Genomic DNA, 72,089 nt, shown 5'->3' on the forward strand with positions numbered 1-72,089 from the left:
CAGGATTTACCCAACCTCAGACATGTAAAAAACACAAAAAAATCATGTGATCTTATATATTAAAGACATAATTTCTTTACACACGTGTAGTGGACATGGGCAGTGGCCGTGTTAGCAAGGACGCTAAAACTCAGTCTGCTGCTGGCAAGTTTCTTAAGGTGCTGGTTAGTGAGGTTCACTCACAGCACAGCTCTGTCCCTGATGGCCACCGCTACACATCAAAAGTCAAAGTCAAAGTCAAAGTTAAAGTGTGTTGATTGTTGCATGTACCAAATTGCTTCAGCACAGCAAAATTCTTACAACTTGGCCAGCATCATTCATCTACGCAGTAGACGTCATACATATAACATATACCAAAAAATAACATAAAACTCTATAACACTATGACAATAAAACATGCAACACACACAGAAGCGGCTCCAACAACATTTGACTTTAGAAGCAAGAGTATCCAGAGGGGAAGGTAATGTTTCACACAGCACCTCATTCTGGATGTGGCTCATATGTGTCCTGGAACTGCCAGCACATTGGGGACAGAGTTTCAGTGTCCTACTAGAATGATGAGGCCAGTTTCACGTAGAACCGAATAAATACATGAAACACGCTTTTGGTGATAAGTGGTGTACCGTATTCCAACGCTATGTTGCTGGGCTCCGACTGCACTGATAGTGTCCATTCTTCATGAAGATAAATTTGATTTACTTCAACAGGTTATAGGCTAATTCTGTAAGTGTGCAAACCCTTGTTTGTCTAATTACATCTTCCGTTTATTCTGCTTCTTCACAGGTCATCTGGGTAATGTAGTTGATGTTGTGTGTTTGAATCGGTCATTGTTTAAAGTGAGTTACATGGAGCAAGGCAACAGGAGAGCCTTTTTTGCTGGATGCAGCTGATAACTATCACACTGACGATGGCGTAAGGCCGAAACGCGTCTGTACTAAAATGAACTGGTCTTATTGTTAAAGAGAAAAGCTTGAGAGTGCGGTTTTTATTCTACTAATAATTATCACATCGTGCCATGCGGCTCTTGGATTTACATCACAGACCCTTTTAGCTAGAACGTTTACCCGCCACCATGTGCATAATATTGAAGTTATCAAAAGGATGTGGTTTTAATCTGTGTTCTTGTCTGTTAACCTACTCTGCCTAAATCCCTGCTCAAAAATAAACCCCATATTATCATTAAAAGCATCTCACAATACTTTGTGTGGACAGATTGTTTTTATCTGCTGTGCAATATTCCCTGCCAGTAAACACAGATTGCAGCGGCTAGCATGGGACAGCACTGAGTAATCTGAAAACCACACTACTAGTTTGGAGTTATGTAAAAGGGGGTTAGCTTTTGGAAAACTTTTGGAACACTTGTCATTAGAAATCAAGTCCAAATCAAGACCGCTTTGCTGTTTGTGCCTCTTTTTTTTTTTTGCAATTTGCAATTCTGGTGCAATTCTGGTGAAAGGCTGTTGATAATTAAGATCAACAGTAAATCAAATGACTCAAGTTCCTTCCATGGTCCTCAAGCAATGAGTTGATTGGCTGGAATTGGGTATGGCTAAATCCTACCAAATGTGTTTGTTTCCCATTTACAGAGCAGGGACTTTGTACAGGGGCTTTTTTAGAGCATATGCACAAAACAGACAGCTTCTGGAGCAATTCAGTGAATTTGACAAGAAGTGTATTCGATAAGAATAGCGGACGGCACCTTTAACTTGAGTGAAATAACACCTATAGTATGTATATTCACCGAATGTTTTAGGTCACCTTTACACACATCAGTTTGGGGATGCTGCTCGCACGTCACCCGCTCTGAATGGGCTAGATTTTGAGCTGAATTAGAGACCTTTTTTTGGCTCCTTAATGCTTGAACTGATACCAAAAACACTCCTACTAACCAACCCCCACCTGTCCCAAATGGGTGACGCTCACTAACACGCATGGTGAGGATGGGAAAGTTAATTTGCAAAGCGCATTACACAACGCTAATCCGGTGTAAAAGCATAGAAGATATTTAAAAATACATTGGAAATGTAATAAAAACATCGGAAATTTAAAGAAATGAAACCCCAAAAAAATCAAATTAAAAATACCAACACGCACAGTGTTAAACCAAATGTGAATCAAACCGAGTGTAAAGTAGTAACCTGGAATAGCATCCGCATTTAACACACTGAAACACCAGGTCTATGTTGGACGTGAGGTCATACTGATACGTATTGAAATTAAAAAAGGCATATGCTAATGCCTCCATTACACAACCCTTAGTGAGCAGACCATAGCACCACTCGTTATAATTAAATAATGTCCCAGAGCCTTTGAGGTAGCAACCAAACCAGCCGGCTGTAAAAATCCTTGCAGTCGCCTAAACCACCACTGCACCCCACTGCACCCCACTGCACCCCAGCAACACCACACCGCCCCACCTCTGGATCCTGCCACCTGGCCTAACTGATAGGATTATGGTATTTTTAATTGTGTGTGGGCAAGTGCATTTACAGAAAGGTTGAGACATGGCTGAAAAGCTCTGAAGGAGCAGTTTGCTGTTTTCTAGTGTCAAACTCTGGAAGTGTTTCTAGACCTCTAATGGCGGTGACATTAAAGGGGCCTGATGGACAGAGCTGTCCTGCATTCCTTGAACTCTGTGCATAGAATAAGTGCTTCTCTGTTTCTGGCCTTTCTGTTTCTATCAGCTGACGTCTCCAAAATGTAACTAAATGAATGAACAACATCTGAATTCATGGATCAAGTTTTATTGAATCTATAGGATCCCCTCAAGACGGTATGTGCTACTCTCATATAAAATTAAATTAATCTCAGAATCTAACAGACCTCAGTCATTTACAGCGTGAAAACATCAACCCTATAACACACCAGCACTGATTTACTCTCAACTAAACACACACACACACACACACACACACACACACACACACACACACACACACGAACGCACACACACACACACACACACACACACACACACACACACACACACACACACACACACACACACGAACACACACACACACACACACACACACACGAACACACACACACACACACACACACACACACACACACACACACACACACACACACACACACACACACACACACACACACACACACACACACACACACACACACACACACACACACACACACACACACACACACACACACACACACACACACACACACACACACACACACACACACACACACAATGCATCAAACTAAAATTATTGAATGGGTAAAGCAACTGATTCATTTGGCAGTGTCATTAGGCAGTGAACATAACATAACAGCATGCTTTGAACTGTGTTGTTGTTCATCAGCCCCATATTTAAGTGCTATTTCCTTTACAGGTGGTCACAGTTGATTGGCAAACCTGGAAAAATCATGCAAAAGCTTCATGGAGAAAACAAGTGCATTGCAACTTTTTTTTTACACAACTTTAGAGTGACAAATGTACAAAGGGTGACAAACACATACATTGCATTGTTGCCCTCTAGTGACCATATTGAGATATTGCAGTGGCTTCACTGAGTGGGTACCACATAAAGTCAAACTGTTCAGTGGTACAGCAGCTCATGTGGTGTATTTCAGGGTTTGAACTGCTTACACACACATTTTTGTTATATGTCACACAATTTTTGAAACTGGTTACTCAAAGTGCAAAACATTACACACAACAATCAGACTTTGAACACTTGTGTGCCATTTTAATTGTCTGGGAATTCCCCGCCACCTTCACTGCATTTCATTTGAGTTTGGTGGCAAAATCAAATTGGCCGGAAAAAGAGGGGCGGGACTTCCCAGACAACCATTTTAAGGCACTGCCCTTCAAAATGCCAGACATGTGCACCGGTTCTTAAGGAAGGCATTGGTTGTGATGTTGATGAGTTGCTGGGACATAACCCACATCAGAGGCTGGGTATGATCAAACAGTCTCTTTTTATGTATGTAATCATTTTTTAAATATTTTTTTACATACTACAAATCAAATGTGTATGAAATACATATTGAACATTTTTAAATACTGTTCATTCACTATAAAAACCCTCAGCACCCTAAATCACTTGCATTTGTGTGTTTGCTACATATTTCAGTTTGCTGTCTTTTATTCTCTCCATAGTCTTACACTGAAAATGCAAAAGGTACGCTGTCTCTGAGCAGCACTTCAGTCCAAAGTGTTTCAGAAAACTGAAGAAAATGTCTGAAATTTGTACTGTGCTGTATTTATGTGTTTGTATTTGCAGTCTATTGTAACCGTTTTGCCATATTGCTCTATGACATTTCTTTAACATCGTACAGTTTTTGGAATTTGTCTTACATACGACAACATGTGTTTGATATATTTCCTTACTGAACATTCTGAAATACTGTTTCGGTAATGTAGGCTACTCTAAAAAGTATTTGTTAGTGTTACAACAACAGTACGTTTTGTCACATTGCTGTATGAGGTGGACTGTAACATTGTACCTTACACCATATGACCACAGCAGTACAGCCAACAAAGATAATAGAGTTTTAGATTTATCACTCTTGTGTGTATTTAGAGATCCAACAAGTCTATCTATAGCCGTAGCTGTGTTTTTGAAAAGGGATTATTGAGCTTTTAATGCAGTGTTTACATTTGCGGGAGATATGCGGTGTTCTGCAATTTGTGTGTGCAGTAACGTACATCGTGTGTAAGCAGAGCAATAGTGTGTTTCAGAAAAGAAAAGCTGGTTAAACAAGTGTACAGTGATTCTGGGAAATCCTATGTGTGACTATCACGCTTGTTGAGTCGGCATTTGTCTTTGATAACATGGATTTTTTTCATCATTAGGATAGTGCAGTCACTTCAGATGCCTTATTTACCTCAGGTGATTGACAGGATGTTAATCAGGATGCTAATCACTGTGTTCAGGTCTACTCCAAGGAAATCAAACCTTTGTGACTGTGGTGTGGACAACTTTGTTAATAGTTGCCAACCTTGGTCGTCCAGCTAAGCTAGACACACATTTAACACATAGCCCACAACATTAATAACTCAAAACCTGTATTTATATGTATATTTAACATTATTTAGTATTTATAGTGTACAGTGTATAGTATTTAGTGTCAATACAATGGCCTTGAAAATTGACTTAAAATTTTGCAGACTTCAAACTGAATAGGTGCTTTTGATAATACCTGCTGTTCATGTGATGATTGTGCTTTATATGTCAGTTATCTACGGAAGAATTAACGCAAAATGCAGTACACTTATGGAACAGCATGCGGTTTGACCTGTAGGTGTCTCCCTGTCCTAATCCTTGAGCATATGGCCATCACATGACACAACATGAGTATATTTCATTTCTAGAGTACCAAAAGTTTGTGTAAAGACAAGTAAAGTGAGTATCCAAAACATATACTGTATCATATAATTCAACAAACAGTTTAGAGGATAACCAAACGATCCTATCGAGCACATAGACTAGAGACTCCCCAGTCGACACTGTGGAGTCCTTCTGCTTCCTGGGCACCATCGTCTCCCAGGACCTCAAGTGCGAGCTGAACATCAGCTCCCTCACCAAAGAGCTCAACAGAGGATGTACTTCCTGCGGCAGCTGAAGAAATTCAACCTGCCAAAGACAATGATGGTGCACTTCAACACCTGCATCATCGAGTCCATCCTCTCCTACTCCATTACCATCTAGTACACTTCTGCCACTGCCATTGACAAAGGCAGACTGCAGCGTATCATCCGTTCTGCTGAGAAGGTGATTGGCTGCAATATTCCATCCCTGCAGGACCTGTTCGCCGACCTCTCCTACCCGGGTCATAAACTCTTTGAGGTACTTCCCTCCGGCAGGAGGATTGCGGTCCTCACGAAACCTCACGCCACAAAACCAGCTTTTTCCCAGCTGCAGTTGGCCTCGTTAACAAGGCCCGGGACCCCCACCTGACTTGGACTCTTCTCTCCCCCCCCCCCCCCCCCCCCCCACCTCAAGTCTGTGTTACATTAACACACACTACTATTGCACATGGCAAATTGCACATCCACACTGCATTGTTTAACACACACTCTACTTTTCACTTTCCACTTCACTTCCTTACATTGTTTATATATTGTATCGTATGTATTGTGTTTTTTTTTGTTCTTATGTGTAGTACTTATTGTGTTTGTATATTTTATGTTATGTGTAGTACTTATTGTGTTTGTATATTCTTATGTTTACTGTATGCACTTTCTCACCAGAACAAATTCCAGGTAGGTGTAAACGCTGATTCTGATTCTGATACATGCCATAAACACTATGTGTAGCCTACATACCATTCTGACAATGCAATTGCATCAAAGGAAAAGTTTGTTATTCAAATCCAATACACTTATTGTCAAATTCAATGAATTGTTCACAGTCCTGGCTAAATGGGAGATAAACAAGGTGGGTCGAACAGAGCCATACATGTATTCCAGCCAATCAATACGTATGACAGCGGGGAGAAGGGCATATGCTTGGCTGTTGAGCTCAATTATCAGCAACCTCTCTTCCAAACCGCTGACTGTTACCCTTTATGATGTTGCTTACCTTAATGAAGACCATGGAACAGACAAGACAATCTTGAGGAGTAAAAACAAATTCCCTGAGAGATATGAGGGAGAGGGAAATCATACGTCCAAGATTGATCGTACAGTAAATCATGAATAAAATGGATCTCACTGGGAGTACAATACAGGTGCATGTTGAATAAGATTCCGCTACCCAAACAGACTTACAACCATCCTGCTCTTCACCCCTCTCCTCCTTAAAGGGCTACGCTAACGCTGGCTCCGTGTGTTGAAGGCAATTACTTCATAGCCCCACTATCCAGTCCACTATCTACAAAATCCTTATGATCTGCATTGAACAGAAATTGAACATAAAAAGTGCATATTTAACTTCTATTAGTGTGCCTTTACTTGTTCTCTGACCATAATGATCAGTCCCAACAGGGTCCAACATGTTTAAACGGTCTAAGGCAACCACATGAGGTTTTTGCTGCATTCCTCCTGTCTTTGAAGAAGCGAAGAGTTCCGCATGAAGTTAAAACCTTAACATGGAGGAGTTGGTTTCAGTTGGAGTGAAATACAGTAGGTTGACCTTGATACATGAAGGTCAGTGTCATGATTTGGCACATTCTGGCCTCTAGAGGCCGCCAGATGTGTGTGTATGTGCATTTGTTTACTTCCTGCCCTTGCGTTTCCACCATTCTCTGTCTCACCTGCTCGTCAGTGAGTCATGTGTTTTTGTCTTGTCTTTTGGAAATGTCTAGTCTCTTGTTTTGTTTTAACCTGTTTCTGCTTATGTTAACTTTGCTGTTTTTGTCCTGGATTTTCCTGCTTAGTTTTTTACCCCCTGAGTTGCTCTGTTTTTTTTTGCCAGTGTTTGGATTATTCCTTATTTGTTTCGTTTCATTAGCACAACTTGGGTCCTACTTCTAAGCTCAGTGAGTTCCTCATCGAACCAGAAATCCTGTGAGACACCCCCATTCTTTTAAACCATAGCCATGACATTTCAGCATTGAGAGAGAATGGATGAAAATGTTGTGTATCTGTCAAAAGGGAAACCATCCTTTGGTCACACCACTTCAGGTTCATATAGTTCATGTTTTCCCATTCTGACAGGGCTCTTCTATGTGTGTGTGTGTGTGTGTGTGTGTGTGTGTGTGTGTGTGTGTGTGTGTGTGTGTGTGTGTGTGTGTGTGTGTGTGTGTGTGTTGTGTGCTTCCACTGGCTGGTCCGGTGATGGCAGTATTCAGTTTTTTTACTTCCCAGTAATATAATTGAAACATTAGAGCAGCAATGTGAAAAACTCAGTGAAACAGTGGCCGTGTGTTTATTTCCCTTTTAAATGGTGCCACATTTGTAAGGAACATGCATTTGGGGGCTGAGCAGCACAGATGAGTATGTGGGTTGCGCCCATGAAAAATGTGCCACTTAGTTTATGTGCTATGTTTATGTGTATATATATATATAATTATTGTTATGCACACTTGGCTTGCGGCATGGCAACATGAAGGGGAGGCCACAGAGGTTGCAAATAGTACGTAGGTGTATTAAATAAAGAATGTAATGTCAGTCAAATGGAAGAAAGCAATAATATAGCACAATATTATTCTAGGGGGTTCTAGGGGTGTTGGGGTAACGGAAAACAAATGCCGTCTGGGAGGAAGGAGCCCCCCCCAGCCAGAGGGGAGAGCAGAGCTCTTATCCTCCTGCCAATCAGGGCGCAATCCACCACACCTGTGCACCAATTCACCTACTGCAGAGACAGGGCACACCAGGTAGGCAGGCCATGGAAGGCCAGATCAGCCCATGACAGTATGTATTGTAATGACTGCTATGAGACCAGACATGGCGTTGTGTTATGAGTGAGAGGGCATTTTTTTTACTTTATTGAGTTCCTGATTCCCTTTGAGGATGCATTTTCAAGGAATTGGAATTCAAGTACTTGAAAGTAAGAAATTAAACTATGAGGAACTGGAAGTGAAAGCGAGGTTAGCAAGCGCATACAAAACCAATGGAGATATGTGTTTCCCTTCACTCAAGACTATTAGAAGCAGCTTTTGCACATGTGCTGGGTACTCATACTGTCCTGGGTTGACATGATGTGACAGGGCCAGGGAAAAAGCACACACACAGGAAGCATAGGCATTTGAATTTAATTGTGCCTAGAAATTGAGAGGCCCAATGAAAATTCGTTTGGGCTTCACTAATGAAAGTGTTCCACCAGTTTGTGTGTTCAGGGATTTTCACAAAACTTTCCAGCGCCCCAGTTTCATACACACACACACACACACACACACATACACACAGATCAGGAGGTTAAGTGGTGGTAGGGAGACTGCACTTCAGAGGACTGGGATGTAAACCATGTGATTTCCGCGAAGGGACAGCACCAGCGCTGCATAGATTCTCCAGGCTGCCAGCCACTAGATGGGAGAGTTCCAACTTTCCATAGCCCCAGTTTGAGTGTCACGTGACCCCGCTCTGCAGCGTATGTTGACATCTGTTTAGTGAGAGAATCTGAGTGCATGGAAGAAAGCTAAGGTCTGGTATGGCATGCACACACGCAGGCACGCACGCACGCACACAAACATGCACAACACAAACACACACACACACACACACACACATACACACAGATCAGGAGGTCAAGTGGTGGTAGGGAGACTGCACTGCAGAGGACTGGGATGTAAACCATATGATTTCCGTGAAGGGACAGCACCAGTGCTGCATAGATTCTCCAGGATGCTAGCCACTAGAGGGGAGAGTTCCCCCAATCCAATGTGTGTGTTGGGGGGGATTTCTCAAGACTGCTTCTCTGCTTTCTGGGGCTTTGTGCCAGCGCAGGGGGAAATGACCTTTCCACTGCCTCTGTTTGATTGGGTGTTGACCTGACTCAGCTGTTCAGTGAGAGTATCTGAGTGCGTCGTAGAAAGCGAAGGTCTGGCACGAACACACACACACATACACACACACACACACACACACACACACACACACACACACACACACTCACACACACTCACACACACACACACACACACACACACAGAGACAAGGAGGATAAGTGGTGGTGGGGACACTGCATTACAGAGCACCCCGATGGAAACCATGTGATTTCTGTGAAGGGGCAGCACCAGCACTGCCTCACTAAGCCAGACTGCCAGCGTGACAGGAGAGGAGTGAAGAGCGTGAGGGGGCTATTTTGATTTTTGATTTTTGATTTTTGCTCAAGTGATTGGCTACCAGTTATGCAATACTTCTTCCTTCTTTCAAGGGAATGAGGAAGTGTTACCATGGGAAGTTGCTTATTTTCACTTTGTTGACTTCCTTATACCATCAACATGAATTTTAGGATGATATGAAAACGAAATGCCTTCAAATACAGACCTTAAAATTGTAATAAAGATAGAAGTAATGTTCATAATGTTGGTGATGCATACACTACTCTCCACCAACTCAGCTGTGTCGTGTTCGTAATCAGTGAGGCCCTGCATGGTCTTATCCTGTGTATGACCTCATTCTGCCCATTTTGACCACCACCAATTGTACCAGAGGCCCAGGATGCATTAATCAATCTGCACTATTCTGTGCTTCTATTCTTTCTGCGACTGTGTGACTTCCTCTGTGGGGTTCGCTTTTCCTCAATCCGGCTCACTCTTGGAAAAAAAAATCCACAGAGAAAAATCCACAGAGCTCATATAAGTTATTCTTCATTTGGAATTGTGTTTAACATTGTCTCAAGAGAAAATAATATGTCGGGACTCCATGAAACTGGAGTTTTTTCTAAATACAATTCTTATTCTTTCTTCTACATTGTACTGTTTTTGTCATGTGGCAGTTTAGCCTGCCGATAAAGAGTTCTTGCTCAACTGTGTATCGCATCAAGTTATCAAACACATCTGGGCTTTGGTGACCTGCTAATATCTTTTTCAGTATTGGAAATTCCAAACTAAACACATAATTTCTAACAGTCTTACAAAGCCATGAAATGAGCCATTTGTTGCTGTACTTTTGTGATTACACGATCTCTTATCATCAACTGCAGTCTACAGTGAGTTCAAAATAATGTTTGCTGGAAATTCCTTGGAGCAGAAGGTAGGAATATTGAATCAATATGTACTTTTTGAGAGCTTTCAAATCAGTGTCTTAAAACTCTCCTCCCATGGTGAAATCCCTTGCTACGGCACAGGCAATCTTTTTGCATCTCAGTATTGGAAAATCCAAACTAAACACATAATTTTTACACAATCTCTTATCATCAACTGCAGTCTACAGTGAGTCACATGAAAAAGCATGTTGTAAGAAGTGAAAGTGTGACTTTACAAGCCATTAAAGGGAAACTTCGGGCCTATTTTTAGATCTTTGCAAAGCGGCTATGCAATGATATCTTATGGCATGTTAATGCGAACCTTGTTTTCCCACTGACAAGCTCGTAAATATTATTAAAAGGGCCTGGAAAGATTCCCTACAGGCATACACCTGTGTGTGTTTACCTCAATAACTGTAAAGACACTGCAGAAAATGAATCCGTGTTTTAGCGCTCTCTTCTTCTGGTCTCTGTGTTTAAATGCTTGCTTCTTCTGGTCTCTGACCTAGACCTCCAATCAGTGCTTAAGCGCTCTTCTTCTGGTCTCTGTGTTTAAACGTTCTCTTCTTCTGGTCTCTGACGTAGCACTCCAATCAGTATTTAAGCGCTCTTCTTCTGGTCTCTGACGTAGCACTCCAATCAGTGTTTTAGCGCTCTTCTTCTGGTCTCTGCCGTCAGGGCTGGACTGGCAATCTGGCATACCGGGCGTTTTCCCGGTGGGCCGAGGTGCAATATGGGCCGAGAGTCCCGAATTTATTATTTTAAAAAAAATTTTTTTTTTTTTTTTTTTTTAGAATTTTTTAGAATTTTTTTTTCCCCATATAATGGTCTGACCGGCTGGCCCACGAAAGTAGTTCATGAGCGGCCCTATTGACACTGGGCTGGCCCAATCACATCCCCTGGGCTGACCCAACACCAACCCCTTTCGGTTTGGACCTGCCTACATAATGCATTAGGACGGGAAACAAACTCAGCGTGGCCCATGGCCTTGACATGCTTGACAAGCGCATGCTAGTCTGCGGCCCATTGGCTGTCTTCTTTAGTGACAAGGGGCTCGTCCAATCATATCACCAAACACCTTCTACCTTTGGCTTGGGCGGTGCACAGAAACGCACGTTTCGTTAGAATCCTCCAGTCCAAAATGGAGAGAAAGCGAAAAGAGGGTGCGGAGAAACTGCGAGATAAGAAGAGGCTTGCTTTTCAAGCCTACACTGCCAAATGTGCCAAAATATCGGAAATGTTTGCCACGGCAGGGCCATCATCAGGTACCGTGGATGAAAGTGATAGGCCTACTGGTGGCGACAGCCAGGGAGATACGATACAACGACCTACGGTAAGCTTACTGATCATGGAATCAAACGTCTCTAAAATATGTTTGACTTAGGACCTATGTTCTATGGCCAAGTTCGTTTGCATTGTAAATACAAGACAAGTCTGTAGCTGTTGCTAGCCCTCAGCCTACTCTACTCTGAAACAGCCAGCCGTTAGCCTACACTCTATGTTGTGTGTTTGAGTGGTGGGCAAGCCCCTTAGCCTATTGGTGCGCGGTGCCATGTCAATGTTCCGAAAGCCCAGTATTCCCAAACCCTATGAAAATATGCCAATTTGTCCAGATAGCGAATTATGATAGCCCGTTATACGCTCCAGTTTGCCCCCCGAAGTTCAGGGGCGTGGTACAAACGTTAGTGCCACCTCATCAAGCGCGTTTATTACAGGAGGAAATAGACTCCCTTCTAGGAAAGGGAGCAATACAGTCTGTACCTCTCGTAGACGAGAACAGGGGGTTCTTCAGTCGCTATTTTCTGGTTCCAAAAAAGGATATATATTGTACAATATATATTGTATTGTATTGTATTGAATTTAGATTAATTAAGACCACCACCTTAACACACAAACTCTTGTTGAACTCATAAAGTAGTAGGTTCAGTGACGTGCGGTGAGACAGCTGTCTTCTGTAGCTTCTGCGAGCCCATGAATCAATGTTTCGTTGGAATCATGATGTAACGTTGTTGTAGCGGGAATACAGCAATGCTATTTTCTAATTGGCAGGGCATATGATTCTAGACTTCGCTGAAGCGACTGAAACGGTGAATTTTGATCACATTCAGCGAAAGTTAACAGGTAAAACGGGAGAAAAATAGGGCGTCTTTAGGCCGTCCTGCCTAAAAGTAGGGCGTCCCATTTCTTCTTATTTTTTTGTAGACGATAGGGCAGACGCCCTGCTAGCTAAAAGCCTGGTTGGTGTGTAGACATTCGAGAGACCAAAGGGTGTGTTATCGAATTAAGTGGGCCGGTCTGGTTCAAAATGCCCGGGCCGATTTTTTGTCCCAGTCCAGCCCTGTCTGCCGTAGCACTCCAATCAGTGTTTAAGTGCTCTTCTTCTGGTCTCTGACGTAGCACTCCAATCAGTGCTTAAAGGCCGAATTATGCTCTGTTTTAGACGTAACGCGTAAGCACGTAATTTACACAAGGAACTTGTTTTAGACAAGTTTTGATTTAAGGTTCGTTTTAGACGCAGAGCCGTGTTGCAAGGCTTGTGAGCCGTGTTGCGTGTTGCAAAGCAAATTGACGCCAGAACTGTAGATTTTTTTTTGAGTTAAGTAAGCCTATTTATTGCAGCAGGACAAAGGAAAAAAACTTACCGGAGCATGAAAGTGTAGTGGGCGAAAGGCTTGATGTTATGAATACATGTGTTACACAAAATACAAATGTTGGCAATTCAGTACCAGTGGCGAAAAAGACAGCACATGACGCAAAAGTTCGTTTATTGACATCTTTTAATGACTGCGGCAGGCTTTAAAACGATGTGTTTATGAGTTACATTATTCAAAGATGAGGTGGTAAACGGCGAAAGAATCTCATCATGTTGTCAATGCTTGTAACTACAATGGTGCTGGCCACAAGGTAACGGCAGGTTACTGTTAACTTTTGTATGAGCAGACCGGGCTCATTCTATCAAACTCGCTGGTGCAATTGATGGATTCACGTCAATATAAACTCAATGAAAGATATCACCATGACTCACAAGTGGCGGAAAATGAATATGAAAGTACCTATTTGTTCGTGAATGACCACATTCTCTCCAAACAATCGCGGGTGAGAATGGGATATTCGCGGTAATTTGAGCGTCCTTATAAGTGTTTAAAGAGGATTTGTAAATGAGTTCATGTCTTCGGACCTCTTCTGTTATGTTTGTTCCTAATCCATAAGAAAAGGCTTGTGAGACGGTCTGCAGGGTATTCATGATTTAAAAAAATGTCTGGGTCTAAAAAAGACTGTATGCTATTAACCCGGAAACGTGAGACTCTGTGTGAAAGGCTGTGGTAGCCGGCCAATCACAGCCTTTGCGAGCTGTGTAGGGCCGTAGTGTTTTAGTCGCATAGTCAGGAATTTTGGGCGACGCACTTAAGCACGTAAGGGGGGGTATTTTACCGCGCAAGGGGGGGTTGTGTATCTTACGTGCTTACGCGTTACGTCTAAAGGCCCTTGCATGCTTCTAAAGGGAGCCTGAATTGCTAGGTGCTTACGCGTAGCGTTGGAGGTGTTGCCAAGCAATTCACACCCAGAACAATAGGCTTGCGTAAAATGGCGCAAGTCTAGAAAAAGGGGCCGACGCACGCAAGATGTGAAAAGTCGTGCAAGGGGCACGCAAGGGGCTTGCGCGGCCTCTTGCGCTTGCGCTTACGCTTACGTAACCGAGCATAAATCAGCCTTAAAACAGAGCATAATTCGGCCTTAAGCGCTCTTCTTCTGGTCTCTGACGTGAAGTAGCACTCCAATCAGTGTTTTAGCGCTCTTCTTCTGGTCTCTGACGTAGCACACTCCAATCAGTGTTTAAGCGCTCTTCTTCTGGTCTCTGACGTAGCATTCCAATCAGTGTTTTAGCGCTCTCTTCTTCTGGTCTCCATTCAGTGGCTGTAGACGTTTAGCCTGCTATGGTTCTGGTGTGGGCAAATTGGCTGAAAATGGGGCCCAAGTTGAGACGTCCCAAAGGTTCCCTTCAAGTGGTACCTCTGATCTAGTTCAACACATGGGACCAGACTGAGGAACACTTTTATGTTGGAGGACAGGATTTTATGGTGAGTTGAGTAGTGGGCTGTGGGTGTAGTGGTCAGACTATCTGCGTTGCATAGCCCAGGACTCTGCTGCATCTCTGAGATCACATTTTCACTGAAAGTTTGTGTCAATTTTTATGACATCATGACTTCGCTCTAGACTATGAATACATTGCAGCACATTTTGGGGTGTAAACAATGCGGAAATGATCTAAAAGGGACACACTTTGTAGTTGCCCTGGCAATGGTTGTCGTGGTGATGAACTTCGGGGTAGCTAAGAGGAGTCCAATGTTGCACCGAAGGTGAATGAATCATCTAAATGCGTGGTGATTTAATATTTTTTTTTAATTATGCATGTGGCAGTAGCTTCAGTGGCTTGAAAATACTGTACCCTTCCTTCTGTGGCCACCTTCACCTGAGGTGCTATCCACATGTCAAACATCAGCATCAAATTAGTCCCATATGTTACCCAACCGTGACAAATTAGATCATGACTCTCATCACTCATCTTGCAGAGAGCTAACAGTTCTGTTACAAAACAACGGCTTATGTTTGTGGGATTGTGTTTTTCAGAGACTACCGCCTCTGTGAAGGCTTCATCCAAAAATTTGATTTATGTGTTGGCGGTGTTAAAGACTGCTCACCCTAACTGACTTCAGTCAAAAGAATGTTGGCTGGACATTCCTTGGAGCAGAAGGTGGGAATATTGAATCCATATGTATTTTTTGGGAGAGCCTTCAAATCAGTGTCTTATAGCTCCCCTCCCATGGTGAAGTCCCTTGCTACAGCACAGAGGAAGGCTAAGATTGGGAATGTCTTCTCTTTTTAACTGTAAATGTTTATGCATTTAGCAGACACTTTTATCGAAAGTGATTTACAAAACATATTTTTTTAAATGATAAAAATGATTTTAACAGTAACAAAATGCTTAATGTTAATGCTTAATGCTTAATGTTATGAAAAATATATATGTCCTTTGGCTATTGTGTATATAATATTAATAACGTAACCCACATTTAATAGATGTTTCAGCTTCATCAAATACTTCTTATTTTCAGTGCAATTTGAAGATGTACATTCTAGATGCTTTTATTGTATGCAAATATGGTTTGTTTATATTAAGCCTACTTTTTAGTGCGGTAGAGTAGGCTACAATATTCATTCTATTTGTATGAATTTTGTAGACACTATTCTCCCAAGTGATGTATAGTAGAGGTTGGGTTTACATTGTATCAGTGTTGTCCGCAGCAATCAAGTCCATAATCTCAAGTCCATAATAATGTTGTTATCACCATGTACTAGATGAGCTACAGGGATGTGGATTTCAAAATAACTAGTTCATAGCATTGGAGAATGGGAAGACTGTCACTGACCGGAAATCGATCAACTAAGTGGAATCGAATGGATTTGTGCTAAAATAGAATGGAATTACATCAGCAGCGAGCGAAAGCGAAAGCGTTGAACTCGCAGCGGTGGTCCACGGTGACACAGCATCGCTCCCTCCCCCCTTACATATAAAAAGGATTCACACAGCGATTCTGCAAGGACACTTTCGGGTCTCATGTGAGAAAAGCACGTTATAGCAGGATAATGGTCAAACTTCCGAATTTGACGCGCCGGAGGGCGACCATAGGTAAAGTATTCTTAATTCATACTTCTGTACTTGCATAGAAGCAGTGATAGCCTATAATAGAAACGTCAAGGTTTATATTTGAAAGTAACATTTAAGTGGTGTATGACGTTGAATAACCTAACGTTTTTTTGTTAGATGCTAACTAAGCTTTCTAAGGCTGGTCATCATTTCGGAGGTGACAGTAGCCTATTAGAAGTGCGAAACGCATCTTTTCAAACATTACTCCAATTCATAAAGTCTTTCCTTTTCATCAATGCGTTTAAAAAGCCTATAGAACGCATATTAATCACTGATATATAGGTTGGTCGTTGATGTATTATTGCCTGCCTGAAAGCCGGGCGTCACCCTAGCATATTTTCAGTGGAAAATAACAAAATGACATAACAGACAACATTACATTTGACACTAAATGTATTTTCCGATTTTGATAATGATTAGCAGGAGCGTTGGCTTGGTTGTTGGCCTTCTTCTCCATCAAAAATCTTTGGAAGGAAGGGTTTGGATTTGAACTAGAACTAAATATCGATGAGTTTATGATTCGCAGGGAATATGAAAGAATGTAAAAATTGGTCTGTTAATTCAAATATATACATTTTCATTTTATTTTCTGTTACCGGTACCGGTACCATGACAGTCAAAACAAGGAGTCGCAGAGGCAACCTAAGTTCTTGACCGAAAGCGCACGTAATTATTTATTGTTACACACAGCCCTTGCCTTTAAAAGTCGCTGGGGCGTCACTCAGCTCCGACAAGTGATACCGTAGGCTGCTGCCACTGTGACACCAATTACGTCTTTGGCAACTTCACCAGTCCGACGGTTCTTGCCTTTTGTCCTGTATTAACCCAAAACATAAGTTTAAACAGGTATATTTGTATTGCACTTCAATCATTAACAATAGCGTATATGTCGTTTTCAGAGGAAACAGAAAAAGTAGAAGCTGTTTGCAGTCAAGTAGTGAAAGAAACTGCAAAGGATTCAAGTGGTCCGAGGAAGGACAAACACAAGATCAGATTTCCGTTTAAAAGGATCCTAGGTACCAAAGATGGAGCAAACACTGTTGCTCAACCAGGTGCGTCATTTATCCATTATACTATACTACCTTATTATATGAGTTAAGGCGTTTGGGAAAATAAACGTGATTGGTATATCGAATATTTGACATTTCCTGGCTTGTTTTGTGCACAGTTCCAGAGGTGATCCTGAGCTTTGAGGAGAACTTGAGTCAGAACCACCTGGCTAAAGCCAGTCAGCAGCTTATAAAGAGGGAGGATGCCATATTCGGGCAGACCACTGATCAAAATTCAGCCGGTGAAGATGAGAGAGTCAAAGAGATAGACCAGCTTCAGAGGGACTACGAAATGTTCCAGGTGCGTCTGTGGATGGTCGTACATGCCACGTTCCAGGACAAGTCCGGCGATGGGGACCCGGAGGCTTTACACAGTGCGGTGACCTCAATAATGCAGGAGGAGGAACAAGACAAGCGTTGGTTGGAACCGGCCGAAGGCCTACAAGTGCCGGAATGGCGTCCGAGGAAGTGTCTGATGGAACACAACCTCCTCCTTAAGAAGATCGTCAACGTGCGGATGAAGAATGCGGAGGATGATGTGAACGGCGGAGACAACTTGTCCACCAACCTCATGAAACAGGTTTTTAAGATCGGCAAACGAGTACGGACGGACTTACTGAAAGTCGTGAAGGACGTGAAACAGTGCTACTCACAGGACCTGGATGTCTGCAACGTCTACGCACGACTATATCATGAAGCTTTCTCCAGGCGTCTGCGGGAGTTTGCCCAGACCAGCTTGGATGTGAAGGACTGCAGCTATCTCCTGCTCTGGGTCAATAGTTACTATCCAACGTAGGTGTACCTAGCATATCTGCATGTCCATCACTGTCAACAACGAGTAAGCAGATAGTTTGGTTGTATCCTCTGTCGTATATTGGAAAAATAAGGAATGGGTCAAATATTGTATATTGTATTGTATATGCATTTTATTTGTAATATATTATGTTACAAATATAATGCAAAATAGAGAATCAAGATGTATCTAATGCCTTGGGGTAGTGGAAGACTGACAACGTACACTGCAAACAAAAGAGCAGATCTCGCACCTGTAGATTGGAGAGCAGTTTCTTTCCAAGGGCCATCAGGCTTTTAAATGGACAGTGATACAGTCTTGCACCTTTCACTTTACATGTTACAGTTTTCCATTGTTTGCACTACAGAAATATTGCACTACCTGATACCAGGCACCTTTTATTTGTCTTTAGGTTAGTTTAGGTTACTATATGTGTATTATATGTTTAGCAGATGGTATTGTATATTTATTTTGTAGATTTATTATATGTTTGTTATACTGTATGTGGAATTTATGTTCAGAGTACTTATATGTTATGTTATTTATGTTATGCTATGGTAGGTTGTTGTGCGGTGTCTTGTCCTAAAAATTTCAATGCCCAGTCTGACTCTTCTGTGTATATGACAAATAAATACTTGAACTTGAAACTGTACATCTAATTTGTCTGGCAGGGATGTGTTAAAGCACGAAGAACTGAAGGAACACATTGACAGTGAAGACTTGGGGACACTGCTATCAGATGAAGACCTCAAGCCTTTAGAAGACCAGTATCTATCACACGGGGAGGTAAATACTTGTTTGAAAACAACCCTGGAAATGCAACAGAGACTGTCCTGCATAGCAGTTGAATCTGGCATCAGTCCAGCCCTCTGATCTGCTTGTAATTCTAGAACCGTCTGTTTTTTGTTAGTGTGTTCTTTGAGCTATGCAGGGTAGTTGTTAAGGGGGTGTAAAGTGATGGAACATTCAATTTTCATTCCATTTTTCCATTTATGCTTTACTAGTGATCAAAAAAGAAGTTGCGAAATTCCTAAAATGACCTGGCTTGCACTACGACTACTTCCTGGTGGAAACTGAACTACCCATGACTCTTTTTCCCACCATCAGTGTTCAGTTAATATATTACAGTCACAAACCAGATTACACACCATGAATCGTGACAAACAAGTGTGTGCACATTTGCACTGGCACTAGATGTTAATGGGAATTTCTTTAAGGAAGATGGCCTGCACACCCTAGTACCAACTGACTGCTTCTGCTCTGAAGCAATTGCTGAAGCTTTACCTCCGTAGCCAGCCTACATAAAAATACATGTTTACATTTCCTGAAGCTTTACGCCCTAAGCCAGCCTACATAATAATATTGTTTACATTTCCTGAAGCTTTACTTTTGTAGCCAGCCTACATAAAAAAAACATGTTTACATTTCCTGAAGCTTTACGCCCTTAGCCAGCCTTCATAATAATACATGTTTACATTTGTGTCGGGGCTTTGCACAGGCCAAAGTGAGAGACTGGCTCGCCAATGCTCTGAAGACGGAACAGAAGAGGTGGATCAATGGTGTGTGGCCTGAGCTCATAGACGACTACTACATCAGCCTTATAGCTGTGGACGTCATTGAGGTCAGTTTGGGATCAGTGCCTTTCCCCTCGTGCTCACTGTACACAGATCAGTGGGCAGGATCTCAAGCACGTGCAAAAGTTGTTGTTGTCCAGTTGAAATGTAGATTCGAGAGACACATGCGCGCGTAGTCAGATTCCCAGCGTAATCCAATCGTTTTTCCGGGGGTCTACATCGGAGTCCAGTCGGACTCAAGTCGGACACAGGAAATCTAGATTTGGGGAGACACATGAATCGGATCTTCGATTTAAATCGGACTGCAATCTGAAACTGGACACATGTGTCCGCACTGATAGATGTATTAATGAGCTCAGCGGTCAGCACATACATAGATCAATGCTTTATTAAAAAAGGGCTCCATCTACTCAGATCAGTAGGCCTACTTTAGTTAAAAGATGAGCAAATAATCAGATCAGTGCTGTATTAAGTAAAGACTATGTACTTGCACACGTGACAACTTCTTGAAATGATGCTCCATTTCTCAAAACCCAAAACTGCGATCAGTTCAAAACACTACAATTAAAACCTGTTACAGCTATTCGTAATGGGACTTCTGGTTTCTCCCAGAACAACTTCTACATTATGAACACAATATTAATTGAATTGAAATGGAAATAAACCTTATAGTCCTCTTAAAACAGAATCAGGCGTGTTGTTGTGTTATCAGGAAACACAAAAAAATGCTGTGTATGTGCGTGTGCATGTGCATGTGCATGTGCGTGTAAATGTGCTTGTGCCCGCACGCCCGTGTGTGTGTGTGTGTGTGTGTGTGTCTGTGTGTGTGTGTGACGGCATTGCATTACACTTTCAGATTAGATGTTGCTCTATAACTGTGGCATGCTTCTCACTTAACTATCTCAACCATCCCCCCACCTACCCTTCTACTTTGGCAGTTGGTTGCCCCCCTTGCTGCAGAGACCTTGACTATTCTGGGTGACCGGGTGAAAGCCCAGAGACTTCAGGGCCAGCTTGAAACCTTCTTAATGAGGTACAGTAGAGCTGGTAGCAGGACATCTGTCTCTAAAGCAGCCTTATATATCCTGGAACAGTCCTGACTGTATCCGACTGTAACATTCACATCCGCCCAGTCTAGCTTGCCATCTCAATTCAAATGTATTTTTTTCAATCAGCATCCTGTAATGGCCCATATAAAAATATTAACAGTGGTTTCTTTTTCTGTGGCAGCTACAAAAAGGCGTTAGAGGAATTTTCAAAAGGTCATCACGAGACTACAAAGGCGGTTTTGAAGGCTAACCTGGTCAGCATCGAGCAGTTCAGGTGAGAATGAGAACGAGAGAGTCAGTAAATATAACGGGTAAAGGCCCAACTGACTTGTAATATTTACTTTTTATGGGATTTTAATACGCAAACTCTAGAGATAGTAAGTAAGTACTGCTCCAAAGTATCGTTAAATCATAAGCAGTAATTATGTGTCTGGTTCTTCACAGGGAGTTTGTTAATAAAAGTGAGACCCTTTTCAAAGACCAGACCAGAACCAACTGCTTGTCCATATTGGCAGACCTCCGGGACTATTGCTACTCGTACTTTCTGTCTCCGATTCACAAAGAGCTAAAGGTTGGTTAAAGCATGCTCTCCCCCTCCCCACACCAAAGAGATGCCGTCAGCTACCTTTATATGTTCTTTTGCCAACACGTTTGCCATGTATGATTATTTATGTTTAATGGTGCTATCGTGTATAAAGAGTATTGGCCAATTTTTCTACAGGTGCATTATCGTAAGCTGTGGACCACCCCTTGGTTTGCGGCGAAGCAAGGGGTTCCAGTAGAACTGTTGGGTATCCTAGGAGGAGACGTCTATGAGTTCAGGGACCTGAAGCCAGTTTGCCGAGAGGTACATATCATGCTTATGTGATTTGCTAGCTGACATTTAAGCATAGCAGGACTTCCAGGCAGCCAGAGTGTAGAAGGAGAGAGAGAGGGCAACTGCACTGCAATGAAGGTTACCCACAAGCCATTGTGTATGTTTGCCTTCTGTAAACTCCAGTTTTGTGCAATGCTGTACTCTGATAAGCTTTGCCCTCCTATTGTGCTAAGAAAAAATAACACCTGTTATGTTTGGGTTGTTATGACATGGGTAATGTAGGCCTTACATTTTTGGGGTCATTTTAGGAAGCTAGATGGACAGCCATGGAGTTCACTGACATCACTGATTTCTAACCTTTTGCAATGTGGGATCACTATGACTAAACACAGATGTGTGTGTGTGTGTGTGTGTTTATGTATATGTCTTGTTGTGTGTGTGTGTTTAGGACCTGCTGGGTCAGCTTCATATTGAGGTGATGGCGAAGTATCTAAAGAGGCTCCTTAAAAGAAAGATGAAGTTGAGGGACCGGGAACAGCAAGAGGCTGCTGCCAATCTCCTGTGTGAGGACAGCAAGAAGCTCAGCGCACTATTCACCAGCATGGTACACACACACACACACACACACACACACACACACACACACACACACACACACACACGCACAAACACACACACACACACACACACACACACACACACACACACACACACACACACACACACACAATAAAAAGATAATAAGACACATACATAAACAAACCATGCACACACACACAGACAAGAATGCACTCACAGACAAGTATGTGTGACATGTTATGACATGCACAAAGTTTGTTTTCACACTTTTATGTACAGACTACAAACAGACACATACTTGCAAAAGTTCACACACTCAGCGCACTATTCACCAGCATGGTACACACACACACACACACACACACACACACACACACACACACACACACACACACACACACACACACACACTCATACACACACACACACACACACACACACACACACTCATACACACTCAGACACACACACACTTATAGACACACAGACGAATACTTGCAAAAGTGCATTCACAGCATCACAATACATTCATTTGAAATGTATTTATTTTGCTCTAATAACAACTGGAGCTGGGTGGGCCAATTCCTCGCTCAGTGGATTTACTTGATTACTGAAACATCGAGAACAAGAGGACACCAAATCTAGTGGAAACTCGCTATCGATGGCTTATGCTCCACTATGGTAGTGAAAAGGCCAACACCAACAATAGCTACTGGAATGGTCTCACATTTAAGCACCCATTAAAGGCTTTCCTGTTAACCTCCTGCTGATGAAGGATCTTATCTCTATGGTGAAAAGGCAGCCCCTCCTTTCCACATCTCCCCTGAGAGTGGTTCACATGTGTACTTCTGTTATTTGTTGTGTATTATACTGTTATTTGACTGGTTGATAGCTTAGCGCTTATCTTAACACTGCAATCTGCAGACAGGCACTGCCCCTTTTAGAGTTGGGGGAAATTTCTTTTGGGTGGCATTTCCTGACAGGAAAAAACATGGATGATGACATGGCATCGTTAACTGATTAAGTGAAACAGAAAAAAAATCATCTAGGATTTCATTAACATTAAAAATTGGAACACTCAAATGCTCATTGGTCATTGGGAACTGACCGAACTGAGTTCCACTGAAAGATGGAAATGACCGTGGACTATCAGTGTAAACGTGGAGTATCCCTATAAGACAAAACTCACAATCACTGTGATAGGTGTATTTGTTTCAAATATGTTTATTGGGAAACACATCATACAGCAGTGAAATTGGCAATTGACAGCAACATGTTTCCTTTTTCATTTACAAACAAAAAACAACAGAGAAGACAAATGTAAACAAACATCACACACCACACAAAAAAATAAATAAAAGACAGACAGACACCCTCCCACCACAACCCCCCCCTCCCTTCCCTTCCCATAACCCGCCCACCCCTCCCTAGGAGTGCATTTTAATTGGTAATAATATTTAAAGGGATTTCATGTGCTACTTCCACAGGGCTCACGGAACAGCTGGCTCGACAACGTTGTGTGTCAGCTGGCGGAGGTCATCAGACTACAGGACCCAGGAGCCATCCAGCTGGAGGTCGTCACTCTGGCTCGAGCGCACCCAGACCTCAGGTAGAAGGCTCTCTCTCCAGCACACCTCACTATGGAGCACAGATCGACACTTGAAAGTGACAAACGATGAAGAAAGCAAACATGCAGTCCGCAATTCTACTCCTATACACTTTTTGTCAAATTCAGCTAATATCTTTTCAATGTCGTCTAGCTGCCTGCCTAGTGTGTGTGTACGAAAAAAGAACTCTGTGTTTGTACACAGTCATTTGGCTCTGTAAATGGGAAACAGACATAGTGGCTCGGACTGAGACTAACAACATGTTGCTTCTTGAGCACAGAGTGAGGAGGTACCGTACCATTTAATTGGCTGTTGAGCTCAAATATCAACAACTTTTTGCCAGCCTTTGTGTTTCTGAATTGACAGGTGCTGCAGGTCTTTAAATATACTGAATCTTTACTTTACGTTTGTTAGACCAGACAGTGTAGGATCACACTCTTCTAACAGCTCACCTCAAAACATTAAGTGCAGTGAGTTACAATATAGTGGTAATGGATCAAACCCTCATACCCTCTTGAAGACAAGCACTAGGTGCCTGATTTGTGTAATGTATTTGTGTAAACAAATCAGGTGTGGGTTGGCTGTTTACTTAGCTGGAGGAACCTTGCTGCCCTCATCATGGACAGGTAACCTAGGACACTTGCCAATGTGCAAAGGCGTGTGATTAATAATATTATTATTGTAATACAATTCATAATATATTTCACCTTTACAATTAAAGAGACTATTTTCACAATGTAAAATGTATCATCCTTTGCTGGAAAGGGTACATTTCTATGTTTTATTTGGAAGCCCAAGGCAGCTGAATAAGCACCTTGTCCTATTTTAAATGTGGAAATACTGTGTCTGTGTGCCTATGATAATTGGATGAGCCAGAAGGTAGGACACAACAGAGATTATTGTGTTTGGCATTAGCAAATACGATTCTCTGGCTCTAAAAACCAAAGACCAGGTCCAAAATCATTGTGTTCTAATAGACTGATAGACTAATAGACTCATCTTCACCAGCCAGATCAAAACAATCACCAAAACAGCTGTCTGTCATCTTAAAAATATAGCCAGGACCGAGTGTTTGGTGACCAAGAGAAGCTCATCCATGCCTTTGTCTACAGTAGGGTGGACAACTACAATGGCCTCTTAAGTGGACTTCCTAGAAAGCAGCTCTGACAGAGTGCTGCTGCTGGAGTTCAATTCAATTCAATTCAATTCAATTTTATTTGTATAGCGCCATAACAATACAATTGCCTCTAGGCGCTTAGTTGTATCCGTGACCAGGAAAACAGAGCACACCAGTCAAGTTCTAAAATGTCTACACTGGCTTCCGCCTAGTTAGAGAATACGAAGCACTGCTACTAATTTATAAATTACTGAATGGTTTAGGCCCAGAATACATATCTGATATCTTTAAAGAGCATAATCCGAGTAGGGCCCATGGACCTCAGGTCAGCTAGTAGAGCAGATTCCAAACTTAGCATGGTAAAGCAGCATTATGCTGCTATGCTTCATGCAACTGGAACAAACTGCCAGATGTGCCCCAAATTAAGCCATTTTTAAATCCGGGTTAAAGAGGTTTTCCTTTCATTGGTCTATGATTGAGCTCTAAAACTGTTTGAAATATTCTCACTTTCTGAATAAAGCATTGAGTGACGCTTAGTAACAGAAGCTCACAGACAAGCAGGCTCAGCTCTCATCTCATGCCAGAGATTAACTTTCCCCATAAAAGTTTTAGTAAAACTCTAGCTCTAGTTGGTAATACCATTCAGAGCATGCTGTAACTGAATCGCTAAATGCCCCTCCCTCTTATCATGAAAAGGGCAGGCTGTCATTGTTTATTTAGAGACACTGGGTTTGCCCTTTCTATTTTCTGAGGTGAAATAGAACCCACACCTACGTACATGGGTGTGGACAGTGTGGACAGGTAACCAAGGATACCAGCAGCTGTGAATGGTAGTGGCTCCTGTTGAGTGACTGTGAAGCATCTCAGTAGCATACAATAACCATTTTTGCTTTAGAAATGTGATATTCCCTACTGATTTTGAAGAAGAGGTTTGGTACTTGTTGGTCCTCTGGCTAAGCGGTGTGTGTCCTTAAAAAAAAAAACACAGTTTGTGTGTGTGTAAATTGGAAACAATACACTTCATCAGGGGAACTCCATTAGAAACCCAAAAGGTCCACTTACCAAATATCCATTCAGTCCAGCGTCCGGAACAGTGACAGTTAAAATCGAAAAACAATCGAAGAACTGCAACAAAAACGTTCGAATTACGCACAAAAGGTGATGTGGTCTGGCCTTATTGGTGTGAAAGGTGACACCTTTTTTGTGCCACCAGTTCTTTAAACTTGGACATAAAGAGTGTGAGGGTCAGGCGGAGGCACTGATGTATAAGTGTTCATTAGTGAGTGTGCTCCTGTATTTGTTTTTCACCATATTCATGGTTGAAAAGGCAGGCCCACAACAGAATGTTGAGGTATGCACACTCTTGTTGTGTGGCTGATCTAACTATTACACTGCATGTTGCTTGGTAGGATGATTGCAGTTGATTTATTTTTGTGGCCCTTACCTCAGAGTTCTGGGAGTGATGTTGTTAGAAGTGTGCATGCTTTATTTCATAGTGACGTTTCACGTTACCACTTTTGACAAGGGCAACCGTCTCTTTGCAGATAAATCGGTTTTGTGCTCCCCACAGGCAGCACAAATGCATACTTGTCCACTCACTTGTCTTAAATTAGCGATTTTCGGAATCAACTTTTCGCTTTTTGTCGGGTTTAGAGCACTCCATGATTTTTGTGTGCTAAGAAACCGATACCGTTCACAAATCGATCTGCCCGCGTTGTTCCCAGTCATTGCGGTTACATGTATCCGAATTTTTGGCTTTATCCGATTTAAATCGGAGATCCATTTCATGTAACCACCAATATTCGTTTTTTATCGGAGAGCGCGTGCATGTTACGTCGAAATCGGAGAATCAACTGGAGTTTACGTCTTTGCGCATGCTTGCGATCCCGTCCACAGACATACATGCATCATATGTCTATGATATGATAATCGCTGCTAGACGCTCACTTTTCTTGTGCTCCCACATCTCATTCACTTTGAAATACTGAAACGAAATCTAAATGATCAGGACCATGCGCCATTTTCTTTGCCCTCATGTGCTGCATATCAGAAATGGCCAACAGAAAAGCGAGTTATTCTGACGGCTCCTATTACCATGGAAACAATAAACAAATCTAACTTTAGTATCTAAATAGTAACTGCATATCAGAAATTGCTAACAGAAAATATTTGTCTCAACCAGAGACATGTAGGCCTATATTGTTAGAGAAAATCTTGTATTCTCTGTGTGTTGGTTCAGGACTTGGAAAATATGCCAGTATGAAATTTTTTTTGTAACAAGGTAGAGCTTTACTTGATAAGTTGCGACACAAATACAGTTGAGTTTAACATGATCAATTTCACCAAGTCAACACAACCGGAGATCTCGAGAGTCTGGTCTGCTTCAGAGAAAACCCAGTTATTATAGTCTATCTTTTACTGATGTCATTTCGTGGGCCCCTCGTGGTAAACAGGTGGGGGTCATGGGACCTTTACCCTGGTGTATCTGTTGTATATCTGTTGTTCGCAGAAATAGACATTCATTTTGTGTGAAACCCCTGCACCTCTGTCTTATCTCCAGAGGCCAAGCTATAACTTACAATGTACACATGCCATTTGACCAGTTTGTGGGCAAAGGCCGTAACTGCCTGTGCCTGTTCTTTCTACGCCCTGGTCACATAGAGACAATTGTAAGTTGGATGGCACACAATAAACCAAGTAAACTATACTGAACTGAAATTATTTCAACTATATACTAATGGCACGTTTTTTTAATGAATATCCAACACAAGAGGCCTGAATAGATATGAGCACCTTTGCGACCCCTCCTTAAACACGTATAAGGACGTTCAGATGGCCGCGAATTCATGGAGAGAATACTTTCCCATTTTCACAGGAAACTTCACCTGCACACAGCAATCAGGGCATTTGTGTCAAACGCGATAAAAAGATACTGCTCTGATCTATTCCCATTCTATACTGAATATTCTGTTTAGATCAAAGGTTTGTTTCGACATACCGTGATATTTCAGATGATAATTATGTGGTAGCCTATACCAATGTGTTGACATTAGAAAAACGTTGACTGCGACTGTTTTGGACAGAACGCGCTAATTCACCAAACAAATATTTTCATATTACTTTCCACCACTTGTTAGTCATGTCATCCATTCATATCGATGTGAATCAATCAATACTAATACAACTTTAACTGTGATGTGTTTTTGTTTCATTTCACAACTTATTTACTGTTTAATCAACGGTAGCAGGTGCCTACTTGATTTGAACAGACGCGGCCAATGATTCAAATTTTTCACTGCCATGTACTTTGCGATAAAAGCAGTTGCCCCCCATGGACAGCAAACTCTGACTAAAGCCATTATCTGATAAATGCCATCATGTTAACGTACTGAATGACACACACAACCTACATGACCCACAGAGCTTGCGGCCACATTGAGTGAGGGAGGTTTCATAATGATGTTATCACAGCTCCTGATTGGACCTTTTGATTGGACACGGAAGAAAGAAAAAAAATATCACGAAATCACGCACCAAACATAACTCTCTTGGATCAGGATTCAATTAGAATGTTGATTTTAGCTTGGGTCCAAATTTGTTTGCGTCTGGGTCCGCATCCGGACTGGAGCTTTGCTGTTTTGTAATGGCATAAAGAGGTAACCTACACTGTAAACCCAGACAGTTCTACTAACTCATTAACATTATGTATTCAGTACTTGAAACCTGGTATTTAGTTGACCCAACTTAAAATGTATTAGTTTTCTGAGCAAGTGCAGACGTTTTAATTGTATTGGAATGTATTTGTTTGAGTTAACATTGCCTGATAACTCAAAAAATGTTAGTATCTGACGTCATCAACGTCGTTGAGAACACCATTGCTCTTGTGATGAGAGACGGACACAGCAGACTTAAGGTAGAGGAGTCGTTTAGTAATCCAGAGGTTGGAAGGTTGCTAGTTCGATTCCCCACTCCTCCTTACCAAGTGTATAAGTGTGATCCCCTAAACTGCTCATGATCTATAAATGCAAAATTCCTTGTCAATCGCTTTGGATAAAAGCGTCTGCTAAATCACAGATGTAAATGCAGTGGCAACACTGGGAAGGCGGTCGACCAATGACAGTTTTCTCTACAGTAAGAGCTTGCGCAAGAAGTTGGAACGTAAGGAAGATACCCTATCAAAAACTTGTAAGGGCGTAATAAATAGTTTGAGAAAGACCCAGAGAAACACAAATATCTGACGAGGCTAAATCCTTTACGATTTTGGAATAATATGTGTTCAGAGAACTCAAAAATTATGAAAATGATAACACAAAAAAGCAGATAATTATAATTTTTGAGTTAAGTTTACTTAAAAAAAATAATATATATACTCAAATTTTCTTATGTAATCGGTTACATCAAAAGTTTTGAGTTCTCTGAACTTGTTCAGGTTTAGAGTGTAGGATTCCAAAATGTGGGACAGGAAATGCCAGAAGCCTGTCCAAATCTGACTGGAAAAACTCTGGGTTTCATGTTCCAAGAGGACAGGGTTTTTTTGGGGGGGTTGTAGGCTATAGCTATTTTCACTTGTTGTATACAAGTGAAAATCCATTCTTGTGGAAGTGAAACTAGAAGTAAGATCAGTGTGTGAACTGGTCCTTTCCCCATTAGATAATAGTAGATTTGCTTTCTTTTCAGAAGGTCATGTTGCAAACAGTATTCTTTTTTTCATAATATTACAGCAGCAGGAAGCAGACAATCCACTTTTCTTGATTAAAGATGCTTAATTTATAAAGTGACTTGGTAAATGCATTCCCGCACAGGTTCATACATATTTTATTTAGAATGATTTTTCTGAAGCTTATAAGCTTAATCAATGCATTAGTGACGCTCTCTCTCTCTCTCTCTCTCTCTCTCTCTCTCTCTCTCTCTCTCTCTCTCTCTCTCTCTCCCTCTCTCTCTCCCTCTCTCTCTCTCTCTCTCTCTGTCTGTCTCTCCATCTCTTAGTGAGAACCATGTCCTCGCCTTGCTGTACCTCAAAGCCAACCTCTCCACCAGTGAAGTTCGTCGGATCAGGGAGAGCCTGACTGAGAACCGAGGCACCTTGGACTCCTGTCCCAGTCACGCCTTCTTCGCCAAGGTTCCTTTCAAGTAGTTGGGCAAACCAGGCCATGTCCGAAGCTAACATTGTGACCCACTCTTGTTTAAGTGGCACTTCAGTCCCCACTCGACCTTCTCTTCCTCTGCATTCAGACCTGCTACAAAGCAACTGCTTTAGCTTTTATCTTTTCGCCCTCAAGACGAAAGATAAATTTGATGAATAAATGGGGTATTCCCATTATGGAGATAAGCTCTTGGTACTATGCTGTAGACTTATATTAACAGAGGGGTTGTGACCTTGACATATTCCATTTCCTCAAAGCTTGCGTATTTGGGTGGCGGAAGCAAAAACCAGCACCCTGATTGTAGTCCCCACCTACTGTATTTCAACATCAGAAATGGTGGCGTACAGACAGAACTGTAAAATGTCCAGGATTTAGTACTATGTCCCTGGGTTTGACATCAGGTAATCTGTAGCACCTGTTTGTGTGGAGTGTCATGAGATCATGTGTAGCGTACCTTTGAGGTTCTTCCTAGGTGCCATGTAGGTTCTAACCCTTACCTAAAGACTTACCTTTAGAAAGGGCTAGCCATTTCAGCTCACAGCACTGGGTGGATTATTTACTGAAATTCTCCTCACAGTCGAACAGCGATTTAGTACAGTCTAGACAACTTCTAATCGGGAATGAGGGAAAGCTAGTTTCACAATAGCTTATCTACACCTACGCGGTCAGGCACAAATCAAACAAATCTGTCATTTCTTTCTTTTCCTCAGACAGTGTTGGGTGCCCGTCAGGTCTCTGAATCAGTTCCCTGACTGTAATGGTGATTCAAGCCCCTTGGCACCTCTCAGGACCAAAGCCTGTCTCCTGAACAGAGATTTGTGTGCTTTTCCTTCAAACCCCCACTCAAGTTGGAGCATAGGCGAGAGGACACAACCAGAGATTGATAGTAGAGGCACCATTCAGTTCTAAGGAGTAAAAGGCTATTTTATGTACACGTAAGGTCCCACCTAACCCTCCTCTCATTTTTTTAAAATGGTTCTGGTAGTTTGGTGGGTGCAGAATAGAGTTCAATGATGAGGTGAAAAGATACGGAGGGATGACATGTTCTATAAGGCACAGACTAATCCTCAACAAACTCAGAGTTAGAGAGGACTGATACTTCATACTTATTTGGAGGTTTAAGTATGAGACTATTAAATAGACAAAAGGGAAGGCAACTTTAAAAGGGAGTTTAAAAAGGGGCATAAGGTTGGTTTGCCCACACACCTTCTCCTTTTTCTGTGTAGCTGAAACAACGTGCCTGCAGCATCCAAGGCACATCGTGGATAATTCACCACGGGTGCGACTGAAAGGCTCTGTCTTCGTTGTTCGTTGTTCCAGGCACTCGTGCTGGACAGCTCATTCGGTCGGTGTGGTGGGCAGGTTTGCGAACTTGAATGGATGGCGGAGGGAGACGTCCAGAATCACTGCTGCTCTCCATCTCCCTGCTGTCTGAGCTTCTACATTTCAATGCAAATGTGCTCTTGTACTATTGTTGTGAAATAAGCTGAACTTGAATATTTTGTACAAAATGCATGAAAGGGATGTATTACTCATATTAAAAGTATTAGACTGTATACAGAAAGTATGATATTTATGCGGTATTTAAAATAAAATGCTTTTGAAAGAAATGTGAAGCAGGCCAACTGATTTCAGATACATATTCGGTTCTAAAGGCAATTTACAGCCTACTCAGTAAGATTAATCTATTGCCATTTTGTTAGTTGAGTTCATCAGACAAAACTGAGTTCGATAAAGTAAAATAAATGATCTACAATAAGGCTCTGTGTGTGATTCACAGTTGACTCTGCCCTATCATGTGCTGTGTGCTCGTACAGTGGTCTTCGTTGACGTCTTCATGAGTAGAACACATGAGAAGACACATTGTCATTTTGCCACCACTGGCATAAAAAAAAGGGAGAAAGGACCTCTTTATCCTCCATTACAAATGAACTCTATGCACGTGACTGAATGACTCAAGCCCCGTCACGAACATGCGTTATGACAAATCACATACAGTTGGTGTGTTGATTATGATGTCATAATGGATAGCAAGAGGACCACAAGTGGTCACGTTCTGCCAAGGTCCGCAGCAGACTAGCCACTTCACATAGCTCTGTGTGATGAGTGTGAGTCATTAGACCACATTCTTTGTTGCCATTTCTGAGCCTTGGAACTTTAGACCTGGTGTGTGATATGCTGTGTCATTTTTGTCAGGAGTCATCATGGTTAACTTACTGTACTATGTAACATTAGTTCTACTATGAAGGTGCTTCTACTAGTGCTTTGTATGCAGTAGCCTATTTTAAGCTTTAACGGCTAATTATCCTGAAATACGTAAACCTGTACTGTAAAGTTTTGGTGAACATTAGACAAGAAGATGAAGAAATATTACAGCCTGTGCCAGACAAAATCAGTCAATTCCTACTCAATCCATGAAACCGCCAGTTCTGTCCTTTGAATCTAATCTTGTCAGTCAGAGTATCTTTGAATTTGCGACTGGGGGGAGGGGGATTCCTTGGAACAGTTTACTCTTGTTTATGGGAAGAGGAGCGAGGCTTGTTGGCACAGGCCTACAGGCTGCTGGTATGTGAATACAGGCTCACACAGACACAAAACAGATGTTATTGAGCTCAGCTGTGTCTGTTATATTGCCCTGTGTGCGTTTGCATTGCAACTTTTCTAGGTAGAGACTTGTTTGAGATGATGTGTTGTAGTGCAGTTAAGTGTGATTGCACATAGTGTAGCTGTATCCTGGGTGCGCTAGCACATCCTATATTAGTTAAGAGTGCCGGTTCAATTATATATACGTATATATAGTAATATAGCACACCATAGGTATTAATAGTATATCTGAAATTCTGGGGAAATACATTGTATACTACATAGCTTAATTGTATTTCGACAGGGGAGGCCCCACACTATTAAGCTTATTATATGTATTTATTTGTTATTGCTTGTTAAGTTACATACATTACTTAAGTTTATTTATTATTAATAATGATAATAATAATAATAATAATAATAATAATAATAATAGCATAATTACACTTAGTGGTAGACAGGAATTTCAGCCAGCTCACCATCAACTGCTGAGAACGGATCCTGTTTGTTATACATTGTTGTGTAACTCAGGCCCTGGTCTTTGTAAAGCGCCTTGGTGCTATATGAATAAATCTGCATTAAATCAACTCTAAGTACCTTTTGGCCTTAAAGGAAGCCTCCGACATAGGCATTGCTTACTTGACTATGACAATGTGGCAGATCCCTACAGTGAAGAAGAAGAGGGAGAAGAGGGAGAAGAGAAGAAGAAGAAGAAAAGGTTATACCAGGAATGACCAATTTAGGAACTCAAGTCATACAAGGTAGGGGAATCAAATGACCCACTCCTCAAACAGTCCAAAAGGTGACTCTTCCTCTACTCCAGAACCTGATTTTCTCAATTCCACATACAATACTCCACTCTCCACCCCTTTAGAAAACTGTTTATATCCCACACAGTCAAGACAACTGTGAGTCTTAGCGGCAACTGAGAATAACTGAAGTGGTGTGTGTGTGTGTGTGTGTGTGTGTGTGTGTGTGTGTGTGTGTTTGTGTGTGTGTGTGTGTGTGTGTGTGTGTGTGTGAGAGAGTGTGTGTGTGTAAAGCAAATGACAAACGATAAGACACGGATGCATGCTCACAACTCTGCTCTTCTGCCTTTGGCATTGGAAAGAAAACCTCTCACTGCAACCAAAAAGAAACAGCTGAGAAACATTAATAACATCTGCGCAGTGTCGCAAGCTCCCATCATGTCAACAGCCTCAACCAGCTTCAACAGCCACGAGTTACCTAAAAAAAAAAGTCAGCAGGACCAATGATAAATGCATATGAACTTTGTACAAGTTGGCAGTTTTTGGTACCAGACTTTAAGCATCTATCTGCTTCAGGGGACATGGTTATAGAAAAACAGACCATGTCCTCTTACACTTATGACAACTCAGAACATGATGTATATCTACTTATGCAACCAAAGCTCTACGTGTGTGTGTGTGTGTGTGTGTGTGTGTGTGTGTGTGTGTGTGTGTGTGTGTGTGTGTGTGTGTGTGTGTCTGTGTGTGTGTGTGTGTGTGTGCATATACCTCTGCTGACTAGTCATTGTTGACAAGGCTACATGTTGCCAGGCTGAAGATTCACCTCATATGGGGATTTCTTTCTTGCTTATCATGCAGTAGATAATGGAGCCCTCACGACCAGGGATTCTTTGTGTCACATCAGAGTTTTGAATGTCTACTGTGGTCACAACCTCATGAAAGCTAGAAAATGACTTTCTGCCATCATCTAGTTGAACTGTAGCACAAATATTTGCAAATACAAACCAGGTACAGGGTTACTTATGAATGGAACAAATAATTGCCAGGCAGTGCAAATAAATAAATAATCAAAAAAATAGTTATATAATATAAAAATTATCCGTAAAAAATAAAAAAAAAAAGGTCATGGTATTTTGGTCATGTGTCAGACTATCACAGCATTATTATTTCTGGTGGTTGCATATATGCAAATGTGTTGGGTAAATCTTTCTTTAATCGTCATCAACGTCAACAAATTTCACTGCAGGCTGGTAATATATTGCAAAGGTTGCAGGAATACTTCAGCTGCTGACAGTGAACTGTACTATGCTACCCTCTGGTGGAGACTTTTGTATCTGCAGCAGATGACACTTGGAACTCGGTCAAACTAAAATGTCATTTTTGTTATATTTTGAGTCTCCTCATGATCATCCGTTGCTGATCAGTAATCATACTGTAGTAAGAGATGTTAAATTAAAAGGCAGTCTGTTGTTATTGTTTTTTTTAAGGATGGTTGATAGTCTTTCAGTGGACTTGAAACCTCATTGTAGATGTCCACATAACTCCAATAACTCACCCTGTGGTCACAGAGGTGGAGTGGTGCTCTCCTCCTTCGCTGCCATTCTTGACCTCAAAGTGAGCGAGAGACTTTTTATATGTTTGCTTCCAGTCTTTTTTGTTGAGTTTCTTCCATTGAAAGAAGGCTCTTTGCTCTTAATGCTTCTTCTTGCGCAGAAGCAATGTGGTAAACATTTCAGACTTGAGGTGTCAAGTTTAGTGGCTTGGTTTGAGGCGTGAAAAAGATAGAAGTGATTTCAGATTTGTATCATCCCTGTTACTTTCTGTGGCTTATTCATTCTTTTAGAGAATAAAGACAGCATATGCTCACTTGTGATTTCACTGTGCTTCTCATTTTATCTTGTAATTAATCTTTGAGTTGTGAATTTCAACTACAGTTATTCCTGTGTTCAGTTTTCTCACAGCAATTCATGTCAGTTGCTGAACATCACAACTCAGCCAACAGGACATTGTTTAGCACACTGAGATATGTATTTTGGGCACTAACCTATTCTTGCTGTGAGTTCAAAGGTTGAACGTCATGGTCCGTGACAAGGCTGAGTGATCAGGAGCAGATGTGGAAAGGCTTGATGCATATCTGAAGCAGTGTCAACATGGAGGTCAACATTGGAGGCCTTGTTCACTCTGTTGCTCTGATTATCAAATAATATTCGTTTGCTTCTTGGAAAACATGTTGATGCACAAGTGATGTGAAAAAACACTTCCCTGAAGAGACAAGCAGTACTTTGGGTCAAACATGAAAAAAGAGTTGGTTATGCGCCCGGCTGACCCTAAAAAGGACGGCATAGTCAGCAGTAGAATCCAGTGAAAATCTGGAATGTTCCTTCTCAGCGGCGCCTGATAAAAACACATACTGGCATTTTATAAATGAAACAGAAAACAGTAATAACAGTAACACTTATATAAAATGCTAGCCTATGGAGTGGCTTCACACAAGAACAGGCCCTCAGGTCCAGTCAATATTCAACATTAAGCTACCCACCACTCTGCATAATCCCCAAGGTAATCCAGAGAGACCACAGCCTCTGTTTGCCCCGGCATTCCTACCAAACGGGCCACCCTATGTGCTGTCAACTCTGCCAGAAACCCCATTGTTCAACAGTGGGGTGAAAACATGTCTAGATCTTTCGGCCTGTGTGTCATCGTTTGGCGCTGCAGGGTATTTATGGTACCACAAAACGTGGAATGTACTCTGAAAGGGGCGAGTGAGTCAATCAAAACCAAACTCTATTCAGTCATTGGGAGCTGAGCCACTATTGACCAGCGGTCACCTGTTCGTTTAGCATCTACTACAGTAGGTACTTTGTGAGGCAAATCCTTTGGAAATGTTTAGAAGAACAGTGTGGCCTTGTTGTGGTGGGATCTTTTGCCCTCGAAGATAATCACATGAATCACATAAAACAGTGTGAACGTTCAGACACACAGAGAAGATTTTGTGAAAATTCTTGAAACATCATGAAACATCATATCTTAAACTTTAAAAAACGATTGCAATAGCCTATTTACAATACTTAGGTTAGTCTGGAGACTATATTGACAGTTAACTGTAAATTATGATGAAAATATTTTAATATTATATCTGTAACTCCCCACTCATTGTGTACATGTTCTCCCTATGTGTATGTGATAATTTATGTATGTATGTGTGTCTGTGAGTTACACAATGCATACTGAATTACCTAAATTTCCCTCGGGATTAATAAAGTATCCATCTATCTATCTAATGGGAGAATATTTTTTTTGCACAAATACATAGATTTAAACATAAAGTTCACAATGAATTATGCTAATCTGCCATTTCTGATTAACTGAAACAATACTACAGACCTGTAGCCTACTTGTACTGTACTAGCCCTTACTGTAAGATGGACAGGACAAAGAACAAATGAAATGGGAGCATTCGCGACAAGCGCTGTACCGTCATTTATACTCAATGGGCGGAGTGAACTGAGGAGCAAGTTAAGATTCACTGTCACGTTAATACAGCTCATTGTGGCATAGCATACACGTTGCCTGAAGAGGTAGCTAGCTTGCTACTAGAGAGGTGAGTGCGTTGTAGAAATCAAAGTTGACATGGCATGTTTTATTTGGAAGCAAGTTTTAAGACATTAAGGATAGAAACTACAGCCTTGATTTATTATCCGGACTATTTGTTAGGATTAAGCGCTAGAAGAATGTAGTTCCAGCAACATATGTTAAGGTTAGCTAGCACATTTTGCTAATAGCATTTTATAGCACTCGCTAGTTAGCCAGCGACAGCGTGTCACGCACCAAAGGCTGACTTGTTACCAGGTATCATAATTGGTGATTTACATGTTATGTAATTTTTTGTTTCAGATTCCTCATTTCGAAGGTGCCCAGGCAATCACTTCGGATTTTATTGCTAACCACTGCAAGGTCTAGCCCAACAATATTGGCTTAACATTAGCTGCGCGGTGCTGTATCTCGTCACAACTGCATCCAAAAACGGTTTAAAATCCAAAAAACTACTTCATTGCGTCTCTGGGCAACCAGCAGTGTGTTTATGTCTTTGTTTTACGAAAACGGTGAGTACCCGGACGACAGGAGCCACGGATGGGAAAGGTACATATCCCTAACGTTGTATGTAGCCACACATTTCTCTTCAGTATTCAGACATGTGTGATGTAATGGTAGCCAGCTATCGTAACGGTGTTAATTGTCGGACGGCGTGTGTCATCGGCGAACGTTCGTATTGTCATGTTAATCCACCATTAAACTGTTATAGGTTGTTAATTCATTATTAAACTTCAAAGTTTTGACTGTTTAACAGAATGACCGATGTTTGACACTGTCCGATAACTGACATAGCTACGCTAGCGGAGTTGTCCCTGAATGCTAGTTAGCCAGCTAACCTACCGCTGCCTAGCTAGCAGAGAGAATTCGAGATCTGTGGCATCAAAATGGCGGCGCACTCTCAATTCGCAACGAGGGTGTAGCTTGCTAGCTAGCGATATCTGATTAGTGTGACGCACTCTGCAGCACTTTGCCCCATCTGGTTATGGCAACGTGTTCCTCATAATCAACTCGTACGTGTTATAGCGCCTCTTCAATGGTAACTGTTTTCAGGTTATATTTCGGTTACAACAAACTTGAAAGGGCACAGACGTGTTTTAAAAACCGTGTACATAACCTGTCGTGATGTAAAACCATAGTGTGGTGTTAAGGTAACGTTAGCTGAAGTTCGTCACTAGCTAATGTAGCGATATTTAACCTAGCCAATATTACCACCCGTATTGGAAATGTAGCAAGTCACCGCAATATTTGACCCCCCCCCCCCCCCCCCCCCCCCCCATCTATTTTTACGTGGCGAAAATAGGCTGTTCCAGTATAGGTATTAAATGTCAAGTGAGACGTTAATATTTAATTTAAATGGCAGTAAATGTAGACCTTAGACCTACTGGTTAATGATGACTGGAATTTGTAGTCACTGGAATGCGGTAACGTTAACGTTTGAAAGCCAGCGTTACATCAGCTAAATGGCAGCTTAACAATTCAGTTGCGATGCCAATTTTACAATATCAGCTTGCTTGTAGGGCTACACAACGTTGAACTATAGTGGAGATGTCATAGATCGCGGTCAGTAACTAACAGTACTAATTTCCACACTGTCACACTAATTCAGTAAGAAAATGTTAATGTTTTGGCACATGGTGTATCGTGGGGAACTGTAACGTTTCACTTCCAACCTACAGAGCAGGTGGTTGTTGAGATGCTTTTTGGCTTCACACATGAATACTTGTACTCAGCTCTCTGATCAGCTTTCCAAGCTATGGAGAAGACTAGTTTAAATACTGATGTGGAGCAACACATGCAATTCTCTCTCATGTTAATATAAATATTCTCTTGACTTCTCTGAAATGGCTGCACTGTGACTAGAAGTGTCGTTGGTGTCTTAATTTTTTAGCATTATTTTGATTCTTTTTGGGGTGTGATACCTACCTGTCACCTGTTAATACATGGCAGCCTTTTTGTAGGGCTTCATAATGTTGAACTATAGGGGAGATGGTGTAAATCGCTGTCAGGGTCTAACAGTACTAATTTCCACACTAAGTCATACTACTTCAGTAAGTAAATGTTAATGTTTTGCCACATGGTGTAAGTTGGTGAACTGTAGCGTTTTACTCGCACCCACAGAGCAGGTGTTGCAATGAGATAACCAACCATGGTCACTGGCAATGGGAGGGTTGACTACCCTTGAGCATGTTGTCTGTGTAAAAGTTATGAAATGTTATCTGTCCTAACCAAGCATTATCCTATCTTTCCCCCTCTTCTAGAGCTGTTGTGCAGCTGTCGGAACCTGTGTGGAGGAAACTTAGCCCACCAGCAACGAGCCTGGAGCCTCAGTGGCAAGACCTTTTTCATGTCAGAGACCGAGTCCTCTTGCAGTCGTTTATGTCATCCCCCCCTCTCCAGGCAGACAATACCAAGAATTGCCAATTCAAGATCTTTTCGTCCTGCTGATAGAACCAACGTGAGGACAAAATGTCGGTCAACGTCAACCGCAGCGTGTCGGACCAGTTCTACCGCTACAAGATGCCCCGTCTGATAGCAAAGGTGGGTTCACACACACACACACACACACACACACACACACACACACACACACACACACACACACACACACACACACACACACACACCCCAGGGGTGGGCGATATGACCTAAAATTCATATCACAAAATTTTCCACCGTCCACACAATATCGATATGATGTCACGATATATGGGGGGAAAAATTCTGAATCACATTTTAATAGCCTTTCTTAGTTTAATGGCATTTATTTAGGCAAAATATGTCATCATGAAATAAAAATAAAATAATGATAAAATAAATATTAATTTGCACATGGTGTATGCACTTTTCTTTACCCAGGTGGAAGGCAAAGGTAATGGGATAAAGACTGTCATAGTCAACATGGTTGATGTCGCCAAGGCTTTGAACAGGCCCCCAACGTGTAAGTTTGCCACTCAGGTTGCAACTATTTCCCCTCAGAGGTTTTGGTGGTACAGTGTTCATAATCTGGATGTCAAATGTACTTTTCTACAACCATTTACGTTCAGTCACATATGCCAAACAGTCAGCTAAACACAATCATATTATTATTATTATTATTATTATTATTATTATTATTTAAAAAAAGATGTTGATGTGATACAGACCTGTCATAAATAATGTAGTTTATTACTTGCCCCACTAGCCTGGTCATTGGTTTTGAGATGTGGGAATGAGACTTTCTATATAGTTTTTGAGAATAAAAACTGCACATGCTCTTGTCTGTGTTTTTTTTTTATTTTTACATTTTTATTGAAGTTCTTTTATACTGTAATTCTGATTTTCACTTTTAATTCATCTTTAAGATGTGAGCTTCAAACAAAAATGATTCCTGTGTTCTACAGTTCAGGTTTTGGACAGTCTGTCATCCTTGCTCACAGACATGTTTGCTTTTCTTTTTCTCTTCCCAAATAGATCCTACCAAGTTTTTTGGCTGTGAGTTGGGGGCTCAGACCCAGTTTGATGCTAAGAATGACCGTTACATTGTCAATGGATCCCACGAGGCAAACAAGCTGCAAGACATGCTGGATGGATTTATCCGGAAATTTGTGTTGTGTCCAGAGTGTGATAATCCGGAAACAGATCTGGTAAGCAGGCATACATTTTTTTCTTTGTTTGCACTCTCTTTCAGTAAGACAGATTTACTTTGGAATGGCCCAGACAGGACTCTGATTAATTGGTCATTGTGTTCTTGATATTTTTCGTTATTACAGTATGAATGTGTTCTACAGAAATGACAATAGCCTACTGCTGCCCTCATTGACCAGTAGTGTCAAACAAGGGGCTGAACCCAATGGCACCTGTGTGTGTGTGTGTGTGTGTGTGTGTGAGGGATTTTGTGCTGAGTAGGTTGGTTCCCACAAGGTCAGCTTTGCTGCCATAGATGCTGGGTTTGAGACTCTGCAAATAAAGGATGCCATTATGAGAAGATGCTTGTTTGGCATTTCCAACCTGTAATAATGTTAAGATAGCTGCTGCATATCTTGAGTTATTCATTATACTTTCAAATGTGTTGGTCGACTCTGCATGCTGTTTCTCCCCAAAACTATTTGTCCCAATTGATTTGGGGGGGGGGGGTTAAAGGCAGGAAATTCTGTTGAGTGGATAGATTTCTCACCAATCCCCCCCCCCCCCCCCCCCCCCCCCCCCCTTGTGGAGCACACTTGCTTTTCTGCTCCACTCTTCATTGCAGCAGTAACATGACTGGTGCAGTGCAGATGGCTTGTTTTGTAACACTCCCCCCCCCCTCCACCATCTCTTTATTTTTTCATAATGGTCCTCCTTAGTGGTAATGTTTCTCCTGCTGCTGAGGAAAATCCCTGTGTGATTGCTCATGACTGCCATACACACACACATATTACACGCATGCGCACACACACCTCTGCAGAGAGAGAACATTTGCGTAGCATCACACCGTTACTGCACAGCATACACAAGTGTGAAGAAAAGCCTCGGTCCAGCTGGATCAAGACATGACTACTTGTTTACATGCTTTTTGGCTCCACACATGAGGACTTAAACTCAGCTCTCTGATAGTCTTCTCCAAGCTATGGAGAAGACTAGTTTAAAAACGGATGTGGAGCAACACAAGCAATTCTCTCAAGTTGATATAAATGTATTCTCTGACTTCCCAGTCATGACGTCTTCACAGAGCTGAGTGGTGGTTATGTAGCCTCATCATATAGCAGTTCCACCATCATCATCTTTCTCCAGGACTGTTGTAATTCAGAGGGTAGTGTCTAGTTGCGCATGTATTGATCAATCCAAAGGATGGTATGAATCAAACCGGATCGCAAGCAGTAGATGTGGGCTGACGGGTGTAATCCAGAGGCTATTGTCATATTGGGTTTGAATTGATCGGTTGGTTGCATGGTATGGCCGTGGTATCCACACACTGGATGTTTGCTGAATGTGGTTGTCTTCCGTTTCAGCACATCAATGCTAAGAAGCAAACCATTGGGAACTCCTGCAAGGCCTGTGGCTACCGGGGAATGCTGGATACACGACACAAGCTCTGCACTTTCATTCTGAAGAATCCACCAGGTAATGAAATTATAATGCCCTTGATTTTAAATGAGACCCATCAAGAATGCCATTTACGTTCAGTCACATATGCCGAATAGTCAGCTGTTAGACTTGCAGTGAAGGGTTGAGCCCTAGGAATAGCATTTTAAAAAAGCTATTTAAGCTGTATTAAGACATGACGACACCTAATGTTTGATAATGCCCATGTGTGGTGGTTGTTGTTAAAATGCTTTTTGGTTTCACACATGAGGATTTATACTCAGCTCTCTGATAAGCTTTTCAAGCTATGGAGAAGACTAGTTTAAAAACTGAAGTGGGGCAATTCTCTCATGTTAATATAAATTTATTTTCTGACTTCTCTGAAATGGTGGCACTGTGACGTTGGTGTCTTAACATCTTTTTTTTTTTAACTAGAAAAAATAAATTAAAAAAAATCCATAAATACTTGCCCCTCTAGCCTGGTGATCCACTGATTGTGTGAATAAAGGTGTGAGTGTTGGCCTACTCCTAACGTCTCCTGTCTGTCCTCCCTGCAGAGATTGATAGTGTGTATGTGAAAAAGGAAAAGAAGAAGAACAAGAAGGATAAGGAGAACGGCTCTGGTAGTGAAGCAGGGAACCGCGACGACATCGACGCACCAGATGCAGTGGTGGGTAGAACTTCTGTTCAAGCCGTATCAAGACATCACGACACCTGATGTGGGCCTATGTTTGACTGTTAGTGTGTTGTGGTGGTGGTGGTGGTGGTGGTGGTGGTTGTTAAGATGCTTTTTGGCTTCACACATGAGGAGTTATTCAAAGCTCTCTGATCAGCTTTCCAAGCTATGGAGACGACTAGTTTAAAAACTGATGTGGAGTAACACAAGCAATTCTCTCAAGTTAATATAACTGTATTCTCCGACTTCTCTGAAATGGTTTCTGCTAGACAGTGATTGTGGTATAGAATGTATAGTTTCTCTAGTTAACACATCCTGTCTCTCTCTTCTCTTCTCTCTCCTCTCTTCTCTCTCTGTCTGCAGGATGGGGATGATGATGACGACGACTGGGCAGAGGAGACCACTGAGGAGGCCCAGCGCAGGCGCATGGAGGAGATCAGCGAGCACGCCAAGAACCTCACCCTCAGCGAGGACCTGGAGAAGACCTTGGAGGAGAGGGTGAACATATTCTACAACTTCGTCAAGGTCAGATGAAGTTCCTGCATCAACCTGAACAGTGCCTGTGAACCTGTTGGTGTGTGGTGGTGGTTGTTAAGATGCTTTTTGGCTTCACACATGAGGAGTTATTCAAAGCTCTCTGATCAGCTTTCCAAGCTGTGGAGAAGACTAGTTTAAAAACTGATGTGGAGTAACACAAGCAATTCTCTCAAGTTAATATCAATGTATTCTCTGACTTCTCTGAACAGTTTTCTGTGTATGTGTATAGCTATGTTTCTCAAAGATTGTTCCTTATAGTTTCACGCTTGTAGTGTTGGGGCACTTTTCATAATATCTTTGGTAACTGGTCATTAAAGCCAGGAGTAGGAAATGCCTGTTCTGCTCAAATATAGCTGTAGCTTGCAGTACAGACTGTCCATTCATCCAACAGTGGGCGTTGTCCTCCCTCAGCAGTTTAATACAGCCGTCCTCCTGTCCTTAACACTGTCCCCTATCTGTGTGTGGTGACAGCAAAAGAAAGAGGAGGGGGCGATCGACTCCGCTGACAAGGACATCCTGGCGGAGGCGGAGCGGCTGGACGTGGTGGCCATGGGCCCCCTGATCCTCAGCGAGCTGCTCTTCGATGAAAACATCCGCGACCAGATCAAGAAGTACAAGCGCCACTTCCTCCGGGTGAGTGTCCGCACACACACACACACACACGCACAGACATTATTTGAGACCTACAGAGAACACGCATACATTCATTGTATTTTCCTGTTCAAAAATAGGTCCTCTTGTACTATCTTGAGATGTAACGTAAGCACCTCACATACATGGAGCTATACATGAACTAGATTCAAGAATGCAAATATGTTCAGTCACATATGCTGAACAGTCAGCTGGTAGACTTGCAGTGAAGGGTTGAGCCCTAGGAATAGCATTTTAAAAAGCCTTGGTCAAGCTGTATCAAGACATGATGACACCTCAAGTGGGCCTATGGTTGACTGTCAGTTTGTTGGTTGTTAAGATGCTTTTTGGCTTCACACATGAGGAGTTATTCAAAGCTCTCTGATCAGCTTTCCAAGCTATGGAGAAGACTAGTTTAAAAACTGATGTGGAGCAACAAAAGCAATTCTCTCAAGTGTGGGTTATCAATTATTTTTTGCAAATGTCGTTAAAAGGGATTTTGATTCGAGGAGAGGGCAGGATGGTGACCATATAAAGAGCTTTAGTAGTCTACTACTTTTTTTTTTTTTTTCCCCCATACCCAACCTACCCTCTGCTTGAACCATGGGAAAGAAAGAGGGGGTGGGGGTGGTCACACACAGTTCTGCCTCGTCTGACTTCTCCTCTGTCCTGCAGTTCTGCCACAACAACAAGAAGGCCCAGAAGTACCTCCTGGGAGGCTTTGAGTGTCTGGTGAAGCTGTTTCAGACGCAGTTGCTCCCTCGAGTTCCCATCATCCTCAAGGACCTCTACGATGCAGACATGCTTGAGGAGGACGTCATACTTGCCTGGGCCGAGAAGGTATGGGGGGGATCATTTAGATCATTTTTGGCTTCACACGTGAGGAGTTATTCAAAGCTCTCTGATCAGCTTTCGAAGCTATGGAGAAGACTACGTTTAAGAGCTGATGTGGAGCAACTCAAGTCACATAGAACTGTAGACCGTTTTGAACACAGACTATTTTCATCTTGGTGCATAGTTACTTCAGGTTGTCTTTTTACATGAGCACACTCTTGCCACAGGTCTCCAAGAAGTACGTCTCCAAGGAGCTGGCCAAGGAGATCCACGGCAAGGCAGAGCCTTTCATCAAGTGGCTGAAGGAGGCTGAGGAGGAGAGTGAGGGCAGCGAGGAAGAGGAGGAGGAAGATGAGGACAACGTGGAGGTAAGGAACTGGGTTTTGTTTAGATTTGTTGTCTTTTGGAATATTATCCTGTCAATCTTAAAAATACCAGCATTGGTGCAGTCCCCCAACCCAACTCTGTAACACTAAGACTGGGATGGGTTTTTTCTTTCCCATAAAGCACAGTTGTGCTGTAACTGAGGAAATGCAAAATGTTATGGGTTTCATGAAACCATGGCCTCTGCATCACAAGGCTGTTGGTTAACATTCAACTCTGTCTTATTAGATGAACTGGAGAGTAATTTCCTCTTTCCCTTCTGTAGGTTGTGTATTCCTCTTCTGCTCGCGAATTAAAAATGGAGACCGTGACACCAGTGAAGGCTAACAAAGAAGAGGAGGACATTGACATCGATGCCATTTAAGCAACCAACCAACCAACCAACACACACACACACGTACAAGAAAGAAACCGGAAAAAAAGGTTCAAACAAAAGATGCCTCTAAATGCTCTCTGAAGCTTCTGTCATGGAGAAGTGTCAGACGCATGCCTTTGATTCGTCTCTCTGCTCGATCGCCGCTCCTCGTTGCAATCATGATGTAGCGCTTTGCGAAAGGCTTGTTCATTTTTAGCATCACCTGCTCCTCCCCACCCCACCCCACCCTGGCCCTACTGATTGACTTGAGCTGTTCTGCTGTTCAATTTGTAGGTGTGAAAATGCTAGAAACTAGAGCACTAAATGCACATGTATTTTCTTTTTTTTTTTCTTCTATTGTGTTACATTTTTGAAATATTAATTAAAGAATGTTTGACATTAAGTGTAAAACGTCTCTCTTTAGTTGTTCTTTTCTGATCAACTTAATTGATCCTTCGACAAACCATCCCACAGCCTTCAACCCCAGCAATGTTTCACAGTGACTGTTTATAGTCACTTAGGTCTTGAATGTGGAATGTAGGCCACGAAAGACCAATTATAGTAGATGACTACAAGCTTACACATAATGGGTACAGTGTGCCTACACTTGCTGAATAAACAGGACACTGGCCAAGGAGGTAATTGATGGCGGTTTTCAAATCACTGAAGTGCCTGTCCACCGCTCAGTGTTGCACAGTCATTCAAATATCCAAATAACAGTTTACTGCATTACTATTCAAAGACTTGTGTCCCTATTTGATCGTTATGTACAGAATCATGGGAAATAATAGCCCATTTAAAAGAATACTATATACTACTAGCATATCAACACTTCCATTGTAAGTCTCACATTTCTGTAGATGATTAGTCTACACTACGAGCAACACTGCTAATTTTCATATTGGAACGTAACCTGAACGGATAATGTATAAGCAAAATTGAAATGTGATATGTGTGCAGGTATCTACTACTGGTAACGAGATGATGGGCCTCATTCTCGAACATAGTTAAGAACAAGTTAAGACGAAAATTCGTCAACTCCACTTACGAAGTTTACGGGACAAATCGGGCATTCATTAACATGATTTTGATTTTGTCTGAAGTTGCTTTCGCGTTGCCTGTGGAGTCTGAATTGCACACATGTCTCTTCGGTTGCATGCCCTTTTGAGGAGCTGGCGGGGCATTTCTATATGAAAATTCAAGTGCACAGGAACGTGCATTCAATTTAAGAATCAGTGCACAGCTACGGACACTTTGACGGTTAAAGATCACATTCCCAGGCGTTTATGAATCCGTTGATCTTTTCTTAGGTTCGAAGTCTGTAAGAGGATATTTAAGAAGTCACTTTAGAAAATTTTCGAGAATGAGGCCCAAAGTGTCCAAATCGAACTTCTAAAATAAGTACATCTGCCCTTAGCTCAAACACACAAGTCATTTTGGACTATTTATTCAATTAAAGAAACCCACTTGCTTTTTCATAAAAATTAAAAAAAACGAAGATTCACCAGGAATAATTTTGCATCACTACTCAAGGCTCTGATCCTTCCCACTGACCGTGTTTAATCAGAGCCACACACTACCACTGAATTAAGCTCTTTCCTGTATGGTGATATTGTTAGCCAGCTACATGAGCCAATTCGTATTTCTATGCGTAACTCAGGACAGCTAGCCATCAGCACCAAAAGACTGCTGTTGGTGAAAATATTAACATGTTAAGTACCAGTTTGTGGTCAGTAGATGGTATGCTCACTAGCAGTGATTCTGAAATTGAAGAAAGATAGGCAACAATACATAAAAGGGTATAATAATACAAATTATATATATACAGTACTGTGCAAAAGTTTTAGGCAGGTGTGAAACAGTGCTGTAAACTAAGAATGCTTTCAAAAATGGAAGTGTTAACAGTTTATTTTCATCAATTCTTCATAAATTAACAAAATGCAGTGAAGGAACAGAAGAAAATTCTAAATTAAATCAATATTTGGTGTGACCACCCTTTGCCTTCAAAATAGCATCAATTCTTCCAGATACACTTGCGCACAGTTTTTGAAGGAACTAGGCTGGTAAATTGTTCCAAACATCTTGGAGAACTAACCACAGATCTTCTGTGGATGTAGGCTTCCTAAAATTCTTCTGTCTCTTCATGTAAACCCAGACAGACTCGATGATGTAGAGATCAGGGCTCTGTGGGGGTCATACCATCACTTGCAGGACTTTCTGTTCTTCTTTAAGCTGAAGATAGTTGTTAATGACATTGGCTGTATGTTTGGGGTTATGGTCCTGCTGCAGAATACATTTGGTGCCAATCATACGCGTCCCTGATGGTATTGCATGATGGATTAGTATCTGCCTGTATTTCTCAGCATTGAAGACACCATTCATCCTGACCAAATCTCCAACTCCACTTGCAGAAATGCAGCCCCAAACTGGAAAGGAACCTCTACCATGCTTCACTGTTGCCTGCAGACTCTCATTATTGTACCTCTCTCCAGCCCTTCGGCGAACAAACTGCCTTCTTCTACAGCCAAATATTTCTAATTTTGACTCATCAGTCCAGAGCACCTTCTGCCATGTTTCTGCACCCCAGTTTCTATGTTTTCGTGCTTAGTTCAGTCACTTGGCCTTGTTTCCTTGTCGGGGTAAAGCTTTTTGGCTGCAACTCTTCCATGAAGACCACTTCTGGCCAGACTTCCCCGGACAGTAAATGTCTGTACCTGGGTGCCACTGGTTTCTGCCAGTTCTGAGCTCAGGCATGAAAACGGGTAAGGGGTGAAAAAGGTGAGGAGGATATTACCCCTCTGGGGGGGTCCGGGGGCGTGCCCCCCCTGTAAGTAAAATTTAAATATTCCATATTTTAAAGCGTCAATCTGATGAAGTTTGAGATGCTTTTTTTCCAACCTGGGGAGAGCTGGAGAAACTTAGCTTCAGCCATGAGTCAAAAATATTTTGGCCTCCTTACTTAGTATTATGCAAGCCATTTCATGCCAGCCTGTCACTGGGTCTATCATTTACAGTATATGAGGCACAGGTAAGGGCACCACAAATGGCTTAATGCATAGCCCCCACGAGAGATGCCGTAACTTAACTTGTCTACTCTTCCATCATGATTGACAGCCAATACAATGTTATGTAATTCAGATTTCAATACATTTTATTGGCGAGGCCCTTCGCGTTAATATTTCCATGCACTCGCATCATCCAGTTATTCAACATAATAAATCAGCGGCGAAAAAAACAATACAATCATATATTCTTTAGAAGTACTAAATGATGCAAAATGTAAGGATCTCTTTTCATTTATGGAATTCTTGTCAAGAAAATATGATTCTATTGTTTTTTTAGCCGCTGATTTATTATGTTGAATAACTGGATATATATATATTTAAAAATATGTTAAGCTCCTATTAAAGTATCCATCTATCTACTTCCAGTGGCACTTGCTCTTGACTGCTTTGCCTCATAGCTTGGCGACTTGGCCTTTTTGAGCAGAGCATCACTGAAGCCTTCCATGTGACAAGAGTCCCCTTTGCAGCCATGCTCACCTTTCTTGTCACCAAAGTGCTTATCATGTCAGTGCTCAGGGTTGTACTGTATTGGGTCTTGTTTATGGTAACGAGACTGAAAATGGTCATCTGACGTCATGATTTGTTTTATACCTGCAAGGCTTGTAAGTTGACTGGCTGAAATAGTAGGAATTATTTGCTACGTTAACAGTCTGTAGTCAAACACCTTTGCAATGGTCACTTTGCCCCAACAGAGCGATTCAAAGTTAGAACAGGGAGTCTCCGTGGCGTTTGAGTTAACCCTTCCAAAACGCTCTGCGCCCGTGGGGCGTTTGGTGGTATTTCTATTAATAGAATGTAAAATCTCCGCGAGTGTTTGTCCTCCAAACATAAAACTAACACCCTGAGAAAGCTTGAATCTTCTAGTTTTCAAATATATCCAGTTCGAAACAAACAAATGAATGAGCACTTTGTAAGGAGAATACAGGTAAAGCCTTGCATATTTCTCTCTCAGAGTGTATAAGCAACCAGTGATTGCCCACCCATTAGCAGATTAGGGCTATTCATATGATAAGATCATGGCAAATCTCCGATCGCTATTGGGTAATGACGTTGCAGTAAAACGTAAGAAAACGCCCCATTTTTTTCGTATAAACAAGGCAGCATGTTAGGATGTTTACATTTGGACTGAAGAGATACACGATGGCGAACTCCTTCTCTGCTGCCGAAGCCTTGCGCCAAATTCAAGAAGACCTAGTCAGCGAGGAGGAAACCACATCCTCGGATGAGAGCGATGACGATATGGAAGATGAACACATGCACTTTGAGCTTCGTCTTGACCCCGTTGAGGATATCCCTGTTGAGTACGTTTTATTTGTTTATTTGTTCACCTAGCTCTTGTAATGAATGCTGTTGATTAACTTATAGGGAGTAAAATGCTCCTCTGAGTTGAACGAAATATTTTAGTATGCTACTGTTTGCATAGTGAATAAATTACTTTATGCTTCTAAGACTATTGTGGTAGAATATAATTCTCAGAGTTGCGTTAATGATGTTAGGCTATATCAACGATTGTTGTTGACGTTTCGAGTTGGTTGTCTGTGCTGATATACCGTAAGTAAAACATAGCCTACTTGGTGACTATATTGCAGCCATTGATGTAAAAATGCAAACGTGTCTTACTGTTATAGCGAGTAAAATGCACGTCGGTATGCTATGAGTTGAATGGAATGTTTAGTATGCTACTATTTGCAGAGTGATTAAATCACTTTATGTCGCTAAGACTATTGTATAGTAGAAAACATATTTAATTAACAGAGTTGGGTAAATGATAACAGGCTACACATATAAACGATTGTTGTCTGTTCTGAGATTATTAAAACATAGAACTACATGGTGACTATATTGCAGCGGATGATGTAAATTGCAATCGCTAAAAACGTGTCTTACTACTGTGGGTAGTCGTTAGTGTAATTATGACGCGTATGGTAGGTGTGAATCAAAACTAGGAGGTGTTTGTGATCGAAACTGTAGTCGTTAGAGCGCTAAAGTGATATGTGTTACAATGCCCGAACATAAAATGAAAGAGCAACAGTTAATTTTATTTTACTTTATTACAGAAACTTGTAGAACATTGCACCTACACCGCCAAGGAAGAGAGCACGCTGTCAGCCTAACCCAGATCTGTCGTCATGGAAGTCAGAGGGTGACAATGATGCAACTCCATCAGCACTGAGGTTTTTTCCTGCAAGGGAGCCTGGTGTGCAGCTGAATGCAGCAGACAACCACACTCCTCTACACCTCTTCAAGTTGTTCTTTTCAGAGGATGCTGTGGAAACCCTCTGCCAGAACACCAACAAGCAAGCTGCTAGGAGCATTGCCAGAGGTGTAAAGTACAAATGGGTTGATGTTGGAGTTGCTGAATTCTACAGATACATTGGACTGGTTTCTACATGTGCATGATCAAGCTGGATCACATTTCTGACTACTGGAGGAGAAACACCAACTTCTCCATCCCTTTTGTGGCAGATGTGATGGTAAGAGACAGGTACCAAACCATATCATGGAATGTGCACATGAGTGACCCAAGCGAGGACATGGTGAATGATGCCTACCTTTATGTACCTACTTTTATGCACCTTATTTTATGTACCTACTATGCCTTTACTTTTATGCACCTTATTAAATTCATCTTCTTATGCACCAAGCTTGTTTGCAATTTCTTGTATCTACTTTCAAAGCTGATGGTTGTGGGGGAGAGATAGCCACAATGACAGTCCAGGGCCATTGACAAGTGGGCCACTGACAGGTGAGCCATACTGGGGAGGGGCACTCACAGGGCAGTTTACACCTCTTTCATCAATATGCATAGTGGTCTAGGTGGAAAAAAGTGTCACCTTGTAAAATTCTTATAATAAGTGTAGAAATCACACACACTTTCTGAATGCTAAACTCACCTATGTGGAGCAAACACATATGTTTACAAGGTTCAGAGTAAAAAAGAAAACTTCCAAAATATTTACAATGTGTTTTTTGTAAAAAGTCTGAGCACCTCTAAAGCTAGAGTTAATTTTAGTGTCTTTAGATTTCATTTTAATAAAAAACTTTTTTTACTACTTTTCTTTTACACTCATTTTATTATTGCTGAGTTGTTCTAGAATATAATCATAAATTCTACTTTTGCCTAATGGTTTTTAGTTAGGTGAAATATACACAAATATCAGGCATGGCAGACTACCTAACAGAGTCAAAAAAAGCCCTCTGTGTTGGAAGTGTTTAATGTAGCTAAATTATCTTACTCCATCAGTTATTCACACCGTAGCCGTCTCGTAACCAGGCTAATCACATCATTGCTAACTTTTTCATACTTGTATCTGAAGGTTATGCCCCTTGAAATGAATCATCCCGTTAAGTTACCGAACACATGTTTTAACGTTTTATATGGTAACATTACGGTCACACCAAAAAAATGCGTCCAGCAGGGATTCCAAAATTGTCCGGGATTTTGCCTCGTCGGATATTATTGTTTCTCTGGGTCTTTCACAAATGAGTTATTACGTCTTTACACGTTTTGGAAAGGGTATCACTTACGTTCCACCTTCTTGCGCGAGCTCTGTCATTGGTCAAACTTTCCCAGTGTTGACAGATATAATTCATTATCCTCCAAATACGATCATTTTGAGCCTTTGATATGATACACAATTTACAATCTGGCAACACTGAGCACCTTGCCGCCGCCAGCACTAGTTCAGTACAAATGTACATGTCATCTGAATATGAAAAATATCCCCCCCCCCCCCCCCCCCACAAAAACAAAACTCATCGAATCTACACGATTCACGTAGGTCACCTATTTTGTTTTCAAAACGGCGAATTTCGCTGAAAGGTGAGTGATTCTCATGCCTGTGAGCTGATGCCACTGCTTGAAGTCTTCCGATTTCGAAGGTAAATAAGCTTGATGTGTTTTTCATCAGCTGCATTAAGTTTCCTTGGCTGACCACTGCGTCTACGATCCTCTACGTCTTCTTCAAAAGAGCTTGAACTGCACATTTTGAAACCCTTGTCTTCTTTGAAATCTTTGTCTGGGAGAGACCCTGCTGATGCTGTATAACTACGTTGTGTCTTGTTGCTGTGCTCAGTCTTACCATTTAAATGGATTCAAAATAAACATTTATTGTTTACATTTTTCAAAGCATTCTTAGTTCATAGCATTTTTTCACACCTGCCTAAAACTTTTGCACAGTACTGTATATGTAATATAAACATTATGATTTCTACTCTGTGAGTCATTATATTACAGGCAAGCAATAACGTTCCTGCATGTTAAAGGTGAGGTGATGCAGTAAAATGACGTGTACCATGCCCACATCCATGGCTGAAGTGCCCTTGAGCAAGGCACCTAACCCCGATCACTGCTCCCCGGGCGCCGCCAATGGCAGCTCACTGCTCCGGGTTAGTGTGTAAACTCACTTCACTGTGAGTGTGTGTGTCACTTCCCTGGATGGGTTAAATGCAGAGGTGAATTTCAGAGTGTGTTTGTCTACACCACCTCTGCCATAGAGAGGACTTTCACTTTCACTTCACATGTTAATGCTCAAATGCAGTGGCGCCTATCCCACTTCATATCTAGGAACCCAATGAGATACAGAAAAAATGTTTTTGCTGACAACAGATGGATTTTGCCACTATTCCTTTTAATCAAAACCAACAATTTGAACATGTAACACTTAGGATTTGTTAAAACCATAAGTAAAAACAAAGCACGTTCTAGTAGCCACTGAAACGATTGAGGAAATGTCACCATCACTCTGGTAGTCAAGTTAATTTTCTTCACTAAACGATAATTAAGCCACAGAACATGAAGTTTCTTTTCTCTTAAGGTCGAAGAGACCTGGAGGACCATGACTACATCAAAGAACACATGAAATACAATACTTCTGAAAAGTTCTTTACCTGGAGAAGGTAGATCACAGTGTTAACGTCGCATGTATGACAATATATTTGCACTAGATGTCATGCTCAAAAGTAATCTTAATGATCTGACATTACATTGGAGGAAAACTCTACTTGTGGTGCAATATTCTTAGCTGTTAGCAGATATCCGTCCCCCCCTTAACAACGTTTGGCATTAGGAAACTCCCTTTTAAAAACGCTCAATAAATTGTGCAAACAAGCCACCTACCCTCTAGTATAGTATTCTTTTAAATAGGCTATTTTTTTTTTTGAGCTTGCTCTTAATAAAGAGCACAACTTGCAAGAAGCTTTTCAACTACCAACCTTAGTAGTCGAGTCGAAACTAAAACACTGACACATCTCTACCTCTATTTCAAACACAACATGTAAAACTGTCAAAAAGTAATTGCACTTAACCTTAATACAATGATGAATTAAGATGGGAGAAAAAGAAGTACACAAGACATAAACCTCCAACAAACCTGGCAGATCAATGAAAAATGCAAAAAAAAAGCAATATATATATAAAAAAAAACAACACTGGCAGTTAGACTTAATCTAGGACTGGAAAAAGAAATGTTCTCTTAAAATTCATTGTCAGCTGCATTAGACACTTGTGTGTTATAGGTCTCGTCCTGCTGCGTGACCTGTGTTCATAGAGATGTTCTGACTATCAGCACAGGATCTGAGAGCACACACTCACATTCAACAGTGGGAGAACACAATCAAGTCACTTAGCTGCTAAATCCAGTTGGAGCCCAACAGCATTTAGCGGCTAAATTCCCTAAATCTAGATGGAACTTAAAGAGTAGTTTGATGGGAATAAATCATTAAGTGGTTGGTCTGCAGCCAAATGGCTAGCCTTCATTCATCGCACAGCTCTAGGGATTAAGTGACTGCTACTTTGATATTTACCGCCTCTTTGGTCGCTTGTGTGTTCTAGTGGCCAAAGCCCCCTAGACTTGACGAGGACTAAACATCAGTAAAAAACTTGTAGCATAGTCACAGCAGGATCTCTGAACACCTGAGGACATTGTTCAATGCTTAAAGGTGCACTAAGTAGTTTTTGGTGTAAAAAACTAAACATATCTCTGGACTTACAATGATGTGCAACACTGAAAGCAGGATAAAGTGTGTGTCACATATTACACCTCTAAAACCTGCTTAGTCTTATTTAGTGTATTTGTTTACATTTCAGAGCCCCCTAAATTGTCAACAAAAACATAAACTCAAACAAAGAATCAAGATGCAGGAACAACTATAATTTAACACTTAAGAATTATTCTAGGTCTCTGGAAGCATTTAAATTTTTTCACAACAAAAACATTCTTACTGCTTCTTTAATGTCTAGAGTGATTCACACACAAAACAAGAGAAAACAGCTTGCTTTGGGGATGACTACGTGTTACTCCCTTGCTTGAAACGTTAATATAAAAAACTTACTTACTGCACCTTTAATGTCTAAAGTGTTTTACGCACAAAAGAAGAGAAAACGGCTTGCTGTGGGGATGTCTAGGTGCTGTTCCCTCACTCGAAACGATGTTAATATAAATAAGTGTAAGTACAAAGTTGCTACAGACATGTGTTAGAGTCGCAGCTCCTCGTAGAGCAAGGGTTGTGAAATCTCCCGGTTGCTGAGAGGGAGAGTGGGCAACTGCTTCAGCGTCACCTGCTTGACGAAGATGAAGAGGAAGAACACCACCAACGTAGTACCTAGGAGGAGGCCCACAACCCAGGCATGTGACGGATCCTTGGGCCGAACCGGTACGAAGGGCCTGGGCGTGGGGGGGGGACTGGGAGTCTCTGTGAGTGCCTCTTCCAGGAGATCCTGAACACTGGCCAGGGACCCGTTGTTGGGCAAGGGGGGCACCCCCAGGATGTGGCACATGAGGGGGTAAAGGTCAACAGAGTGCATAGTGTTCTTGACGTAGGCGCTTCGGAAGGCAGGTCCGCGGGCGACGAAAACGGGATGCATACTTGCCAGCGTATTGTTGTAACCATGGTTTCCCACTGAACATAAAAAATCACAGACAGGAACATCACATTAAAGATACACTCTGTGATCTTGGTAAAAGGTTGCTGATATTTGAGCTCAACCGTTTACACCCCCCCCCCCCCCCCCCCATATGGGCACCTAAAGCCACATGTTGATTGGCTGAAACTGTGTATGGCTCCAATCGAGGCACTATGTTTGTTTCCCATTTACAGAGCTAGGACAGTGTAGCACTCACACAGAACTGATAGCTAGCAATTTGCTGAATTTGACAAAAAGGGAGCTTCTTGTTACTCAACATGATTGTCTGATTAATGGAAATACGTTCTCTTATAGACTGATGTCTGGAATGAAGGTATCTGATACTTACGCATGAATTGTGTAGTCTTGTTCTGCACAATGGTCCATCCTTCTCGGGCTTCCAGAAGAATAGGCATTATCCGGTCATTGTGTCTGTAATGGTAGTGATCAGGAATGTCTTCCTTCTTGTAAACATATAAGTTTGGATTGGCATTCAGGAGGGAAGTGTAGACCTCATCAGAACTACCTGAGAGGGGAGAGGAACATATTAATGCACTTCTATAGACATTATTATACATTTTGTCATCGAATTCTAGCACATTATAATACATGGCCACGGATTCTTATATTGAAAAGAACTGTCCCGCAGACCGGAAGCACACAGAATAGTCAGAAAATACAACAGTTTCAAAAGCCTTGTTAGATTGAGGAAAGACACCATATCCCATTGCCATTGCAATATGTGTCTGAAGGCACCCTTGAAGGAATTGGATCTAAATGCTTTGCATGTTGAGTAAAACTCGAAATAACTCAAACCACTCCCATGCTTCTTGAAAATGGAGTTCAAAGTGGTGGTGTGGATTTACATGGAAAAAATAAAAAAGATGAGAGATTCTGGGAAGTTTTGAAAATCACTGGTGCTGATGAGAGCCGGCTCAAAGGCTGATTTGATTGTGAACATTAATCTTGGACTGTTGAGCCAATTTCACCAGCATTTGAAAGAGAATGCAGTGGAGTGTTTTCAGATGGCGATGAATGCAGTGAGAGTCAAGGGACTATAGAATGCCAGGCTGTGGCTCCTCAGCTTAGAACTTAAAGGGCATTTGGGGCCCTTTTCTGTCACCTCTGACCTGTGACAACATACCGTGCTCGCTGTGACTGTTGCAGCCCGCTTTAAGAGTTTGTGCCTTACCTTCTTTGGGTATAATGCCAACCACCGGGCTCTTGTCAATCCACGTATACAGGTCACGGCTGACATAGCTGTCCAACTCGATGATCTTCTCTGACGACAACTGGGTCATGCCGTGGTCGCTGGTCACTATCAGGTTGATATCGTCGTACAGCCCGGCCCGTTTCAGCTCCTCGCGCAGGAAGCCCAGCTTCTCATCGATGCCAGCGATCACGTAATCCATGAGGGGGTTCTCGGGCCCCAGGTTGTGGCCGCTCTCGTCCGGCTCCTCCCAGTAGAGCACTCCGAAGTCGATGGGTTCGGGACCCGAGAACCAGCTGATGAGCTTCTCCACGCGGCTCACGAACGGCACAGACGCGTTGTAAGGCACATAGTGCGTGGGGTAGACCCCGTGGATCTCCACGTCCGAGCCGGGCCACATGGCGGCCCCACTCCGCCCGCCAGCCCTCTGGTTGGTCACCCAGAGCGGCACCGCCTCCTCCCACCAACGCGGCTCGTAGGCACTCTGGCCCTCCATGAAGAAAGAGCGGTTGAGGCGCATGTCGAACATCTCGTTGGCCACCACGCCGTGGCTCTCGGCGTGAAGGCCCGTCACCAACGTGTAGTGGTTGGGCAGAGTCTTGGTGATGAAGGTGTTCACCACCTTCTCCACCTGGACGCCCTCCCTCATCACGGCGTCAAAGTTGGGTGTCGGCACGCGGTTGATGTAGTCCCAGCGGAAGCCGTCGAAAGAGACTAGCAGGAGCTTGCCGCGTTCCTCTTGCCTGGAGTTAGGTGGCAGAGTCAGGGCTAAAAGACAGCCAAGTGTGCTCCAACTTCTTAACAGACGGTTCAGCATGGTGCTTGAATGTGTGGCACCTTCGACACAGATAGACAAGGAAACAAAGCAAGATAGTCAGTATCCACTCAAAGAATCTCAAGAATGCAAATTTTCATATCTAGGCCCTTTAGATATAGGGTAGAGGGATCACACAATGCAATAGAGAATGTATCTGTCTTTTTTTGTGTGCCACAAGGAATTTAACATAGGCTTATTGTCCACTGTGTCATTTAATTAAATATTAAATATATGGTGAAAAAAAAAACAGGCAGTGGGATAGATATTTTTAGGACTTCCCTTCTGATTTAAACAATTGCAGAAATTCATTAAGAGAGAAAACATTAAAATGATTAGATACTAGCGGCAGCTACACTTATAGCTAAATATAATAATATAGGAGTCATTCAAAACGATTCGGGAAAATATCGTGAAGTAGGTCAGGGGCCTCGCAGTTTTTCGTTTTCCATCGAACATACATGAGTAACTGCTTTCATTGATATTGCGCTGTCAGAATCGCATAGTCTGTCCTAACCGTGTAATTAACATTAGGGCTACATAAGGCTTATACAATTTGAAATGATTTAATGCCTCGTTTGAATGGGATATCAGAGAACAAGGTGCCAAACGGCTCGGGAAACTAAATTTATGGCAGTGAATTTCATTATTTAAAATATCTGCGACGGCGTAGCCTTGTATCCCATTCATTAGCCTACTACGACAGAACGCTTGCAAAGGACTGTTGTTCACGCTCCGCAACAAAATGTTGCCAATTACGCGAGTATCCTTTCTTGCTATTGAATTTTGTTGCAACAAAGCAGCCATGATTATGTAATTAAAATGTGTTCCATGAAAAGATGACATCATTGGCTATTTGCGAGGCTCCCATTTGTGATCAAAAAAGCCTATAGGTTTGATCTCTGGACAATGCGCATACGACAAAATATAGTGGTAAAAAAACAAGCACATACAAATTATCGTTTGCAAAAAAATACCAAACTAGCCTACCTTAATTGACCCCTCAAGCAATAAGCAGCGAGCAGAAACCCCTAATATAGCCTACCACCGCAGTAGCAGCCTACAAAAGAGTATTTAATGTATCTTTAAGACCGACAACTATAGACTGCGTTGGTAGGTATGACCCGCTCTCGACAATCAGAATTATGCAACAAACATTTCAACAAAAGTAGCCTGATCAACAAAATGATCACAGACTAACACCCTTACCTTACAGTAGCTCGTCTGGGGGGAAAATAAACACCGTCAGTGGCAGGAAGTCCCTCCCTCTACACGGTATCTCTGTAGCAGATCTTGCAACTTTTTATTTCAAAATACGCTGTTATTTACAAATCTGCGATGACTGCGCAAAATCCAAGAAACCACTCGCAAAAGCGAATTTTGTTCATGTGGCTTACTGGTGTCCTGAGCGACTATGAAGTTCGCGTAGAGAAAATGCGCCAGTGGTGCACTTGACTAGATGACGTAATACACAAGGCTATTAAATTGATAGCCTATCTTGCAGTAATGCAAACTATATGAGGCGATAGAAGCCTGTTGCCTATCTCATCAGAAACACTATGGCAATAATGAACACGACCTCAAATGTCCTTGCAATTTCCTCAATGTCTTGCTTGATGATTAGGCTAGATGTATTTACTGATACTTAAATTTCCCATACAGCACAATAGCAAAAGCCCTGGCTGTGCAACCACCTTGCATCACAAAACCGTGTGTAACCTACGTTGACTTATGAAGTTAAAGTAGGCTACTGCTTAATAAAACATTATGAAAACATCAATGAAGAAAATGTAACAAGAACAATTGTTCCAAATTGCCCCAAACGCTCTTTATGTACGCCCGGGATGGTGATACTGTGTTTTTACAACAGAAGGGGGCAGGCGAGTACCGTTTTTGTGAGGTGAGACGGGCTACTGCAAAATGTTCAGATAATCCACCACACTATGACAGAGCCAATCGTGTCGTGAAAAGTGAAAGGAAATAGATGTGTGGACTCGAGCACTTATAGCCATTCTTGAGTTATGTAGAGAAGGCTTAAAGAACACTCATTATAAGCATAGAAAAAAAAAGAAAAAAACATGACATCCAGATCCATATCTTCACAATTTCGAATAAATATAGTCCTGAGATATATGTCCCAGTCAAACCTTTCAGTTTATCTCAACTAAAGGATAATAGGCTACCATTCGATAGATCTGTTTTCGAAGGGGTCATGGGAGTAAGGGGTCATGGGAGTAAGGTTAGGAATAAAGTTACACATTTTACTGCCTTGCATTATGCGACTTCCTCTACGTGAGTTGTAGGCTACGTGATGCACGTTTTGAAACCACTACGCAGACGTGTCAATTGATACATTAATATTTGGTACTAGTGAGTGGCTGAAGTGCATGACAAATTCGTTGTATTGGCAAAGCTCTGGATGTTAAAACAGCAAGGACCTTTTTTAATCGTTTTGTTAATGTCAGGGCACTGGCTACCTGACTGACTCCAATGTGCCGTTAACGCTGCGGCACCGCTCCGGTCACACCGCTCTGGCGCGTGTTTTTCCGAGAGCAATCCACGAGCCCGGTCAGCGACGCGCGCTGTTTTCACGAGGATTCTTAAACAGTCTCCAGGCAACCAAGACCTGACGAAAATCAGCTCGCCCCTCCTCTAACGATGACAGGGTCATTCAGTGCGCTAGCGAGATGTAGACCTACGATGTTTTAAGTCAGAGATCTCATTGAAATGCGTGCTCTGGTCACATCAACTTTTAAAAGAACGAAGTAGACAGCTTTTTTGTGTCTGTGCATTAAGGTCGTAACGTTACCAGGTAAGTGATTCGTTTTACAGTTCTTAGGAGAGTTTAGAAATGTATGCCAGTGTACTGCAGATAAACTTCTAGATGAGCACAACATCGATTACAAATGATCCACTGCAATAGATGAAATTACCTTAAGTAACGTTGCCTTCTCTCACGTGTCTTGTTTTTATTGGGGACTGTAGACTAGGGTGTTTAAATAGCCTTAGCATTAAAGCGTTTTAGTGTATCTTTGGTAAGGCTTTACAACCGTATCTATGAAAAACTACAAGGTTATTTCTTTAGAGGGCAGTGCCGCTGTGGGACGCAGCCAATCCTATTGTACAATTATTTATCGATTTCATCTAACTGTGACGGCTGGGCTTGTGTAGGCTACAGTCTCTCTGATGGTCCCTCCTGGTAAATACGTTTTTATTATTTACAAACCAACGTGTAAAATGCTTTGAAAAAAGATGTTTAAAACCATAAAGGTTATTTGAGAATTAGTTCTAAGAAAGTAGCAGGCTATTATTAGTTTTATGCAGTTCGAAAATAGGGTCTTCTACTTTCTATTCTATTTAATAGAAGAAATAGAAGAATCATTTATAATGTGGTGCCCATCTATGTAGTTGACTTAATTGAAGGAAAAACATTCCAGTGAGCAGTGGGCCCTACTCTTAAAGAACTCTGCAACATCCTCAGATTCTGTTAATGATATAGTCTTTGATCCAGAGGCCTTGTTAACTACCAAGCTCTCAAGAAAACAACACATACAAACACATTTGGCTGCTTCCCTGATTTGTACTTTGAACATAATTCATATTGGTCTTGCCAGCATACGTTGGCTCTGGATGAGAGGGAGAGGGAGAGTGAGACAGAGCAGTTGCCAGATCACATTTTGATGTGTCCGCTGTACCACAGCCTGCACTTAATAAGTGTACCCTGGGCATGGGGCAGACGTTGGCAAGCAGTGTAGTCGCTAAGGTTGTAACCGCTGAATGTCTGGACATGGAATTAGAAGTGCGGGCCAGTGGTATTGCCTTTCATGCCCAATTGGAAATCCATGTGTGCCTATGTGACAGATTGTAGTCTTCAGATAGTGTTACTAGCAGGCAGGCCCAACCATAACTTGTGTCCTGCTGTGTTTGGCTGTAGCGTAGAAGCCATTTTATGCATGTTCCCTGGTTTGTTAATAATATCCCTCATGACCTTGTAAAACCCATCTGAATTATCACCGTATTGAATTATAGGTTGATTTTTATTTTATGTCACATTGGACCCCGTAGTCTTGTGATTTATAAAAAAAAAAAACTTCACTCGTAGTTGTTTCCTGACCAACTGCTTAAAGTGCGACTTTAAGGAACATTGACTGGAATAAGTGCCCAGCATTGCTGTGTGACATTCATTGGAATTGCACTGTACATTTCACAGTGCAGTATGGGTTTTAATTTTAGACGCTTCTTGTAACTAAGCAACTAGAATCCCCTTACCAGTTATTTTGTTGTTGTGTCTCTCTTCCTTTTTACCCCTGTAGTCTTCAATAACTTTTACCTGAGAAGTAGTTGAGAATTTCTTGAAACTTGATAAGCTCATAACTAAGGCACTGCTTCAGTGGAGTAGTGCTTAAGTTTTTCCATCAGGCATGTGTTTATTATTGATTACAGTATTGAGTCTCCTGGATTGTTTGCTCAGGACTTCCCCACACTGAAGCCTAGCACAGGAATCCTCCATTTATTACAGCTTGCTTTGTGTGCTGTATGGATGGGGGTGTCTGTTTTTAAAGCCTCCCATCTCTAATGATTGCGGTCCAATCAGAGCATATGCTGTGAGGAAGTGTGTAATGTTTCACCCAGGGCCATGATACCCCACCACAAGCCTCGACGTGATCGATTGAGGTGTGAATATGGTGCCTTAGAGATTAGTCATGATCCTGGCACCTCTCTGAAGTTAAAACAGACCTGCCGAGGCATGGGAGTGTTCTCTGTGTCCTTTGATGGTTGCACAACTTTTTTTTAGAGAGCAATGAAACAGGAAATTGAATTACTGTCGCTGTCATCACCCAGCCTGTGAAAGGTGGGAGGTGGGAAGAAGAGATATAGACACATGGGAGATGACTTAAAAAATAACTGTCACTGACAAAATACAGAATCAAATATTGATAATAGATGGATACTTATAATTAGCTAGATAATAAGATATGAATTTAGTTTTTGCTTGTGGTGATAAAACTGTCCGTCACCTGTAGGGTCTGCACTGGCCCCAAAAGATTCCGTCATGACAGTCAAAGACAAAAAAGGAAGTGCTGAGTCATTTGCTGTAGTCATCTGTTGCCATGGCAACTACCAAGTAAGGATCCAGTCGATGACATGACGACTGGATGGGGAAACATTTAATTCAAGCTGTCGGCAATCAAAGATTTCCCCTCGCCTACGTTCATAGTAGGTTCCTACCCGGTGAGAATACATCTCATTAACATCTTTTTGTTTTTATGTCTCTTTAGGGGCCACCTCAGATTGACTTATTCTCAAATGGACATACTTTGATTTAGTAGAAAATCACACAGGGTCCATCTCTAATCAAGAAGAGGAGGAAGAACTTACGTGATTGTGAACTTACCTTGACTTTAAAGGCACCCAGTGCAACTTTCGAGGCTTAAAAATAAACATTCATTTGGGTCTTTTTTACACGTAGTAAGTTTCAATAACTCCATACCATTACATATCGACATTCAAGGAGCAAAGATGAAAATCGTAAACAACAACAATCAACGCCATTTTGTTTCCAAATCTTTATTTATTGGTACCACCAATAAATAAAGCAGGATTCCAGCCAATGGAAAAATGGACTCTCCCCACCGGCTATTGTTGTTGTTTACGTTTTCTATCAGTTCTCACCACACAACGACGTCTCATCTTTGCTCCTTGAATGTCGATATGTAATGGTATGGAGTTATTGAAACTTACTACGTGTAAAAAAGACTAGAAATTGAATGTTTATTTTTAAGCCTCAAAAGTTGCACTGGGTGCCTTTAATAGCCTGATTGTTATGGCTATGAAAGGATGACACCAGGCTTTATCCGTTCTTGCTTGTAGCTTAACGTAGACATCAGATAAGCATCATGATGAGAATCACCTGACTGGAGTTTACTTATTTCCACCTTTCCATTCAGCTTCTCTCTCTCCCCTGACGGACCATGGACACCGAGCTTCAGGTGCCTCAGATCAAGGTGGAGGACGTCGTGGACGGGCCGGGCTGTTTGGACGTGTTGGACCCGTCCTCGGACGATCACCTGAGGACGCTGAAGGCCCTGACGGAGAAGCTGAGGCTGGAGACACGACGGCCATCCTATCAGGAGTGGAGAGCACAGGTGGAGGCCCACAGTGCGAGGGGAGCAGCAGACCCAGGCAAAAAGACACAAGACCTGGGGCAGGGCAATGGCAGCAGCAGCAGCAGCAGTAACAGCCACAGTCCTACAGAAGGGAGGCCGGGGGGAATCGTTCTGAGTAGGGACGTCTCAGGAGACACCAGTCCGGCCTCAGGGAACCTGAAGGGGTTTGGGAATATTGACGAGGCGCTCGTTTGGCTGAGGAAGGAACTGGTAAGAGAAGCCCAATTCATCTCTGCTTCTTGTCCTTCTACTTTTCCTCCCTCCTTCCTGAACCCCCTCTCTCTTTACATCCATGTACCGGGCATCTTACTCAAACAGATGGGTCTCCCCCTTTCTGAGATGGGTTCTGATGAAGGTTTCTTCCTATTAGAAGGGTGTTTTCCTTGTCACCATCTGCTATGGGGGATTCAGGCTCTGTAAAGTGCCTTGTCAATGTCAATTGTGAGACAATGTCAATTGTTAATAAAAAGCAAATGGAATGATTGTATCTCAGATGTCAAGTAAACAGACTTTAGGACTCTCTCATACTCTCTCAACTCATACAGGTTCTCACAAATATTCTGTGATTAATACTGCTCGGTCCTCTTTCATGGCATGAACAGTTGTCAGTATGAACTGGCCGTATGACAGTGATTGCTGCATATTATGTTTGTTTATGCATGGCCGTGCATTATAACCATAAATATATTTCAAAGGAGAAATGCGCCATTATCTAAAATAGCTCACATTTTTTGAGTAGCTGAAATATTTCAAATAAATGCACTGAGAGGAATTTGGAGCAAAGTTGGTCAATCTCAAGGAGCTCACGAAACCAGAATATGTTGGTATGGTGAAATAACCTTCCCTAAATGTTTTTAGCCTTCCAGTATATTATCCAAGCAACCAGGGAAGAGACACAAACCTGTTAACATGTTTTGCTTGTAATTATGAAATGGTAGTAAAATCAGAAATGTTTTCTTTATGTGCATGTGTCTCTCACAACATTTCGTTGACCCACGACACACATGGTGCCTCATGTCAGCAAAAAAAAAACAGGAACTCTATTCATAATTATATAGTTATAAAAGTATAACCAGATTTGTCAAATCGGTTTTCAAAATATTTATATTGTGTATACAGTGTAAGGGTTAACTTTTTAAAATTCCTTTGAAAGGTAGAAATTTCCTTTAATTTGACACCGATCACTAGCTCTCACAAGTGTACTTGTGGAAACCACATGAGGTTTCTCGTGGGGACTTGATATCCAGCCTTCCCTCCGCTCCTGTGCAATATTTCACCACATCCCAGAGAGCCTCGGGAGTTGATATGCCACTAGTTAGCTAATTACAAATTAACAACGGAGCCAATGTCCTCATCTCCAGTCCCACATTTCGTGCTGCGCAGGCTTTCAAGTTAAAGTGGGTGGAAGCAATCGCAGGGACAGAACGCAAATGATGACCAGTCCCTTCCTTCCCCCCCACCCCCAATCACCCCCACCTCACAGATTTTCCAAGAGGGTTGTCTTTTTTTTTTTTGCTGCTGGGCTTAATGATGTGATGGGTGGCACATACGCATGCATGGGCTGTTATGGCCACGGCACGCAAAGAGGCCCCTCTCGGCCCCCTCCCCCGAGCGCTTCCCAGTGTGTGTTCACAAACATTTGTACAAAGAAGTTTACACACGGGAAGAATGGGCCCTTGGTGTCAGCAGTGAAAGGAATAGGGAAGGATCGTGTTGCTTTTGTACTCCCTCTACCAAGGAGCCGTGTTAGTGTATCTGTCCGGCGGTTGTTTCTCTTGTTAAAAATTAACTAGCAGCTTTCCATACGAATGGAAGCATCCGGGATGCTTTTTTAAGGGCAGAACAATTTCTCCTAACAAGGAGCTGTGTAACAATAAAAGGTCATGCCTGAAAAGCTTTTGAATAGGGAGAATCATACTGCTTTTGTGGCAGCAGACCTCCCAGAAAAGGCTGCTATGCAAAGATGTTTATTGGTTTTATTTTACTTAAAACAAGCACACACATCAAAAACACAACACAAAGATACAACAACATTGGTTCAGCTACACACATTCAATACAATAAAAATGATGAATAAAGAAAGAAAACTGTACACAGCAAAGTATTCTCTCTTACGACCTTTCAGGAAATCCCCGTACCATAATGTCAGAGACGTTGGGGTCCAAATAATTCAGATAATGCTCCCAAACTTTATAAAATTGTTTAGATTTGGAATGTATCACACATGCCAGGTATTCTAGAGGTAAAAGACATATCAGTTAAAGGATCAGTGGGGCATTTTGGTTGGATACTAGCAATTCAACTAGAAACTAAAACGGCATGCGAAATCTGAACAAACACAACAAACAAACATCAGCACAGTTGGCACTGATGAAAGGCTGACCCACACCACACGACTGACTACTGCATGGCATAGGCGGCTAGTTGGAGCAACAGGTGTGTTAATCTGTTGTTCACATTATTATATAGCATGAAAATTAATTTGAAGATGATACCAGTGTGATAACAGTAACAAAAATGTGGCAAATTGTCTTTTTAGAGAAAGCATATCAGTTAGAGTGAATTTAGCAGTTTTGACATGACCGTTTGAAATGGTTGCTGTTGTCGTTTTGGTTAGCTCTCCAGCTTCCCTCCACTCTGATTGGTTGCTTCCCCCCCCTCTCTCTCACTATCCAGAAGGACATGCGTCTGCAGGACCAACAGTTGGCGCGGCAGCTCATGCGTCTCCGTGGCGACATCAACAAGCTGAAGATCGAGCAGACGTGCCACCTGCACCGGCGCATGCTCAACGACGCCACCTACGGGCTGGAGGAGCGCGACGAGCTGTCCGACCTGCTGTGCGACGGCCCGGTCACGCCGGGCTTCGGCCTCTCCGCCCCTCTGCGCCTCATCGGCGTCACCAAGATGAACATCAACTCCCGCCGCTTCTCCCTCTGCTAGCAGCGGACCAAGACAGGGGGGTCTGAAGCCTGCTCCTGAAAGGCCAAACACTGACAATCTTCAACCTATACCTGGTCCAAGTGCACAGTGCACACCTGATTTGAAGACAGACAGTCTGTCTGTCTGTCTGTGTCTGTGACTATGGCTCACCACTAGAGCATCAAAACTTTAATATCCTGTTCTCCGTGAGGTCGACTGTCCTTTCATCCTTCCCTCCTCTGCTAACCCGATCGCTCTCATCAGTAGCACGCCTGATTTAGCTAACGGAGCGCAACGATGTGCTTATGTGGAAGGGTAGATGTAGCTTGGCTGGAGCTGAATTGAAAACACCTGGACTAAAGAAAGGTAATGGGACAGAGAGCAGATAGCATTCACGTAAATAAAGCCTTAGCATCTTCCTCGTTTGCATGAAGGCAATGCTGCAACGAGCCCATTTGGACCCTTCTGAGTTGCATGTGCACCAGATCTATACTAGATCCTGGCCAGATGTAGATTCCCCTCCCCACTAGAACTGACTGAGGTCTATCCTTGACCAGGTACGCATTGGATTTGTGTTCCAGGATCCGGTAGATATGGGGATCCTGGGATACACTGGGTCATGAAGGTTTTGAGTCATCTGCCCTCTGAGCTGAGTTTTATCCTGGCTCCCTACCAAAACCCCCTCTTCATCGTTCTCTCTTTCTCTGTCTGTCTGTCTCTCTTACTCTCTAGCGACAGTACAGACTTGTGGGTCGGGATCTTCATGGATGATTGCCTCATTAGCAATGGCCCCTCATGTAAGGCCAAGTTTGTGTAGCTCGTTTACCTCTTGAGTTTTGACTTTTTTCCTTCTGCCTTTTGCTGACTAAAGCCTTAACGTTCTTTAGAGAAAACCTCTCAAATGTATCGGCACATTTAACGCACATCACCAAAGGAAGAAATGCACAACTGTCTTTGGTTTCGCGTGTGTGTGTGCGTGCTATTACTTTCATGGCTGTAAAGATAAAGAACCTTGGTTTATTTTGTTCACTTTTACCCAATATCTTCTGCTATTCTGTACAATGATAACAATAAACTAAACATTTTAGGAAATGTCCTGTCAGTCACATTTGTAACTTAGCCATCAACTCAGCAGGGTTTTTGTCTGATTTTCCTGCCAAGTAAAAGTCTGCAATGCCATCTACAAAGACTGTAACCAAAGAGACAGTACTGTTAGTACAGTCATCTGCTGTGATCCCCTATTCATACTCAGTCAACCTGCAATAATTCAGTGCATCTTGCGCGGGACGTGCTTGTGGTGAGAAGGTTCGCTTCAGGCACGCCGACAGTATGTGTTAATTTAATGCATTTTTCCATGTCTACAGGACTTGAGACGAGACAGACTTGCCTGGCTGCATTCTTAAGTTGATGTAAAAGACCAACTTTGTTTTCCACACGCACCGCAAACACACATGTATGTGTGTAAGAAGAGCCTTGCCAAGTCAGTCCCTCTAGCAACACTTGGTTGTCCTGATCAATCATGCAGGAACATTTTAACTCTCATGAATGCTGCAAATGACATGAGTCATTGTATACAGGGAAGGCCTCTTGGTTCTCTGTAAAGGCATACACACAAACACAATGCCCTCCCGCCCGGCCAGAATTAAGTGACTTCCAATTACCCGACCAGGCCACATCGCTTGCCTTTACACAACAACAACATTTCGCTTAATTCCAGAACAATGCGAAGACTGGATTCCCTACTTTGCTACATGGATATAGTCTTGTAAGGCCTGATCGTTGTGTCCTACTACAACAATAAAACACAGGGGTTATGTTGCAGAGACAAATCCAGGGTGCCATAGTAGACTGTCCTTTGTACTCTAAGTTAAGAACCCTGAGGTAAAATGTATCTGGGACAATAGCTGGAAGGGAGTTCTCCTTCTTAGCATCGATAGTTCTTAGCTGCTTAATACACGGTCATATTTCACATCCAGGCAATGGCAAACCTTAATGTGAGACACTCTGTTATCAGATGACTCAAGTGATGTCTGTCGCACACCCTCTTCCTGTGCAAGATAATACAACCCCTTTTCTTCAGGTGAATGTGATCCGTCATCCTAGTTATAGATTACAACAGTTTGTAAGAGAGCAATATTTCCTTTATAACAGGTGTAAGTTGGATATACTCAAACCGATTGGGACTTGAACACAGGGTTGTTTATCTATGCTGTTTGTTGGCACCGTTCACAATTGACTTAAGGAGATCCTTTGGCTTTTGCCAGTCAAGAATGTACAGAATCTTCTGTCTTTCTTTGTTTCCTTGGTTTTTTTATTTTTCCCTTTCTTTTATTCACTCTTTCCTCCTTTGTCTATTTAATACGGAGGGGCGGGGCGGGGGGGGGAGTGGTGCTATGAGTGAATGCCTTTGCTGAGGTCTGCATTTTCATGCTTGAGTTAAAGCTTGCTGCAGTTATTAGCACCTAAAATGGCCTCCCTGTTTGGAGAGGTAATGTAAGGTGAGCTGCAGTATACAATAGGCCTTGTTATCACATCATGTCTTGTGCAGTAGGAAACAAAGCTTAACTGAAAGTGCCCCACACTTATGCGCAGATGAGCAGAAGGGTGTGTACTTCTTGGGAAATAGGATAGCCAAATTCGTGAATGCCAGTGCTGATAGACAGTGGCATCACCAGAAAGCCCTTACATCCATTAATAAAACACATTTATTTCCATTTGAGTGTTCACTGGAATGTTCTCAATCGTGATGAACATGGTTAAGTGCAATTCCAAAGGTTCGTAAATACGCAGTCAATCTACTTAGAAGGAGAAAGAGGAAGGGTTGGCTCAGAGCAACAAATCTTGAATATAGTTTTTGTGAGTGCCATAGGTAGATATTAAGGGTTTCGGTGTAAAGCTCTGTTTAAACTTACATCACTGAAACCCGTGTGCACTCAAGCTTTTTGTAGAAGGAAACGATAAATAATGTAAATTATTTTTTTTGTGGGACAACTTGTGACTTTCAGTATTTCCTGTTTGCTGCCGAAACAGTGTGTGTTTTTGCGGTGCGTGTGGAAAACAAAGTTGGTGTTTTACATCAACTTAAGAATGCAGCAAGTCTGTCTCGTCTCAAGTCCTGTAGACATGGAAAAATGCATTAAATTAACCCATACTGTCGGCGTGCCTGGAGCGAACCTTCACACCACAAGCACCTCCGGCGCAAGATGCACTGAACCCCTGTGTGGTGTGGAAGTTGAAGTGGACAGTGGCTATGGCTCTTGGCATGGCATGCTTGACCGAGGAGCATCCGTATGCCATGGGTACATTTTACGACAATCTGACGCAGGTTTTCCAAACAACTCTGCTCAGACGAATCGAGGTCAGACAGGAGGCCAATGTCAGCTGTTTTGATTGGCCGCAAAGCAGTGAATCATTACACTCATTTAGGCAATCCGTGCAAGGACATCCACGGCCATCTAATGTCATTTCATTATTTATGTTTGTGCAGACAGCGCTGGTAATGAATGAATGAATGGGACCACTGGCTCGCTTCCCAAAAATGGCTCTAAAGATGCAGTATTGAAATGCAATTCATCAAGGTCTATAAGAGGGAAAGTTCTGGGTCTATAGAAAAAGAGGGAAATGTATAATGCTTCATTTAGCAGTCTGTCAAATGGGCTTTGGAATCAGACATCGTTAGTGTTGCTATTCATTATGCCCATCTTCTTCATACTACACACTTAAAACAAAGAGATAAAGAGTACAGTAAAGGTTCTGCATCTGTTTTTTTCATCTTTCATTGATACTACAGTAGGTATGTGACGTGTTCACCATGGATAAAGTAAATCAAGAAATCGGCAGCAAACAGGAAATACTGAAAGTCACAAGTTGTCCCACAAAAAAAATAATTTACATTATTTATCGTTTCCTTCTACAAAAAGCTTGAGTGCACACAAGAGTTTCATAGGCGAAGTCAAACAAGTTTGGAAGAAAGCACTGTTAAGTCAAAGTCATTTAATGATCACGTGCAGGCACACACGCTGCGGTAACCCAAACCCATGTCCTCACAGGGAAACAGATCCAGTTGAACAAGAGTCTTAACTGTTAACAGTAAGTAACAATCAGTGAGGAATTCATGCCCGACTGACAGGAAAATGTCAACTGAATCATCATTCAACCTCAGCCTTAATATTCTGGTTAGCAACTGACAAGAGACAGCAGACATGAATACTGAATTGAACTCGCACGGCACAGTTGGCAGGGAAAGATTACGGTGATGGCCATGTGCCCTAGCCTGGTGACCAACCAGCCTACGTATTTCCGCCTGAATTGATTTCAAGCTCATAAAGAAATGGAGTCACAGGCTGGTAATGGCCAGGCTACATGTGCCCATGGACAGGCACACACTACGTGGGAAATCTTTCATGTTCAGTTCAGTATCTGTGACATTTGCCAAATCATGAGGGAGGTGATCAGATCCATTCACGGAGGAAATGTGCTCCAGAGATGAAGGCCTGCACACTTCCAGCTCTTGATGCCGAGTGATAATGATGGTGTTCAGGATTACTGTCTTTAAAAAATAAAAATAAATGTTGTTGGTCTGAAGAGTGTACAAATATTGTATATTGAAGTTTGTCATATGAGAATGTGTAAATGAAGCAAAGTTGATAAGCGAGGATGAATTTGATCCTACTGCGCTGAGTTACACAGGTAATTAGAGCAGAGCTCTTTTCAAGCTCCCCTGAATCAAGCAAGAGCGAACATGTCAGTTTGTGTTTCTTAACCCGCCACCTGACCCAAATATGGACATGGTTATGGAAAGACTTCAAAAGGAAAACTACTTCAGGCCAGAAAGCCAATGGAAAAGAACACCAGTGGGGAAAAAAGCGTATTATTTGAAATGCGGAAGAGCTAATAGTGTTGCCTGCTAATTAGTAAACTATGAAGTGCTTATGAGAAAAGAATGTCGTTGCATAGCCTACTGGTACTGGAGCAGCTCCAGTCTACAGCAGTGGTCCTCCACGGGGGGCCGGGGCCCTCAAGGGGCTGTTAGGGGTGCCTTGATATGATGGGATAATGTATATTATAAATTAAATAAATAATACAAAACAAGTTATTTTTATACGAAAGCCTTTTTCTGTCTGTGGATGTATGGGATTTGGCAAAGAAAAATGAAAGATTCCGCTTGATATATTACAAAAAAAAAAAGTAGTTTTTGAATGTTTTTATGAGTTCAAGTGGAATAAGCTTGGCTAACGGCATTGGATTTGTGTGTACGGATGGAGTTGCAATGATGACAAGCAGACAGGTTATAACCACTCATGTGGGGGGGGCTTAGAATACTTGCTTGCACAAAGCGAGGTCTTGGGGGCAAAACGATTTGAGAATCACTGGTCTGTAGCACCATCTTAAGGCTATTTGAAGAGTTCTTAAGCTCTTAAGAGAGATCAGAGGGGAACACTAACACACTGAGACTGGACCACTGGGTAGTTTTTTCACCTGGCTGCATATTGCTGAAGGGAGGATTATCTTCTTTATAGCTGAAAAAATATATTATGAAACGGAGAAAGAGGTGGAAAAAAAAGGGTGAGATTGGTTCCCATAAG

The 72,089-nt window shown here is 42.0% G+C and overlaps 4 protein-coding genes across 6 annotated transcripts; 3 read left to right on the forward strand and 1 right to left on the reverse strand.

The window, feature by feature from the left end:
- Positions 1-16,234: 16,234 nt before the first annotated feature.
- tnfaip2a (tumor necrosis factor, alpha-induced protein 2a) lies at positions 16,235-30,222 on the forward strand. Its single transcript, XM_080832641.1, has 12 exons — positions 16,235-16,296; positions 17,214-17,366; positions 17,483-18,155; positions 18,828-18,942; positions 19,655-19,777; positions 20,669-20,763; positions 20,961-21,053; positions 21,224-21,350; positions 21,501-21,626; positions 22,045-22,200; positions 23,663-23,784; positions 29,886-30,222. Exons 1-12 carry the CDS (start codon positions 16,254-16,256, stop codon positions 30,031-30,033), a joined length of 1,974 nt encoding a protein of 657 aa, XP_080688767.1. The 5' UTR covers positions 16,235-16,253; the 3' UTR covers positions 30,034-30,222.
- A 6,706-nt stretch (positions 30,223-36,928) lies between these two features.
- Positions 36,929-45,836, forward strand: eif5 (eukaryotic translation initiation factor 5). Of its 3 annotated transcripts, none has more exons than XM_080832648.1 (12): positions 36,929-36,976; positions 37,270-37,515; positions 39,228-39,507; positions 39,826-39,907; positions 40,420-40,592; positions 41,937-42,048; positions 42,567-42,679; positions 43,049-43,210; positions 43,694-43,855; positions 44,528-44,692; positions 44,914-45,054; positions 45,336-45,836. In XM_080832648.1, the coding sequence occupies exons 3-12, from the start codon at positions 39,436-39,438 to the stop codon at positions 45,432-45,434; spliced, it is 1,281 nt and encodes a 426-aa protein (XP_080688774.1). In that variant the 5' UTR covers positions 36,929-36,976; positions 37,270-37,515; positions 39,228-39,435; the 3' UTR covers positions 45,435-45,836. The 3 variants fall into 3 exon arrangements, with proteins under 3 accessions (XP_080688774.1, XP_080688775.1, XP_080688776.1); XM_080832649.1 differs by having other exon boundaries at positions 37,270-37,478; XM_080832650.1 differs by lacking the exons at positions 36,929-36,976; positions 37,270-37,515 and adding an exon at positions 37,539-37,979.
- Positions 45,837-53,216: 7,380 nt separating this feature from the next.
- Positions 53,217-57,421, reverse strand: enpp5 (ectonucleotide pyrophosphatase/phosphodiesterase 5; the record flags this gene model as incomplete). Its single annotated transcript, XM_080832644.1, has 3 exons — positions 53,217-55,390; positions 55,744-55,920; positions 56,587-57,421. 3 exons carry the CDS (start codon positions 57,419-57,421, stop codon positions 54,966-54,968), a joined length of 1,437 nt encoding a protein of 478 aa, XP_080688770.1. The 3' UTR covers positions 53,217-54,965.
- A 5,969-nt stretch (positions 57,422-63,390) lies between these two features.
- On the forward strand, positions 63,391-66,638 carry fam167ab (family with sequence similarity 167 member Ab; the record flags this gene model as incomplete). The annotated part of the gene is made up of 2 exons (XM_080832656.1): positions 63,391-63,795; positions 66,262-66,638. The coding sequence occupies 2 exons, from the start codon at positions 63,391-63,393 to the stop codon at positions 66,523-66,525; spliced, it is 669 nt and encodes a 222-aa protein (XP_080688782.1). The 3' UTR covers positions 66,526-66,638.
- Between the last annotated feature and the right edge of the window lie 5,451 nt (positions 66,639-72,089).

The sequence above is a fragment of the Sprattus sprattus genome (genome assembly GCF_963457725.1).
Source record: "Sprattus sprattus genome assembly, chromosome: 2".
NCBI lineage: Eukaryota > Metazoa > Chordata > Actinopteri > Clupeiformes > Clupeidae > Sprattus > Sprattus sprattus.

What these genes read in the sequence shown, in the direction of transcription:
- tnfaip2a (XM_080832641.1), top strand. Translation starts at nt 16,254, where the DNA reads ATGGTCAAACTTCCGAATTTGACGCGCCGGAGGGCGACCATAG. An exon ending in AAACACTGTTGCTCAACCAG is followed by an intron (nt 17,367 to 17,482) that starts GTGCGTCATTTA and finishes TTTTGTGCACAG; the next exon opens with TTCCAGAGGTGATCCTGAGC. An exon ending in GTCAGCATCGAGCAGTTCAG is followed by an intron (nt 21,054 to 21,223) that starts GTGAGAATGAGA and finishes GGTTCTTCACAG; the next exon opens with GGAGTTTGTTAATAAAAGTG.
- eif5 (XM_080832648.1), top strand. Translation starts at nt 39,436, where the DNA reads ATGTCGGTCAACGTCAACCGCAGCGTGTCGGACCAGTTCTACCGCTAC. An exon ending in ATAATCCGGAAACAGATCTG is followed by an intron (nt 40,593 to 41,936) that starts GTAAGCAGGCAT and finishes CTTCCGTTTCAG; the next exon opens with CACATCAATGCTAAGAAGCA. An exon ending in TACTTGCCTGGGCCGAGAAG is followed by an intron (nt 44,693 to 44,913) that starts GTATGGGGGGGA and finishes CTCTTGCCACAG; the next exon opens with GTCTCCAAGAAGTACGTCTC.